The sequence below is a fragment of the Eschrichtius robustus genome, chromosome X, assembly GCF_028021215.1.
Source record: "Eschrichtius robustus isolate mEscRob2 chromosome X, mEscRob2.pri, whole genome shotgun sequence".
In the NCBI taxonomy this organism is placed as follows: domain Eukaryota; kingdom Metazoa; phylum Chordata; class Mammalia; order Artiodactyla; family Eschrichtiidae; genus Eschrichtius; species Eschrichtius robustus.
Window position 1 is genome coordinate 119,099,214 of NC_090845.1, and position 71,423 is coordinate 119,170,636.

Consider the following 71,423-nt stretch of genomic DNA (forward strand, 5'->3'; position numbering starts at 1 on the left):
CTTCTCTTGATACTTTACAAAGTACCCTTCATTTTCCTTCCTCCATGGGGAGTTCTCTTGTTTCTTGGTGGCGGGTAGAGGTGGGTGACTCACAGGTTTGAAGTTACTGTGGGGTTCGGGAAGCATCCCTGAAACAGCTCGGATCACCAATCCTTCTCCTCCCGCTTCCACGGACCCATCTTCTCTAATTTACACACCTCCCCTTCCTCCTACGGTCACTCAGGAAGCTCTAGCTGCTTAGCTTTTTTGTCCATTCCTTCTCCCAGATGAACCCAACTCATAGAAACCAGGCTAGATCCCGCAAGTCAGAGCTGCCCGCAAGGGCCTGGCGTTCCCAAGGCAGTGCCAAAGGAATCTCCACTGAAGAGCAGCCGGGTCACTAATCAGAAAGGCCAGGTCCTTAGAGAGTAGATCTAAACAGCCTCAGCTGCCGCTACACCATGCACCAGGGATCTGCCCAGAAGAGGGGCGCTCTGGCATGGACTCAACTGGCAACAGCCTGCATTCTTTGCATCTGATCTTGTTCTTTCTTCCAGTTCGTCCTTACGCTTTGTCCTTTTCTGTCTGGCCTTAAGGATGAAAAAAAAGAAAATAGACCTTGGTACTAGAAGGTTCTGGATTTGAATTCTGGCTCTTCCACTTACAAACATGTGTGACCCTAAGCACATTTCTTTACCTTCTGGGACAATTTCTTCACCACTAAAATGCAAAAGCCTATCACCTACCTCTCAGAACTGCCTCGGGACTAAACGGGATAACATGCATGGAGAACACATTACAGCACCCAGCGCACAGTAGGCGCTCAAGTCCATGGTGGCTGTTATTCCACCTCCAATCAAGCCTCATGGAAGTCTGGTCGTGGCCAAATGTGCATATTCTGCTCTTCGTATCTGAACCTCGCGACTCTCCAGCTAGAGCACTTCCCTCCTCAACCACGTGGCTTCTATCCCCCAGCGTCGGCTCCAGCAAACAGGCTTTTTCAAATTGGCATGGCCCTAGGAACCCTGTTTTGAAGCCCCTCCTTCCTCATTTCCAACCCCCCGCAGCACTCCAACCAGCCCTGCTTGTACTGGGTGGGCCCGGAAAATGGGAACTGGAAAAGCAAAACAAAACCAGATCTTCAGACCAAATAAGACTTGGAGACAATGTGGTCAAAGATAAGGTGAGGTATGGGCAGGTCAAGGTGATGTTCAGAAATGATTCCAGGGCCACAGCCAATCTGCCCTAGTACAGCCCTTAGGTATGGTTCAGTGCACCTCTTAAGGGACAAGGTGTGTCTCGGGTGTTTTTAAAGGAGGCAAGCTAATCCAGACACCCACTTTAATTCTCTCAACCACAGGTGTAGTGTGGTGGCTGTACCCCTAAACTGTCAACCAAAATACAGAAGAAGGCTCCTGGAGCATCTGGTCTGAGATTGTGGAGAGGGGGTCTGACGCCATGGCTCTTCAGCTAAAACATTGACATAACTTCTTATTGAAACGACTTCTTATTGCCTTTCAAATTAAGTTCAGTCTCAGCCCACAGCATTCAAATGTTTTGCACAAGTTAACCTCAACCTACCTTGCCAGGCTTATTTCACCTTGCTTCCTTTCCACCCACCCTTCAGCCAAACTGGACTGTTTATTCCCTGAACATGACCCTGTACACTCCCACCCCTGTGTCTTTGCTGTTTATCTTATTTTTTTTATTGCAGAGCTTTGGGGGTTTTTTTTTATTGGAGTATAGTTGATCTACAACGTTGTGTTAGTTTCAGGTGTACAGCAAAGTGATTCAGTGATACATACATACATATATATATATTTCAGATTCTTTTCCCTTATAGGTTATTACAAGATATTGAATATAGTTCCCTGTGCTATACAGTAGGTCCTTGTTGGTTGTCTGTTTTATATAGTGTATACATGTTAATCCCAAACTCCTGATTTATCCCTCCCCCTTTCCCCTTTCCCCAGTTTATTTTTATTTATGACTTCTTCCCCATCCCCCATCACTACCTACTGATATCCTCCAGACTCCCTCTGAAAAAATGGACTCTCCCATGAATCCTTTCCTGATCCCTCAGCTCTCCTCCAACGGGACAGAATTTACTTTCTATCTTGCTTGTGGCATGGATTCTAGCTAGAGCCTAGGTGCTGGGGTTGAGACATACTGGGAAGTCTGGTTAATTGAGGGAACGGTGGTGGGGCTAAGGGCCTCTGAGGAGATAAATCCTCCTGAGGGGAGGAAATAACCAAGCATGACAGAGCTGACTCAGGCACAAAGGCCAAGTCGGTAGTAGGAAGCCGTGAATTGGAGTACAATGCGAAGGCCCTTAACTGAATCTGCCCAGCCCAGCCTCCCTGGATACCTACTTCTGTCCTATCCAGGGACCTATTTGCATCCAGGAAGGCTTGTCATGGCAGCAAAGGAAATGAGATCCTGACCCCCTCTTCCTAACACAGCCCACTGAGGTTCAAAGGAATAAACCAGCGGTCCCCAAACTTTTTGGCACCAGGGACCGGTTTTGTGGAAGACAATCTTTCCATGGACAGGGGAGCGGGGGCGGGGGGATGGGGAGGATGGCCCAGGAGGTAATGTGAGCGATGGGGAGGGGCAGATGAAGCTTCGCTCACTCTCCCGCCGCTCACCTCTTGCTGTGCGGCCCGGTTCCTAACAGGCTGCAGACCGGTACCTGTCTGCGGCCTGGAGGTTGGGGACCCCTGGCATAAACGATGTCTAATGGCCTGGAGTGGTCCCAAATGAGGTCAGATTGCTGAGAAGGAACAAGGAGGGTGCTCTGAGAGGAGGCTTTCCGTAAAAGGAGAATGTGGACAGGCTCTCAGAGTCCAGATCATTGGAGGGCATCTGGTTCAGGACATGCAGCCATTCTGGATATCCTGTGGATGCTCCTCGAAAGGAAAGAGCTGCATCCAAGCCGCTAAAGAGTTAAAATCCTCCAGGGCCCAGGCAGTCTTTCTTTAGGACCCTTCTGAGCTGAGTCTGACAGAGTAGAAATGGCACCTTGAGAAACCATCTTGATGAGGATGGATCAAGTCAGCACTCTATGCTGGAACCAGTTCAAGCTGGTGGTTTGGTCGGGGCCACCTCTGATTAACGGGGGTAGTGGTTAGTAGCCAGGACTCTGGAACCAGCTACCTGGGTTCAACAGCTTTCTCATATGTAAATGGGGAGAACTGAATCAGTCAACTGAGAGCAGCAAATGGGACCACCTTGTTATTAACAGTTGTGAAGTCCATTTCAAGAGGCAAGATTAGGTTGCCAATAACCCAGCGGACTAGACCAAACAAATAAAGTAGAGGACTGATTCATACACGTGTGGAAGCAACCCTAGAGATTCTTGGGTCAACTTAAGGAGGGAAACCATTAGAATTCTTTCTGGAAAAAAAATGGGTGTGTATGGGGGCGGGGTCTCAATGCCATTGTAATCTGGATATTGGAAGATGAGACTTTTTTTGAGGTATTTTTGACCTACAACATTATATTAGTTTCAGGTGTACAACATAATGATTCAATAATTGGATATATTGTGAAATGATCACCACAATAAATTGAGTTAACATCCATCACTATGTATAGTTTAATTTTTTTTTTCTTGTGACGAGCAGTTTTAAGATTTGTGGAGACTGGGACTTCCATGGTGGCACAGTGGATAAAACTCCACACTCCCAATGCAGGGGGCCTGGGTTCGAGCCCTGCTCAGGGAACTAGATCCCACAGGCATGCTGCAACTAAAAGTTTGCATGCCACAACTAAGGAGCCCATGTGCCGCAACTAAGGAGCCAGCAAGCTGCAACAAAGAAGCCCTGGAGCCGCAACTAAGGAGCCCGTGAGCTGTAACTAAGGAGCCCGCCTGCCACAACTAAGACCCGGTGCAACCAAATAAATTAAAAAATAATAATAATAAGACTTCAGGAGAACTTATTTTTAATGTGCAGGCTTATCCTACCCTACCATACTGGCAGCGCCTCGCAGACCAGTGGGGCTCCCTGGAGAGGGACTGCCATGCTCGGTGGGGCAGTGGAGAAGACCACGAGGCCTGGCAGAGTGACACGGAGGTGGTAGGGCACCCAGTGGGGCAGCAGCAGCGCCCGTGGGAATATACTTGTTCATGAGCACAGGGAAGACACTAGGAAAGAACTTGAAGGGTTAAACGATTGCCACCAACTGTAGCACAACCTGAGTCCCAAACTACAGCTAAGACCCCCATCCTTAGGGGCTGCCAGAAATACTTGAGGTGGAGGACTTGGCAAGAAGCTTAAGATCCTGCGTGAGCCCGTGTGTGTAGGTGCCCGAGAAACTGAGGTTTCCCGGTTGTGTCCTTACCTCCTCTCTCTCATTAAGTTCTTTGAGGACAAGTGCTATGTTTTACTTATCCTGTATCTCCCCAACGCAGGAGCCCTAGTCCTGGCAGAGGGCTGCAGGGCAGAGTGTGGTGCCCAGTGGGGCAGCAGCAGTGCCGGCGAGAGCAGCCTTGATCCAGGCACAGGTGAGACTCTTCCACCTCGCCATCCCCCAACAGCATCTAGCCCGGGACTTACTATTTTTTTTCTCATTTTTCAGCTCTCTTGAAGTATAATTTACATATCATGAGTTCACTTATTTTCAGTGTACAGTTTGAGGTTTAATAAATTTATACCATCACGCAGACATCATCATGCCACATCATTACAGAACACTTCCATTATCCCCAAATTTTTCCTTGTGCTCCTTAGCAGTCATCCGTGCTCCAACCTCCAGACCTAGGCAACCATTGATGTGCCTTCCATCACCATAGTTTCGCATTTTCTCGAAATTTCATATTAAGGAAGTATACAGAGTAGCCGGTGTCTTTCATTGCATATGTTTTTCATCCCTGTTGTAACACGTGTCAATAGTTTGTTCTTATTTGGGATCAGTGGCCAGTCTGAACTCATGACAGTTTAGTGCTAATTATGTAGGAAAACCAACTCTCCCAAGTTATTCCAATCCTACAGTCAAGGTGAGAGTGGAATGATCAAAATGCATTTAATATGCAATTTCCAATTTGCAAGAGTCACCATTTTTATCTGGGACGATTCCCACTACAAATAATAGATCATGAAAGGGTTTCATGTTGCTAACTAAATAGCCACAGAATGGTAATACTTACATCTTATAAAAAAGTAAAATTGATAACCAATAAACTGGATTTTTAAAATAATATTGTTCTTTTTTTAATTGCTGACTAGTAGTCCACGGTATGGATAAGTCACATTACGTTTACCCAATTGCTAACTGATGGACATTTAGGATGTTTCCAGTTTGTTTTTATGAATGATGCTTCCATGCACATTTGCATTCAAGTCTTTGTGTGGACATATGTTTTCATTTACTTGGGTAGATACGTAGGAGTGGAATTGTGTGGCCTTTATTGACTTAGAGTCCCTTAATAGGGATTACACTGCAGGAAGCTGAAAGTAAGCCCCATGGAAACGGAACACGTGATTAAGGGTATGTGAGAGAATTTTAGGAAAAGGGAGGTTACTGAGAGGTAGAAACGCACTAAGAGATAAATTTATCTACTTCATAATTTGTACCTCAATATTTAGGAAGCCTAAACATTTTATCTGACACAAAACTGCCTCCATCTATTATAATTGGAGACTCACTGACCACAGCATACAATATTAGGCATGTGTGGGTGGCCAATACAGTGATCCGGGCATAGAAAGGCACCGAAATCTGAACAGCCTACATGGTTGTTCACTTTTTCGGAGCCATCAGTAATTATGACAAGAATTTGCTTTAACAAAAAATTCCACTTCAAGATTCGAGTGGAATTTCTACTCCTTGTAGAGCTTACCATTACATAATTTGTATTTTTTTTTAACCTGGTCTCTGCAGAGGCCATTCTGAATAGTAGTCTCCTCTTGAAATATGGAACTATACCAATAAAGTTTTGGAGCAAGAAATTATGAGGGAGAACAGAGAATTCTGTGATGACAGGAATCACTATTACATAGATCTAAATACACCCACAAGTCAAACTTGTCCTCTTAAAATTGATCTAACCCAGTTAATTAATAACAAAGAAATCCATCCTGTTTCCCGGCACAAGGGCATTAAGAAAAAAAAAAAAAAGGAACCTCTATTGTTGGAGACTTATAGATTGAGAATTCTGGTTATTCATTTTTCAGCTCTCAAATATGCAGACAGAATTTGACCTTGAGTCATAGGCCAAAAGCTTAACCACTTCGTTTTTCTCCCATTGGAAAGATCACCTCAAGCACCTTGAGTCATTTGAGCGCAGGTACCCGATGGTTCAGTAGACGTGGCTTACCCGGGACTGAGATTCATAGGGAGGATTTTTGAAGTATCCATCACATCACAGAATTCCTTTTTCTTTAATGAAGACCCACAGAAATCTCTCTTCGACCTCAATATCAGGAAAAACCATGCTTCTCCTGAACAACTGGATTGTTTTCATTTTTATCCTGTGTAAGTGGTTCTCAGAGTGTGGTCCCTGAGCAGAGCATCAGAATCACCTGGGAACCTGTTAGAAATGCAAATGCTCAGGTTCCACCCCAGATCTATCAAGTTAGAAACTCTGGACGTGAGACCCAACAATCTGTGTTTTGTTAAGCCTTCCTGGTGATTCTGATGCAAGCCAAAATTTGAGAACATTAACTGAATTGGGCTGAAACCAGGAAAACCAACTTTAGAAAATTGGTAATTTATTTGTTCAATGTCTAATACTTCCTTTTGGGTTAAAAGGTTACATTAAGGTTGTATTACAATTGCTTAATCTACAACCAAGTAGTTGGTTTTGAAAACCTTGGATGATAATATTGACCAATTATGTACTACTAAAAACAAACAAAAAGGGATTTCATCATCTTGTATAGGCTAAGTGCCCTGCAACTTGAACTACAAACGATTAACTAGACACGGTTATGCTTTGTGTGTGAATTATAGGGTAAACGAAGTAGATATTAAAGCAGATGAATTTAAATTATCTATCATGATTTACTTGTTAGCCTGGAAATCTCTTGTTCTTTAGTTAATAAAACACACAGAAAACCTAAGTCCACGATGCCAAATGAGCAAATATGACTCATTGTCAGGAACTGAGTGTTTTTTTTAGCTCTTGCCGCTTTCAGAATCCAGAGGGAACCTGTTTCCATCTCAGCTCTGCTACGGAATGCTTTGTGTGACCTCATATGAGATAACTGTCCCCCTCTGAACCTCATTTTTGCCTCTGAAAAAATTGAGGATTTGATTTCATCATCTTTAAGTTCACTTCCATCTTTGATCTGCTGGGAGTCTGGAATTCTAGAGATCCCCAAACACCAGCAGCACCCGGGACATCACTGCTCTCTCCTGACCTCTCCTGACCAGAGGGCAGAGGACGGAGGGAAGGCACGCATGTGGCTGCAGCCTGAGGCAAGCATGCCTGAGATCTTCCGAGTTCAGATAATTTTAAAAATCACGCGCCAGGGTTTATTTCTTACTAAACAGTGCTGTGTGGCCATCAGCCGAGGTGTGAAGTGGGGGATACGGCTTGCTCTTTGCTAAATGCTACACGGGAATCCCAAAGAGATTTGATCATTAGCTTTGTGAGAACAAGATGTGAACGGTATAGAGAGCCGTTTTCTGTAGAGCCGATCTTAAAGAGGCAGCCCAGTGCGTGAAATTAACATAAGGGTATATAGTTCAAAGCGAAGGGGTTTGGGTTTATCCAAGCATTCCCCTTCCTCTTTCCCATGAAAAGCAGTTATTTCACTGGGTAATTCAAGACCTGGAGATAATTTCATAAGGAGTGGAGGATAGGTGTGGTTTAGGTTGTTCAAATTAACCAGATAATTGATTCAATTCATCCAGTTCACTCTCCCTGTAGAATTTATTGCGCCTATTATTGTCAGTATAAAAAGCTATCTTTGCTCCTTCTGTTCATTGGGCAGCCAAATACTTTGCTGTCTTTCATGCCACTTCCCAGACTAATTCTGATCTGGATATATTTATAAGCACCTTACTACAAAAAGTTTCTCCTAGCTGAGAGATTATCCTTTGAATTTGATCATTTCAGAGAATATTCCTTAGCAGATAATATTATCCAATGCCTTTAGACTGCTGGCCTCCCACCCTGCATATACACACAGAAATCACATACTTGCATTCTCTGTATCAAGGGGCATTTCTTGCTGGTACTATTGCTAGTACTAAGGGAATTGCCTTAATTTTCTGCTTCCTTCGGTTCATGTAAACATTATCTCCATGCCCATCACCTCTGGAGTAGCCTGTGGCATTCCCTCACTTGAAAAGAATGATTTTCATTCTTACAAGTCCTTTTGCGTCAGGACCTCGAGCTGGGTTCTGCATTATTTTGTTTTGGAACAAGGCAGGTTCCTTTTAACCATTTCTAAAGGGAGAAACCCTAAATGGCATTTACAAAAATATATGGCATTAAAACAGATGGTCAAACAGTAAAAGGGTGTTTTAGTAGGACATTTAGAGACAAAGCAACTGGTGGTTTGCCTGGATTTTGCATCTCTTAAAGGTTGCTTTGGTACTGTGCAGCAGAGCCCTGGTAATACGCAGGTTTGGGAATTACCATGTGTCAGAGCTGGGTGATAAGCCCAGGTCACCTGAATTATTCCTCCTTGGAAGTGACATCAGCCCTATCAAAATGTGAATGATTTGTTGCTTCAGCACCTCTCTGATATTAAATCTAGAGGAGTGGATTCAAGTTTGTGCTTCAGGGGACACACATACTTATTTACCCTGTAAAAGAGAGTGCACTAGACCACCTTCTGATTGCAGAGAAATGGATGAAAATTGACAAAACCTATACAGATCTTCGTGGTTAGATATGGAAACAGAGTGATTCTAATAAACAATAAGTATTGTTTAATAACATCTAGGTAGTCCATAAGATTCCCCAACAGGGAAGAACAAGCAACTGCAGAGCATTTCCCAAACCCCCCTCCTTCTGTCATGGAAACGCCGATAAAACTCCTCCACCTCCCACACTCCAGTGCCAGATCGGTAAGCATTTAGCCAAGCATGCTGGGAGACAAAGAACAACTGAAGGAAAGGAGTATCCGGGTGTCTTGGATTTGCTTGCCATTCTGCTCTGTTGCTCTACCATCTCGTTACTAGACGTAGGCATTAGACGTGACAATCAACTACATTTGAACTGAGCAGAAGAAATATTAAAGGCATAGGCTTCAGAAGAAATGTCTCAAAGGCAGCCTCAGTCACCTAATCAGACTTTAATTTCAACCACAAATGACACAGAATCATCAAGCCCTGTCGTTCCTAATGATACCACAAATAAAGGAAGGACCGGAGACAACTCTCCAGGAATAGAAGCATTGTGTGCCATCTATATCACTTATGCTGTGATCATTTCAGTGGGCATACTTGGAAATGCTATTCTCATCAAAGTCTTTTTCAAGACCAAATCCATGCAAACAGTTCCCAATATTTTCATCACCAGCCTGGCTTTTGGAGATCTTTTACTTCTGCTAACTTGTGTGCCAGTCGATGCAACCCACTACCTTGCAGAAGGATGGCTGTTCGGAAGAATTGGATGTAAGGTGCTCTCTTTCATCCGGCTCACTTCTGTTGGTGTATCAGTGTTCACGTTAACAATTCTCAGTGCTGACAGGTGGGTTTCTTTTCTCAGTTATATTTGCCAGGATGTGAAATTAGGCGAAAAGAAAGGAAAGCTTGTACGGAACGTTCACTGGCTACTATTCTGCTTTTCTCACACTCTGTAACCTGGATGTAAGATTGAAAAATCGGGGGGCATTTTAAATAAAAGTTGGTGTAAGAATATTAAAATTCCTGTGTTAGCATCAGACGAGAGATTGAAATTGTGTGCTTCAGGGATCATTTATTTTCTTTGAAGTGTAATTGTTTGTTTGAAAGAATACTGAACGGTGTTTTTCCCCCCGGTTTATTAAGGCAAATTATTCCAGGTGTAAAAGAAAAACAATTCTTTCTTTATACATTACTGCAGCCTAGTGGTGCAATATTGTCAACATTAAAACATCAACATAGGTGTGAAATTGACCACATACACATTACTGTCTACTGGAAGAATGGTAAAAAGATACATGCATCTAATTTATTTGAAATGCATCAAATTAATTAATGGCAGAAAAACGGTGAGGCTTTCAGCTTCCTGGTAACTCAGTGTAATGTCATCACTTAATTGTATTTGTTTTTTCTATAGGCGTTCAATGACATTCTCATTTCCAGACATAAATTAATCCCGGCTGACTTTTAGAGCTCTATGGATGGAGCGTGTGAGAACCCCTGGCAGCCAGGGTGTTTGGGCTCTGTTAGGATATTTTCAGTCTACGTACTGGGTCTTTCTGTGCCTATTGTAGAATGATAACTGTGAAAGCATGAAGAAAAATTGAGGCTCCAGATGTTAAAAGTGATGCTTTAACAAGCCTGCAAGAAGCCTGTAAGTAATCAATGCCTGGCAGTAACAGAAGGAAAAGCTTCTTCAGATTCTGGAATCTGAGAGGAGGAAAAGCTTTCCCTGTGTCTTTTATGGAATTTTGCTTTGACTGGTTTTATATTCTGTTTGAGGGCAGATTTACTTAAAGGCTGTAGATTTTAAGGTGGATTTGTCAGAATAAGGAGGCATCTTTTCATGGGTACAGGGTTTCCGATTTCACCCTTGCCTTGCCCTAAATCTACCTACAGATTGGATCGGCTTGGGCAAGAAATTAGCACTTATGAACAGGGAAGAAATTAACCCTCTCCTCTTTCCTGCATAAACTCATGGAATTCTTTTCTAGGAAGGTTGATGACTGCTCTCTCACAAGGAAAGGAGAATTAGGTTTAACATCAGTCACTTACATAAAAAGGAAGTCTTTTAGAACACAAGGTAATGCACAGGTAGTGAATTACTCTCCATCACACACAAAATCATGCCGAAAAATATTTATTTGCCCTAAATAGAGGGTCTACAAGAAAATTATAAAAATTGCAAATCTGGAATATCTCATAACAGTGAATAAAGGAAAAAGTGATTAGCATCAATATAAAATACTGGGATGTATTATGTGTATTTGAAATCGTAACCAATTCCAGTTGGTTAATGTTGGCTTGGTTATATACATATGGGATAAGAAGGTAGAACTGGATGACCACGGAGATCACTTCTAACTTTAAGATTCTGTAATTTTGATATTGATTTTGCCCTTTGCTATGATTATGTGTTTCTAGATACAAGGCAGTTGTGAAGCCCTTGGAGCGTCAGCCCCCCAATGCCATCCTGAAGACCTGTGCCAAAGCTGGCTGCATCTGGATCGTGTCTATGATCATTGCTCTACCAGAGGCTATATTTTCAAATGTATATACTCTTCGAGATCCCGACAAAAATATGACCTTTGAATCGTGTGCCTCTTATCCTGTTTCTGAGAGGCTCCTGCAAGAGATACATTCTCTGCTGTGCTTCTTAGTGTTCTACATTATTCCACTTTCGATTATCTCTGTCTATTACTCTTTGATTGCTAGGACTCTTTACAAAAGCACCTTGAACATACCTACTGAGGAACAAAGCCATGCCCGCAAGCAGGTATGTATTAATCAGGACCCACGCATGAATTTAGAAGGGAAATGCCTCCTTTTGCACTCCTGAGCAATAAATACTTTAGCAGTATCGTATTTTTGTTATGGTCATGGGCTGTGGAGTCTGTCAGACCCAAGATTTAATTCCATACCAGCTGAGCAATCTTGAGCAAGTTACTTAACATCTCTGAGCCTCACTTTCCTCATGTATAAGATGAAAATGAGGTCTGGATGATATATATGAAATGCTGAGCATAGTTCCTGCTGCAGAGTAAACATTCAATAAGTGGTAGGACTACTATTATTAGAAAGCTGAAGTTTGGGATCAGTCAAAAATCACCCCACAGAATAGTGAGAAACATCACACAAGGTGAGACTATAAAGTGAAGCATCTTTGGTTTAGAAAAACACAGGATGGTAGAACTGGCAAGAAGCCATAACATTATTCAATGCAAACCACTTACACACAGATGAGCAGACTGGGCGGAGGGGTTATCTCGAGGGATGCAGTGCCAATGGCAAGAGAGCACAGTGATTCACAGAAGCTTGATTAAGACCATTGCAAGACCCAGGTGTGCTCTCCTCTCATAAATATGAACAGAATAAAAAGAATATTGGCAAAACATCGTTCCATTTGATTAAAAAAACCCAACAGGATTTCTATCTTTCTTGGGTGGGAGGAGATGATTCCATTTACCTCTTAACGAGTATGTGCAGAGCTCAGCGGTTTATTTTGTTTTTTTTTGGGCTAGTACATTCAGTTGCCTCAACAGTGGTGGTCAGGAGGCTAAAGTTGCATTTTAATGCCCATGTGAACAGTTATCTTTGCTCTATGTGTGACTACAGGCAATGTCTTCACTTAATGTGGTTCATTTCTCTTATTAAGAGGTGCAGGTAGGATTATTTTCATACATGAAGGGTGGCACATTGATTTTTATTCCATTGACTATATAGTTAGAATTCCTATACGTTAACAACAATTTTTGGTACCAATTTAGCAACTTTCATAAACCCCAGAAGACTATTCTAACCTAGTCAGCCTCTGCTGATGCAGTGAAAGCAGGTTTGTATAGCATCTATTTCTTAATTAAATTAAATTTTCGATAATTCCACAACACTGCTTGAGATAATTACAGACACCCTAGAGTATCTCAAAACCAGGGATGGGAGTCTCTGAATTAGAGCTAATCAGAGACCAAGATCAGAGGTTACCATGTCAATTAACTTGCTGTATTCTCTAGCCACGGGCTGACTTCCTTCACCTGCACGTTCAAAGGGACACCAGCCTGTTAACTGTAAATTTCTATGTAAATCTAGAGAATGGCTTTTTAAAATCTCTGCCAGCTAAATGTTTTTGTTTGGGTTTTCGGTTGTTTTTTGTTTTTGTTTTTTGTTGTTGTTTTGTTTTGTTTGTTTTGTTTGGGTTTTTGTTTTGTTTTGTTTTCTTGGTTGTTGTTTTTGCCATTTTTCTTCCCCCTATAGATTGAATCCCGAAAGCGAATTGCCAAAACGGTGTTGGTGCTGGTGGCTCTGTTTGCTCTCTGCTGGTTGCCGAATCACCTCCTGTACCTCTACCGCTCATTCACTTCTCAAACCTACGTGGACCCCTCTGCCATTCACTTCATTGTCACCATTTTCTCTCGGGTTCTGGCTTTCAGCAATTCTTGTGTAAACCCCTTTGCTCTTTACTGGCTGAGCAAAACCTTCCAGCAGCATTTTAAAGCTCAGTTATTCTGTTGCAAGGCAGAGCTGCCTGACCCTCCTGCTGCCAATACCCCTCTTGACAACCTGGCCGTGATGGGAAGGGTCCCGGGTGCTGCAAGCACTCAGGTGTCTGGAATTAGTGTGTCCGTGTTCGCTGGCTGTAGTGTGAAGAAGGAAGATGACAGAGTCTAGCTTTTCAATTAAAAATAGTATTTTTCCTCCCAGCGTGTGTATTCGACTCTGAGCTGTGTGTAGCTGTATGGTGTCAGAATTTTTGTTGCTTGAGAATTGTGCTGAAATCTTAGGAGGGAAGGATCAGACAAACCATGATTTTCTTCAATCTACAAGCATTAACGAACATTATTGGGCTTTCTAAATAAAACAGAGCCCCACTAGGCGTAGAAAGACATATCTGCGTATGTCAGTGGGTCCTATAAGAGGTTGAATAGGAGGTGAAGTGAAATAAACAAGATGACACTTAAAAATCTAATATGTTTCCATCACATCTCTGATGCTTATAATTTCGCATATACTCCTGTGATTTGCATAAAACTGTGTTTATTATGTGGTGTAAATCTACAGATTATACTTTGCATATGAAAAGGGGCTCAAAGAGAGGTAAAACATCTCTTCTGCAGTTTTCTTAAAAAACAAAGTCCTAAAAGATAAACCTTCACAGGGTTTGTTTTTGACTACCCTCTTCCATTAATCTCTATTCCATTAGAACTAAAGCTGTGCAATGGCAATGACAACGTTTTGGGCTCAGTGAGTATAAAGTAGCGAGTAAGGATCTGGGGCAGGGTGTTTGCCTTACTAGGTCAGCACTTACTGACTTAAGGTAGTTCTGGAGTTACAACTCCCATTGATTGATAATTGGGCAAAGTTATCTTTCACAAATATTGTGAAGAACTTGCCTTCTTCATAGGCAGAATAAGTGGCCATGTTTATGGTGTCATTTGAGGGCTCCAAAGAAGGACCCCTGTCAAAAAACCTGTGAGCCTGCCGGTGTCTGAAATTCTTCCTTGAAGGAAATTCATTTCTTTCTGGTAAGCAGTGCCCTCTTTCTAAAAAATGCAGAAGTACCACATGAGATCCCTAACACCTGGGTGTGCAGTTACTATCAGATCATCTTCCTGCTTGACTACCTTAAACCTGATGTGTGCCTAAATCCTGTAAGAGTATGACCTAATTAATCTCTGCCCTTGGAAATCAGAGGATTTTCTATCCTCTGCTCCTACTTGCTAACACTATAAGCTTGTTAATAAATATTATTTCAAACAACTGTTGTCAATAGACGTGTCAGATTTAGATTTGTGCTTTCAGAAAATGTTTTCTTGGGGGCAAATTAAAGCATATGTTTGGCACAATCGATAGTTAAATTTGAATTTTCAAAAACTTGATTTTGGGGTGTGCTTTTGGTAGCTTTGAGCTTTCTTTAAATGGCTTGTGTAATTGTGAACTTTTGCTTAAAGATGTGGCTCGAATAGGGGATATATATTAACACTAGACTTTACATTTAAGTAAAATTCGTTTACTTAAAGTGGGGGGGGTGTTAGAATTGTATTAGTATTGCTTTGGGTTGGATGTTGTAACAAGGGGAGAAAAATAAATATGAAATAAAGTTTTAAATGACTGTGTAACTTTATATTCTAAAAACAATACTTCTGACAGAATATCACTGAGAACCCATTTTAACTCCAAAATGTATTTTCAAGTGCCAAACTCCAAAATATTTTACTATTTTCCTTACTCTGGGTAAAAATTACACCTTTATTCTCCTAAGCATAACATTTTAGAAATAACTTGATCAAAGTACCAGATTACAAAAGCTAAGCGAGCTTTTTAGCAGTTGATAAAACTAGAGCTCCAAGAACTTTGATTTTCTTCATTCTCAGTAATCCCTAGGTGACTTAGGGGTCTGATATAAAATAAATCCCTGAATGGCTTTATAGGGCATCAGCCTCCCGTCCAGAATTGGGGAATTGGGATTAAAATTCATGGCTTTGCTTTGATTTTTTTTGGAGAGGGTGGTCTTTTTTTTAACAGATTATCCTTGTCAGAGCTAAACTTACAAGTAGGCCCCAATATCCACAATTTTTTTCACACGGACTATTGTGTGCAGCAATGTTACTACATTTCACTTCTTTGGAGAGGGTCCTAAATGGGGGCACGGGGGAACACATGAAAAACAAATTTTGTATACTTCTCAATTTTGCTCAGGGCCTGCCCTGACCCAAGACTTAGAATAATGGACCATAATAATATAATATGCTACAAAGCAGGAAAACAAAGTCACAAACTTAGGTAAGTCTTTGTCATTGAAGTTGATAGTACTACAAAACATTTAATACTGGTATACCTACTGACAATAGCAAATTTGGGTTTAAAGAATTTCTGCAGTTATTACCATCTTAAGTCAGGGATCCATCAATTTTTTTTTGTCAGAAGGAGTTACTTTTATTTCCACTAAGTCTTGAGATTACAGGAAGTGGGGACAGGAAAATTCCCGAACAGAGTGAGCCTGAATGGGCCATTAAAAAAAATCTACTTTGGTATAGTTCAGTAATTTTCCAGAAAGACTTCCTAGGCCAGGTAGATGACTTCTCTGTCCAGGCAGTCTCTGCTTTTGTAGGTTAATGAATTTTTATCCACCAAGAAGTCGGTGGCCTATTAGGCCAGGAGTACAGCACAGATCACCCCTCACAGAGAAGAACGAACGTGATGTTCAGGGAGAAGCCGGCTGTCTGGGTTTTGTCTTCCTGGGTCCAGCAGCCCCTTGTGCAGCCCATCTATATTCCATTCCTGGAGTTTCGGGAGCTACCCCCATCCTTATAATAACAAAGGACCCCCCTTTTTGCTTGTTAGCTTGAATGTTTCTTGCAAAAAATCTTGGAAATAAAAACAGGTTATAGGGACTTCCCTGGTGGCGCAGTGGTTAAGAATCCACCTGGCAATGCAGGGCACACGGGTTCGAGCCCTGATCCCGGAAGATCCCACATGCCGCGGAGCAACTAAGCCTGTGCGCCACAACTACTGAAGCTGGTGCCCCTAGAGCCCGTGCTCTGCAACAAGAGAAGCCACCGCAATGAGAAGCCCGCGCAGCGCAATGAAGAGTAGCCCCCGCTTGACGCAACTAGAGAAAGCCCGCTCACAGCAACGAAGACCCAACACAGCCAAAGATAAATAAATAAAATAAATTTATATAAAAAAAGAACAGGTTATAAAGAGATACTTCCAGATTACCTCAGTTACTAGGGATTTAATTCTAGGAATCCACAAGGAAATAAGAACTGGAACCAGGCCTCATAGAGACAAAAGTGTTGCTTAAAAAAAAAGAAAAAAACTGGGAATTCCCTAGCGGTCCAGTAGTTAAGGACTCCACACTTCCACTGCAGGGGGCACGGGTTCGATTCCTGGTCGGGGAAGTAAGAGCCTGCATGCCGTGGGGCACGGCCAAAAAAATTAAATTAAAATAAAAAATAAATTAAAAATTAAAAAAACAAAACTGTCAGGGCCAGTGGCCAAGTAGAAATGCCATTGTAGGTACAAGCATGCTTAGGTCCCAACTCACTACTCCACTATTACGGTGACTCAATGACCCTCTGTCACTGCCTCAGCTTCTCCTCTCACCCCTGGAGAACTTCTCCACAGAAGGCCTCTGTTCTGCTTACTACCTTCCCTGTGTGGGCCTCCCTGCTTCTGGGCTACTCTGACCATGTCCCTGTCTGTTCCATACTCAACCCTCTTTCTGGGAGAGGCTTGTTGGCTCAGTGAGTCAAATTCAGTCTAGAATGCGGGGCTACCCTACCAGGTCACCTCACAGGCCTCTGGGTAGCCCGTGACTGGGTCACATGGCAAGTAACCTTTTTGGTCACCTGCTGAGAGGGGTCTGTGGATAGAGCAGGCGCTCAGTGTCACGTGCAGCAGGGCTGCGTAGCATATTATCACCTATGCTGTGAACTCACTCAGGAATGAAATGGGAGCCCAATAAACACATTGCTGAAAACAGCTGTACACTATTTTTGAATCCTGGAAGAAACATTTAGCAATGCTTAAATGAGCCTAATAAAACTCATGTTATCTATATTATAAAAATGCACGCAAGTTGTATTGCATGCATGTTTTTTTCTAAGAGATCAAAAAACGACGTTAGTGGGGCAGTAAAGGTGGTGTGCACACTGGATGTTAAAAGTTTTAGGTTTGGAGCTTGAGCACGTCTGAATCATGGAGTACAAGGGGCAGGCAACTGCTGCCCTTCCTTTCCAGAGACATCTCCAGCCTGAGGAAGGTACCGGAGAGATAAAGGAGGGAGCAGAGGCTTGGAAAGAAGGTTGGTCCTTCCACCCATCGTTCGTTCATTCATTCACTCACTCACCACACATGCACTAGACACCAGACCCTGTACTAGGAACTCGGGCTAACCAGAGCCGGCGCCTCTCCTAGTGAAATCGTAACGAAACAAGCGAAAAGACTCGTTTCCCACGCGGAGGAGGAGCCTCCGGGCGAAGGAGGCGCGCCTTTTTCTCGCACCGAGACCTGTCCCGCCCGCCCGGTCCACTCCCTCAAGATGGCGGCCGCCTCGACGCCTGCTCCGGCGCCGGCCGAGGGGGAACCTTCCCACGCCTTCGGGCTACCGCCTCGCCCCGGCCCCTCCCGGCCCGCCGCGGACCCCGCGGACTCAAACGGCCCCGAGGCGCCGCGCCAGGAAGTCCCAGCTGGGCATCACCGCCCGGCAGCAGCGCAGACCCCGAGCCCCGCCCGCCGAGCCCCACCCCCCGAGCCCCACGCCGCCTGCCCGCGTCGGCGCCTGTTGACGCCACTGGGGGAGTGTCTGCGCGACCCGCGACGTCGCGACGCGTCAACAATGGCGACTGCGTTAGCGTGAGCGGGCCTCCGTTGTCAAGCGGTTTCCAGACGTTGCGGCGGGAGCCGCAGTCGTCTTAGACCCGGCCGGCGGGGAGCACAGAGCACCTTGTGCTCGCTCCCGCCGCGTTGTGGATCGAGCGGCGGTGTCAAGACCCAGCGGGGCGAGCCAGGTGGGCGGCGGGGCCGGGAGCAGCGGCGCGTGCGCGCGGCGGGCGGGGGGCGGTGCGGCTGGCGAGCGGCCCTGACTTCCCGGGGGCTGCTGGGGCGCCGCGTGGGGGGGGGGCGCGGGCTGAGCACGGCCAGCCTCCCTTTCTCTGTTCCCCTCCAGCGTCAGTTCGGCCTCTTCGCTCTCCCGGACCCTGCCACTGGGCTAAGTCGGCAACATGAGCTGCAACAACTTGGATGAGAACGACGAGTTTGATGAGCAGTTGCGAATGCAAGAATTGTACGGAGGCACTGAGGACGGCGACACCGAGAAAGATCCCGGTGGAGAAAACGATTCTTTCCGGCAGCAGTCGACTGACACCCCATACGAGTGGGACCTGGACAAGAAGGCTTGGTTCCCCAAGGTAAAAGTCGCACGGGCGCCGATGCGCAGCGGGCCCGCCTGGCCAGCCTCGCGGGGCGCTCCTTTCACGTTTTCTTTGCTGAGGTCCTGGGTTAGAGCCCCTCTGGATAGTGACGTTTCTTTTTGTTGTGTCTGTAGCAGAACCGACGTGTAAAGGAACGGAAATCTTTAGGGAGATGGCTTCAATGTAATTTAATTATTAAGCCTTTTCCATGCCTTATAAATTTTATCTATGAAGGTTACAGTTGGTGACTGCTTTTTATTGCAAAGAGGAAAAACACCAAGAGCAAATTCAGTCGATGTTAATCTCACATAGTCTTAATCTTACTTATCCTAGGAATTCAGATGTTTAGTTGATGTGCTATGTGCACAATTCAGCTTCTTGATTTGAAAAATTGATAAATTGATAATTCTTTACTGATTGAACTTTGCACCTCTTTTTACTTTCCTACTAGATTTTGTCCCTAGACACGTATGTTTGAACCATATTACCACGGGAATATGACAAGAGGTGCACAGAGTATGGATGGAAAAGATCTGAGCATATTTATTTAGAGTACTTGGAAATTGTTAAGTATTCTATTTTAGCTTGAAGGTAAAAGGACTGATGTTAAGCTTGGCTCTCTAAACTTTTTCGTCAAAGTACCCTGTTAATCAAAGTCTCACGGTATGGGTGGAAAAAAAGGATACTTATCACGCAGTAATAGACTTGCAAGCCAGTAATACAAACTGTGTCTCCATTGTGTAATTTGAGTGTGATTTTTTAATTATTTATTTCACCTTTTTTCTTTCCCACTTTGTATTTGTGTGTATGTTCCAATCCCTCCGAATTGTTAAACTTACTATTTCACTTGGCTGCTGGTGGTGCCAGCTAGAGTGCATATTTGGTTTCTTCAGCCTTCAGAGTACTTTAACAATCGTCTGATAATGGATTAATTTGTGGCTCTATCTTTTTATGTTATGGAAGCCCATACCTCTTCAAACTTCAAGTTTTAAATTTTCCTCATTCCTGTGTGTGCCTAACATTGATTGGTGTGAAGATATAACTATATTTCTTTTGTTGTGCAATTGTGTTTTTTCCCTAAGAGCCAGGAGGATAGTTGTGAGTTGGATTTGTTCTTGATTTGTTCTGACATTAAATGATAATGTGATTTAATTAGTGACGGTGTTAAAATAGCATTTAATTTTATAATTGTTAGCCCCATTCTTTACACACCAAATCAGAGTTCTACTCTTTGTGTTCTCTGCCTACAGGTATTTAAATATTTAGAGTAGATATACTTTTGTTCATCCATATAGTAAAAGAAAATTTGATCCTGTTGTTAGATTATTAGTTGACTGTTGGTTTTTATTCTGTTTATTGTTATCTGATACTTCCTTTGTTATATTTATTTGTAGCCTTAGTCAAGTAGACTGCAGAGATAGTAATTTACAAATAAAACAACTAGAAAAGGTGCCAACTTAAAATGCCTTTAATAGTATCTCAGACTTTTGTGCTGATAATCCAAGTACCCATGTCTTAATTTTTTATTATTTTGTGTGCAGTTTTCTATATAAGGTGACTGTTCTTGCATTGACACAGAAACACTTGTATGTTAAGTTGTATTACTGAATATGCTGTTATTTAACACTGTAAACTTTTTGCGTGAGGAAATCATTTTTGAATTTATGTGTGTGTGCTAAATTTCTTGTTTAGATCACTGAAGATTTTATTGCTACATATCAGGCCAATTATGGCTTTCCTAACGATGGTGCGTCTAGTTCTACTGCGAATGTCCAAGATGTCAGTGCTAGGACTGCAGAAGAACCTCCGCAAAGAAAATCCCCCGAACCCAGTGATACCAAAAAGAGGGGAGAAAAGAGAAAGGGTGAATCAGGCAAGTGGATTTAGCTTGCAAACATGAGTGTAAAAATTAAAAATATGAGTGTGTGTGTATATATAGTTACTTTTGGGAGAATTACAAAATAGCTTTGACAGAATCATAAGATGGGTTTTTTAAATATTATTATTTGGGTTCATATGTTGGCTCTCTCACTAACCTGTGGGCATCCGGTGGGCTCTTTCAATTCAGTTCAGTTCTCAGTTTCTTCCTTTGCAAAATAGAGCTGTCGTTAGGAGATTATCTAAAGTTCTGTTTGTAAGGTGATTTTTTTTTTTGTCCTTTTTGAGTTTAATTAAATTAAACTCAAGAAGTCAATTTTGCTTCAGCTTGGCCAGGTCTAACACAGTAGATTGGAGTCAGAAGCCACTTATGCCAAGGCCTAAAGTCAGTGCAAGGGTGAGGTTTTTTTAAGGTAATATCAGATTCATAAAGAACCAAGATAAACTAGCCATCTTTTTTTCAGACTGGGCTCTGAAACGAATTACTTGTCCAAAGATCCAAATACTTTGAAAGCTGGACAGTGATTTGATTTAATCTGTCTTGTTCTAAGGGTAAGAAAAAGCTTCTGGAAGTTTTGAGAAACTGCCACACTGTCAGGATTTCATAATGGGACTCTTACCTTTTCTGGCATGTGTTTTATTTATTTACTCGATTTTGATTTTTAGGATGGTTTCATGTTGAAGAGGACAGAAACACAAATGTGTATGTGTCTGGTATGTATACCTTTTTAACCACATTTAGAGTAGAAAATATTTGATTTTGAGATTTTTCACAAAGTGATTTTTAGTTTTCAGTTTCTCTGAATTCTATTTTGTATCGTTGTGTCATTATTTGTTCAGCCATTTATGTGAGTGAGGGATATGTTGTTTTTTTATGAAACTGAGAAAAATTAAGTGTATGTAACTTTGCGTGCCATCCTTTCTGTCTGCTTTAGGTAACTCACAGCTGTTTGCCCCTTCAGATTCATTGATACAAGGCCTAAGCAAAGCATGATTTTAATGTATATTTGAATACATTAAAACATGATATTTCTTCACGTCTATAGATGTGAGATTTTTACATACTTTTAGAAAATCAAAATTGCGCTCATCCAAGTTATGGATTTCGAATTGGTAGAATCCCTAAGTAATCCTCACCTTTGTTTTAGATGCCTTTATAATTTTTTTCCCCCTAACGTCATAGGTTTGCCTCCAGATATTACAGTGGATGAATTTATACAGCTCATGTCCAAGTTTGGCATTATTATGAGAGATCCTCACACAGAAGAATTTAAGGTCAAGCTTTACAAAGATAATCAAGGAAATCTTAAAGGAGATGGACTTTGCTGTTATTTGAAGGTTAGTTATGTGGTCAAGTAAGTTTCTCCTATCTCCGTTTCTTTTTTTTTTTTTTTTTTTCATTTTCCTATCTCCATTTTTAACTCAGGAACCAGGGCTATAATTTTGTATAGATGATAACCAAGAGTGAGAGCTATTCAAAACAGGATGTGAAGAAAACTGTTGTTTCAGATTGTGCCTGTGTGTATCACATTGGTAAGGTTATTCACGCGCTCTTGTAAGAAAATATGTTACCAGGTCAAGGTATTATGTAAGTCATATGACCGAGGTACTTCTCTTGTCTTAAAAAAATTCTTGCTGCAAAGATCTCTTTAGGAGTGTATGCATATAATCAATGCAGAACACATTCTAAAAATCCACAGAAAAAAGAAAGCCAGTAACATTTTATTTGCCCATTGGAATGAATTAGACCAGGGTTTGGCAAACTTCAGCCCACTGCCTGTCTTTGTAAATGAAGTTTTATTGTAACCGGGCCACATTGATTCATTTACGCATTTGTCTGTACCTCCTTTCACATTTCAACAGCAGAGTTGAGTGGTTGCAACACAGACCACAGGGCCCACACAGCCTAAAATATTTACTCACTAGCCCTTTACAAAAGTTTTCTGACCCCTGAATTAGACCATAAAAGTGCTAACTTATGCTTACTGCTTTGAAATATATTTTGAATGAGAGAGAAGAGAGAGTGGTATTAACAGACATTTGCAGAACTTTATGTATTCATGATACCATAAATGGCATGAGGGGAAGCTCAGTGCCAAAGGCAGCCATCATTTTTGGAACACCTGTCCCCCTGGGAGCATGTGTTACGCATTACTGCATGGTACAAAAGAAATGGGTACAATGATGGCGTGTACATGTGTCATGGAACCTGAAAATAATTACAAAGCAAAATCAAAGTGATGAAACAACAGTACCAACATCACAAGTGTGTTGCAAGTATACAACATTTCAGTGAAATCAGAGGGCGGGTAAGATTAAGCTGACAAGCTTTGGGGGAGATAGGTTTTTGATCTGGTTCTTGAACATGATGGGCTCACACATGAGTACGACCATTATAGGAAGATATTTATGTAATTTTCAAATGTAAGGAGATTGAATGCTTTATAAGTTCTTCAAGGATTACTAAAAATCTGTGAACAGATTCTTAGGGGGTTTGATTGGGTTTTAAAATTTTGAAGAGAAAAATGGGGTTTTGACAAATTTGATATGTCAAATTTATGACCCATAAAAGCGCAAGATTGCCAAACCAGTAAATTGAGTTCCAGAAGAATATAGTTAATTGTTCCAGGATCCATATTTAATTGCATGGCAGAGTTCAGTTGTCCTTTTGAGTTCTCCTCAGGTCCTCAGATCTTTGAATCTGTGTAGAGCTGACAACTGCCCCCTTTGTATAGGACCCCGAATCCTCAAGTGTGTGTAATGTTCAAGCTATCAGATAATCATCTTGTTCCCAGTATATCACAGACCTACATTTTAATTGGTGAACACAAAAGATTAAAGGCTGACTATGCTATTCCCAGTTTCTTGAGTCATCTAGTCTTTTAAGTAGGAAACTTTTAGAATTTTAAAACTGGAATGCACCTTAGAAATCACGCAAGTCCATTTACCTCATTGTATAGAGGAGAAATTGAGATTCCAGGAGGCAAAACTACTATTCCAGTAATGGTATAACTTATTGAGTACCTACTGTATGCCAGTCACTATCCTTTATATGCCTTATTTCATGTAAATTTGTCAAGAACCCTGCAAAGAAGGCATTTCCATTCCCATTTTACAGATGAAGAAATTGGGGCTCAGGGAGCTTGAATAACTTGCCTAGGTTCACATAACTGGTTGAGGACAGCTATGTCTTAAGTACACATTTTCCGATACGTGCTCTGTAGCTCTTTATTCCCATGTAGGTAGTTACATTTAAATCTTTATTTTATGTATAGTCATCATTCATCTAAAACACTCCTGCTGAAGCTTCATTTCAGTGTGTAACTTACTGACTGTAACTTGCTTTCCCTTTACAAAGAGAGAATCTGTGGATCTTGCGTTAAAACTTTTGGATGACGATGAAATTAGAGGCTACAAATTACATGTGGAGGTGGCAAAGTTTCAACTGAAGGGGGAGTACGACGCCTCAAAGAAGAGGAAGAAGTGCAAAGACTACAAGAAAAAGCTGTCTATGCAACAAAAGTTAGTGGTTTGTGGTTTTTTTTTCCATTTTGAAAGATTTCGTATAAATATCCTAGAGTATACTTTTGGTAATAACCACCTGGTTTTTTTTTTAACGTCTTTATTGGAGTATAATTGCTTTACAATGGTGTGTTAGTTTCTGCAGTATAACAAAGTGAATCAGCTATATGTACACATATATCCCCATATCCCCTCCCTCTTGCGTCTCTCTCCCACCCTCCCTATAACCACCTAGTTTTGTTCCATCAAGTATGCCTACAGATTATTTTTAAAGAATTTTATTTGCTATACATCTGAAACTAACACAACACAGTAAATCAACTATCCTCCAATATAAAATAAAAATTAAAAAATTTCATTAGATCATCGGAAACCCTCAGTAATCTGTGTAATAGGATGATTTGGCAGTGGTGGTGGTTTTCGTTTTCTGGGGTATTCATTTTTAGTATAACATGGGCTTAAATGAAATAAGAAAGCCATCTCTACAGAAAATGTTGAACATCAGATTAAGTAAGATGGTTTAGGTTTATATACCAGAGCCATTAGTTCATTTTTCATGTGGATGGGATCAGCTACACCAGGAGCTAAATTTTTACATACAGGTTTGTTAGTAGGAGTTAGAAATTAGAAATGATAGGTTTTATCATTTTATCATGTACTGTGTGGTTGTGTATAGTATATACAAGTCATCAAGTTTCTATTCCCTTTATTTAATATGTTTTTTGAAATATGCTGGTTTTAAGAAATGAGCCAAAATAAGTACTTTTATCAGAGTGAATTCTAATAACACTTCTAACACTATGCTTAAACTAATGATAAAATGATCAAAGAAGCATTTAGTTGTGATGTCTATAGTTTTTACAGGAATCGTTAAAATAGATACCTAAAAATTTTATAAACAAATCAGTAAAATTTAAGGTAGTAACAAAGAGTGAGTAGTTTTACATATTTCAATGCAGTTTGTTCTTTATAATCGTAAAATACCTAAAAACCAATACAATTTGAACATTTTCTTGGCCTCAGTGTCTCTTCCTAGATAGTCATAGATACTAAATAATTAGCAATTTTTCAGGAGTCTCATTGGAATGTTTGTAACCAGCCAGCAGTTCTGAAAAATATATATATATTCTGGGGATTTCAGATACTGCGTCCATCTTTCACCTGACCATTATTTTTATTCAGAAAGTTGTAATGGAGCTGTGACTAAAATACACATTGTTGTTTTGGAATCAAATAATTATCACTATTTAAGTGCTCAATAAAGGATTATATTTAACTGCTCTTTTTTTTTTTTTTCGCTCTGACAAGTCTGAAACAAAATTCATAGCTTCTTGTTCCTGCTTTGTCGCATTAGGCAGTTGGATTGGAGACCTGAGAGAAGAGCTGGCCCGTCCCGAATGCGCCACGAGCGAGTTGTCATCATCAGAAATATGTTTCATCCTATGGATTTTGAGGTAGGAAGCAGTATTCTTACTGATAGAAACATAGATATGCTTTCTTTCAAGGGAGCCCAAAGCTTGCCTCACCCCATCCTTCTCATGTCACATCCTGCACGTTCATCTAGTCTTCAGGGTCGGAAAGTGATACCAAGAATCGCCTGAAGGTTTCAGATTTTCCCAGGTTTAACCCAGCGTTCCTTTAATCGTATCACAGGTAAACCTGTCTAATACCTGTACCGTGGCCCCAAACAGCAGCTACTTGGTATGGGAAATGATTAAAAATACAATCTTTAAAAGATTTATGAGAGTCGCTTGTGGATTTTGAGTGCAGTTCAACAATGCAGGCTGATTTTGGTGGGGAGGACCAGTTTCACACTTGGAAATGAAAACTTCACTTTAGTGCTAAAAGTTTGATCCTTAAAAAACCTTAGGTTAATGAAATACAGCCCCTGACATTTGAGTAGCGAAGGTTGTTTTTTTAGGACCTAATCTTTACAAAACTCTTTAGTGGCTATTAAGAGGACTTTGTAATAATTGGTGTCCATGTAAGATTCTAGGAACAGCAAATAAAAGTGAATAAAGGAGGAAGAGCTACTAGAGAGGTTTAAGGAATATTAATTGCCATCAGGGTACCTTGTGTTATGTTCTGCCTCTTGTCCTTATCTCTGTGCTTTGGCCTAGACCGATGGGATCATTCATGGAAGAATTCTTTATTCTCTGCCTGACTTCTGAAATTAATGATAACAAATTACACATAAGAAAAAAATGTTCATAATGTAAAATTTCAGATGGTTTACAAATGATCTAGTTGCACCCAAGGCCCACTCTTGTTCCTTTTGTGCGGTTAAGCAGATTTAGAGTGACAGTGTCATTTTATCCCCCTTAGAGAGGGCACCAGAATTGTCTGTTGAACTCCATCTCTACAGATGGTGATGTGATAGGGTTTATCGTGCACCTGTGGAGTCTGTGTCTTTTGAGGTCACTGGGAAGATACCTGTGGTCTATTTATACTGTTTGGTGTCTCTTCTGACTAGAATCCTGAAGCATCTTGAAATACGGCAGAGCTGCATTAGACTTGCAGTGATAATGAAGCATGTTTAAAAAATACACATATACACATGCACACTAGATGCTTTTTGAAATGCTATCCCTGCCAGGTGGGACTTTGAAAGGCATGCATAGATGGATCATGGTATCTAGTCTACTGGGTACAACTCCAGAGTTTCCTGTGATTCACCTACATTTTATTTCCCTGGTAGATAATTGGTTTTTTAATTAGGTGACCTATTACTTTCTGTGACTTGAGATCCGTGATTCACAACATTCCATACTCCTAACACTTGGACATGAATATAAATGCAAACTTAATTCATGAAGTATCTGGGCCCTGTGCAAGTTGAAGTGTATTGTGCAATTGCCTTTATGTGTTTCCGCCTGCTGCCGTTGTTCGTTGAGACCCTAATTTAAGTCTAGCTATCACCCTGGGCACACTTAATTTTTCCTAGCTTAACAAATATTCTTTCCTCCAAAAAGCCATATTTATTCTTCCTTGACTTCCCACAAATTTCCTCCAGTGGATATTTTTAAAGATAAAAGTTTCATGCTTGTAAATTCTTGATAGCTTAAAGAAAAAAAACCTTTACTGGTTTAATATAAACTTTGGAGTTATAGAACCTTTATATTAACCCTGTTTTATTTTATTCATAGCATTTATTATTATCTGAAGTAACTGGATCTTCTCTGTTAGAATGTGAGCTCCATGAAAGTTGGGGCTCTTGTCTGCCTGGTGTGCTGTTATATGCCCAGTGCTTAGAATCATGATTGGCACATAGTAGGCCCTCAGTATTTATAGGAAGAAAAAGTGGGAGAATGATTGAATGAAACCCTTTTTACTCACAAGGCAGAGTGTTTTCATCCACTCAAGGAAGAAAACGTTTTCTCTTTAGCATCTTTGCAAATGAAGGAAAGTTTTCAGACGGCTGCACCACAGTGGCTGGGAGCGCAGTGATGGGCTTCAGAGTTCACGGGCAGAGAAACCCTTGATGCTGTCCTTGTTTGCCCATCTGACTGGTCTTGTGTGGTCTGACGAGTTTGATGAGAGCCTGTCAGAAGTCTTGTTTTTTTGCTCAGTGTCTCATGGGCCTGAACGTAAAAGTGCATCACTGTAGTAGACTGTCCAGTATGCTAGACTCTAGCCACATGTGGTTAAATTTAAATTAATTAAAGTGAAATAAAATGAAAATTTAATTCCTCAGGTGTATTAGCCACGTGTGGCTAGTAGCTACCATATTGGATAATGGAGTATTCACTTCTATTAACACAGAAAGTTCTGTTGGGCAACGCTGGTGTAGACATTATATAACTCTGGATAGAGGTGTTCAACTGGAAAACTGCTTTCATTGGATGTTTTTGGGGAGTGTTTGATTTGTCCAGAGATTCCATATGAATCTAAAGAACAGATCAGCATTGAGGTTTGTAGTAGAAGACAAAAACTGAATTGTCAGGTAACCGGGGTGTCAGAAAGAAATCAGCTTTTGTGGGATAGAATACAGGCACATCTTGTTTCATTGTGCTTCACTTAATTGCGCTTTGCAGATACTGCTTCTTTTTTTTTTATTTTTACAAATTGAAGTTTTTGTAGTAACCCTGCATGGAGCAAGTCTGTCAGTGCCATTTTTCCAGTAGCATTTGCTCACTTCATTTCTCTGTGTCACTTTTTTGGTAATTGTCCCAGTAGTTTAAACATTTTCATTATTATTATATTTGTTATGGTGATTTGTGATCAGTGATCTTTGTTACTATGACAACTCACTGAAGGCTCAGATGATGGTTAGCATTTTTTAGCAATAAAGTATTTTTTAATTAAGGCATGTCTTTTTAAAATATAATGCTATCGCACACTTAATAGACTACAGTATAGTGTAAACATAGCAGGAAAACCAAAAAAGTTCGTGTGACTTGCTTTATTGTAATATTTGCTTTATTGCGCTGGTCTGGAACCGAACATGCAATATCTCCGAGGTATACCTGTATATGTTTATTCCAGACAGTTGACTAGTGTTAGAACCAAAATACCTAGAAATACTCTTTGGTATCAGGGTGAACAGTGAAGGCTAATATTTTAAATGTAACTTTAAGGGGTTTTCAGTATTTAATTCAAAGCCTTATTTAAAAAACTCATGCCTGGCAAATTTGAATACCAGGAGGTGAAGAACCAAAACTCAGATGCAAAGGTAGGTTTCTCATTGTGTATACTAGCGCTGTCCAATAGAAGTATAATGTGAGCCACATGTGTAATTTAAATTTTTCTAGCAGCCACAATACAAAAACAACATGAAACGGGGTAAATTAATTTTAATAATGAATTTTATCTAACCCAGTATATCCAAAGTATTATAATTTCAACATGTAACATAAAAATGTTAATAAGCTATGTTACATTGAAGTTTTTTTCCCCTTTGGTACTAAATTTTCAAAATCTGGTGTTTATTTCACACCTGCAGCACACCTCAATTTGGACTAGCCACATTTCAAGTGCTCGGTAGCCACGTGTGGTTAGTGGCTACTATCTTGGACAGTGTGGGTTTAGCTTGGAAAAGAATGAGAAATACGGTTTATTTCTGGGAAAACAAAATATCACCCTGGAAAAACATTTTAAGTGTTGACTGCGGAAGGTTTCAGCGTTTCAGTCTGAGTTTAGTCTCAGGTCTGTTGCTTGCAAAGTGTTGTCTTTAGAAAATTTTCATGCTTAGCTAGGTTAAAGATATTTCCCAGGGGAGAGGGTTATTATCTTTAAGCCTCATGATACTATATAACAGTGAAGATAATATTTGTTTTTCAAGCTGGTAAACATGAAAACAGAGGTCTGGGAAGTCTTTGGCTGAAATTTGATATTCTTGTAGCAAAGTCGTGAGACTTTGATAAAGAAATAAAAATGGGGGCTTCCCTGGTGGCGCAGTGGTTGAGAATCTGCCTGCCAATGCAGGGGACACGGGTTCGAGCCCTGGTCTGGGAAGATCCCACATGCCGCGGAGCAACTGGGCCCGTGAGCCACAACCACTGAGCCTGCACGTCTGGAGCCTGTGCTCCGCAACAAGAGAGGCCGCGATAAGAGGCCCGCACACCGCGATGAAGAGTGGCCTTCGCTTGCCGCAACTGGAGAAAGCCCTCGCACAGAAATGAAGATCCAACACAGCCATAAATAAATAAATAAATAAATAAATTTAAAAAAAAAAAGAAAGAAAAATGGTAATTCACCCCTCCCCCTACAGTGGAATCATGCTTAAATTTATTAAATATTTTGAAACAGTTTTTGTTTGTTTTTAATATAACCCTGATTTCCCTTGGTAAATAAAATGGAGTTATTAGGAACAGTTTATCAAACTCTGAAAAAGCTTTTATTGACTGTTCATTGCATGAAAGACTGTGCTGTGTTCTGTGAGGTATTCGAAATTCAGTCAAAGGAGATTCCTGCCTGCGGAAAGCTCACAATCTGATAGGAGCTACCCCCCAACACATACACCCCCGTAAAAGCCACCACATGAGTACATGGAGTTTATGCTCCATTCCCCATTCCTCTCAGGCCTGAGAATTTTCTATAAAACAAGTTGGCCTATTCTCCACAGTTAGATTTTATAAGTGGGAGAAATCCAGAGTCCTGCCAGCTGTACTCTTAGAAGCTTCAGATTTATAGGATTTGATAGTTTTGATTTTAAATTTGATTTCAGTAACTGCCTACCAGTTGTTTATTTTTGCCTTTTGACAAAACTTTAGGAAGGAGAAGCCACTTGTCATGTTTTGCTGTTCTCTTTAGTTGGTGAGGAACATATAAACCCGTGAGATAGACAAATTCATATGTTTCCTAAAAAGTGTAAGTCTGCTTCATTAGAAGTTTGTAGGTAGGATATCCTCGTTTATATTTGTATGTAGTTGAAATTCAAGTTGATAACATAACTTTTTTATGAGCCTTTTTCATGTATTGGGACTTGGAGGCAAGATGAACAGGAACCCTTATGGGGGAGGTTTACCCTGTGAGTTAAAATAGAATCGTGGAAGCACAAAGAATAATCTTAGAACACTTAGTCAATGAAAGGGATATATGTCTCCCCATTACAACATTTCTGTAAATGGGAATCTATGCAAAACACAAAATAAAATTTCCTCATCGGTACAGTCGTCGTGATCCTGGTGCAGAACATAGGAATTAGCAGTCTCTGACTTAATATGAGCCACAGGACTTCACCTGCTTCAGCTGCTGTTATTTGTGATTTCCACTGACACTTCCCTTCCCTCTCCTTTGCCACTGCACACCCCTAGTGCTGCCTACCATACTTGCCTATTCCCCATCTTAAAGCAGGGCAGACCTGTAGTAGTAGCAGCAGCTGTGGTAGTCTAACTTCATTTGACTTTGATTTTTTTAATTTTGTAGACTGCAGACAAACAACCTTAAGCAAAACCTTTGTTTATTCGTTGGTTTGTCAAAGTAAGAAATTTGATTCTCAGGAATTATACTTAAAGAAGGGGGCAAGCCCATTTTAATCAAGTGTGTTTTTGCAGGATGATCCACTGGTGCTGAACGAGATCAGAGAAGACCTGCGGGTGGAATGTTCAAAGTTTGGACAAGTTAGGAAGCTCCTTCTCTTTGATGTAAGTTCATGGCTTGGACAAATGATTTCTTAAGCAATTTTCTTCCATTTTAGTAAGTTATTACCAAATGTCAGTATGCCTCCAAATTTTACATAAATGTTTTTATGTAGTAGGTCTGCTGTGTAGTGGTAGTCATCTGTAAGCAGTATTAGATAGCATTATTAGATGAACGTGGATTACAAGCGAAGGCTTTGATAGACGTGATATCCCTTGGTTATTTTCCTTTATCATCACTCTAGAGTTTATGATCAGGTGAAAAAAAGTATAAGAGACATGTATGAGACCTTATGGTTCCCTATTTGGCCACATCTCCCCCTCTTTCTGAATTATTTCTTCTTCCATATTTGGAGAAGAACAATCAAGAAAAATACTCTCCTGTATGTTCCCCTTTTCACCTTTTTTTTACATCCAGAATCAACACATAATAATTGAAAGAGTCACCATTTATTGATTGCATACTACAGCTACTTTACATGTTATCTCATTAAATCCTCCAAATCCTCTGAGGTAGGTAGGTGCTATTTTACCCATTTTGGTTAGTTACCCATTTTACAGATGAGGAAGTTTAGAGATTGAGCACCTTGCCCAAGGTCATTCAGCTGGTAAGTGGCAGAGCCAGGATTTAATCCCAGGGCTATTCAACTTCAGAGTCCACGTTCTTAACAGCCATACTGTTCTGCGTCTCGTTAGACGGTGTTATCAGCAGGAACATTTCCAAGGATATCATGCTTGGTTTTTGCTAGACAATGTTAAGCTGAAGAAGCAGCTAGCTGCGTGTTACTGGCTGCAGTAAAAAGGAAGAAAGACTTCATATAAAATCTTTAGCTCAAATGATCAGAAGGAACACTACTTCCCTACTTTGTCAAATGTATATGTTTTACTTTAAATGTTCTCATTCATTCCTTCTTTTTCTTCCTTGTCTTTCTAGAGACACCCTGATGGTGTGGCCTCTGTGTCCTTTAGGGATCCGGAGGAAGCTGATTATTGTATTCAGACCCTCAATGGAAGGTGGTTTGGTGGCCGTCAAATCACTGCCCAAGCGTGGGATGGGACTACAGATTATCAGGTGAGTTCTGCAACTATCAAGGGCACATGAATTGTTTCATTACCAACAAATACTGATCTAGCAGTTTTTCACATAAGTTTTAAGTCCTGTTTAATCTGTTTAACAGTACTTCTTTTAAATACTCCTTTATATTCAGAGTACGGAAAGAAAAATGTTTCAATCTTTCAGTTTATAAGTCTGAAATCAGTTTATAAGTCTTGGGGATTGCTCAGGATAGCAATAAGAGAAGAACAAATTAAAGCGCTTCTCTTCCTTTCTGTCTTGTAAAGTACAGACAGTTCAATTATTAACTTTTTAATTGATGAGACATTTCTGCAGTGCTGTGGTATTAGGCGTTTACTTAAATGATCTTAAGGTCAACTCTAGTAAATCAAGATGTAAAGTGTTGGAAACTGAAGATAGGGAATTGCTTTAATTTCCTAAAAGTGATACCTTATAAAATCAGAGTACTTTTGGCAACATTAGAAATGTTCAGAGACGCTGTTACTTCTTTTGGCCTACAACATATTTTAACGGTAGTTTCCATGTGTACACAGGTGGAGGAGACCACGAGAGAAAGGGAGGAAAGGCTGAGAGGATGGGAGGTTTTCCTCAACACTCCTGAAGCCAACAGAGGCCTTCAGCGTTCAGATTCCGTCTGGGCTCCAGAAAGGGCGGGGCCTTCTAGAGTTAGGCATTTTTCAGAGCACCCTTGCACATCTCAAACGAATGTTCAAGAAGCCGCAACTGAAATGGCATTTGAAGAACCTATAGATGAAAAGAAGTTTGAAAAAACAGAAGATGGGGGAGAAGTTGAAGAAGCTGCTTCTGAAAAAGATGCTAAAGAAAGTGGCCCTGAAAAAGAGGCTGAAGAAGGCTGTCCCCAGAAAGAATCTGAAGAGAGCTGCCTCGAAAGAGAGTTTGAGGAAGGCTGTCCCAAAAGAGAGCGTGAAGAAGACTTCCCCAACAGAGAGTCCGGAGAACGCAGCCCCAAGAAAGAGCATGAAGAGGGTAGTCCTAAAAAAGAGTCGAAAGAGAATGGCACAGAAAGAGAGTCCAAAAAGAAGAGACTCAAAACAGATCCTGATGAGAACGGCCTTGAGCAGGAGCCTGAGGAGGAGGCCAGCCCCCAGAAGGCAGCTGAAGATGGCAGCTCAGAACAAGGGTCTGAAGAGTGCTCGGAAAAGCAGTTTGAAGACGACTCTGAAAAAGAGTTAGAAGAAAACGGCCTTGAGAAAGGTTTTGAGGAAGAGGGCTCTGAGAAGGAATTTAATGAAAAAGTTCTTGAAAAAGAGATAGGGGAAAATGACTCTGAAAAATCAGAATTCGAAGATGACAGCTCTGGGAAAATGTTTGATGAAGAAGGCTCTGAGAAGGAGTTTGACGAAGAGTCAGATGAGAAGGAAGAAGAGGAAGATGTGTATGAAAAAGTATTTGACGATGAGTCGGATGAAAAAGAGGACGAAGAAGATGCAGAAGAAAAGGGTCTGGAAGACGCGGATGAAAAGGACGAAGAAGACGATGCAGATGAAAAGGTGTTTGAAGATTCAGATGGAAAAGAAGATGAGGAAGATGTAGATGGAAAGGAAATTGAAGCCATAGATGAAAAGATGTTCGAAGATGACGATTCCAACGAGAAGTTGTTTGATGACGATGCCAGTGACAAGTTGTTTGAAGATTCCGATGAGAGAGGGACTGTGGGTGATTTAGGGAATGTTAAGGAGGAAGGGCCCCTGTCCACAGGCAGCAGCTTTGTCCTCAGTAGTGATGACGACGATGAAGACGATGATGATGACGTTTAATCCCTTAAACTTGCTTTGGAGGGTGATTCCTCCATCTCCATTTTGCCTCTGCTCCAGGGTAATTAACCAGTAGTGTTACATGAACGTGTGCATAGAGGTAGGATGCCCTCAGATCAATGCAGTGAAATGTGTCTGGTTATCTGTACTGACCGATTTTAAATATATGTGAACAAGTCAACTGGATTCTTGTCTTTTGTCAGATTTGTTAAGTGCATGCAGAATAATATTTTTTAAAGTATTCTGATTGAAGTTTGTGATATTCAAAAGTAAAAAATAAGTTGTTAATATGCAGAAACAGAAAATTAGACCTAAGTTAAATTGCATTTTTCATTCTTGCTATTGCTTTATTCATACTAAAGTTTGGTTTTTCTAAGGACCTGAAAAATCCCTGTAGGAGCCTCCTTGCTTCAGCTTATGATGTTACCACTGATGTCCCCATTTCCCCTTGCTAAACCAGAACTTGTTACTAAAACTTACGAAGTAAAGAACACTTCGGAGTTTTTCCCTGCCCAGTCCTCGCAAGTTACTTTTTTCTTTTCTACCCTCTTGCCATGAAAATTGAGGCTTAAACATGCAAAAGTAAACTTCCCAAGGTCCACAGCTTCCATTGTTGAAAATACAGAGGAAATCAGAATTCTACTGTGTACTGTTTGGGCCCCTCTAGAAGCTGATTAAAGTTACAGGACCTTTACCCAGAAAAATCTATGCATGCACTACACAACCTTTTGTATACAGTTTGGGGTGGTTCATGGATCCCCTGGAGTTTAAGAACTTTTGTCATGCATATTTCAGATTTTTGCTTTTGATTTTGTTCTAGAATCATGGTATCTAGTATATGCTAAGTTGTGTAGTCCCAATAAAAATTTGGGTCTTTCTTGATTGTGCTTTCCAAATTCAGTATTGATGAATTGACTTCTGATGTAGCATTAAGTTATTCTCATAAATTAGAAGAATTAAAATAAACTGCATTGGTGCTTTCTCATTATACCGTCTGTCAGTGTAATCATTACCCTCTATAGACAGAAAAGAGTTCTTATACTTCAGGACAGCTTTCTGAGAATGTTTTAGTTGATGTCTGGGATCTATTAAAAATCTTTAGGCTTTTCACTGGGGATAAATCAGTAAAAGAGGTGAAGAAAGTTAAACAGAGAAAAACTGCAAACCAAAATAGTGTTCCCTTTGAAGATAAGCCAGAAGCATTTAAACACTATAGTTATTGTGTTTTACTACAATTTATTGTAATTTGTTGGAAAATTGGTTTTCTAAACGAAAGGGTAAGAATGCTTTATCTTCCGTACACAGTGGTTGGAACACATAACTACAACATAAATTGGCTCTAAGCCTGTCAGAAGGAGGCCGTTTTCATTCTGACTTCTTTTCCCCTGCTCATTAGTTTGGTTGATATCAAGTACTCATGCTCTTTTCATATAAACACCCTGGAGCAAAAGTCACAAACAGCTGTAAAATGGTAAATAATTTACAAGGTGATATTGATGAGCAGACGTTGAGAGTCATGAAGCACTCACCTGTTTTCTAAGCAATCAGGTTTTATTGGTCCTGAAAATGGAATTTACTGTGGAGCAACAATACATCTTGTTATCAAAAGAAAATTAAAATGTACGGGTGGATTGTAAGCACAGCAGTGCTCAACAATTACCGTACAGTTTCTAAGGAGTAATGCTCCTTAAGACTATATATATAGATTTCAAATAATGTATTCAACCCTGAGTGCATGAACCACAAGTTGCTTCAGAGATGCCTTTGAAAGGTTTGAATGCCCTGGCCTCTGAGTCTACAAGTACCTTGTATAGGAACATACTTGAAACTTAATGTTAGAAGGTAAGAATATTACTGGTCTTGCCAACATTAATGAAATCTTTGAAATCATTACTACTTTCTACAAAAGAAACCCGACAGCAAAATTGGAGTAATTTGTTCCAAGGATCTCTTCCTTCTCAAGTAACTCTCTCTGGGCTCTTTCTCAAGCCCTGCGTTGTCAAATCTGGCCAATCTGGAAGCCACTACCTCTTCCTTTTTAGAGTGGAATCTTCTCCTGATGTAAATTATTTGGTGATTCTGAGGCTTGGAGAAAAGGTGGGAGTTAGCTAGTTTTCTGAATATACCTTTCTCAAATAATGCCAGGAAGTGCTCTTGGGAGTTCCCTGGTGGTCTAGTGGTTAGTATTTGGTGCTTTCACTGCTGAGGCCCAGGTTCAATCCCTGGTCCGGGAATTGAGGTCCTGCAAGCCGCAAGGTGAGGCCAAAAAAAAAAAAAAAAAAAAGTGCTCTTAATTAGTTTGAACAATGCCATGGCTTGGACAACAGCAGAAGGCTTATAAATGTGCCCTTTGTGAATATTTGTCAATATTCTTACACATTATTTTTTCCTTATTGAGTCTCAGATTTACAAACTGCATGCCTGTTTTTAGACAGTCACTTCTATTCATTTAAAGTCTATATTCATAAATGCTTCAGAAAAATGAACAACTTATAAAAACAAGAAGCTGCTCTTCAAGTTGTTCTTTCTTAAAACCACTTACGCAGTAATCCAGAGATTAATTTCAAATCCCTCTGTTTTTTAAAAGCACAAGTTATGAAGCACTATAAATAATCTTGTGATATGTCCTAATAAATAAATAAAATTAGTGTAAAAAAATCTGTTTGCTCAAATTATTTTTGCTTCTTACCACACTTCATTTACCTGACTGGCTTTGTTCATATCTCTCTTAAGTGAAATACAACCTGATGTGAGAAAAAATGTTAAAATTATCCCTTTCTAAAATCACTAATTGCTATTGCAAATAGCCTAAATTCTTGGACACCAATTATCGCAGGGATCGATTGCTTGAGAAAAATACTTAACAGTTTAAAGTTTATTTTTAGGTGTTCAGATCTGTCCTACAGACTTGTTTCAATTTTCATTTGGAACCAAGAGGATACTGTGGTTAGATACAGTACGCTCAGATAGCATCTTTAGATTGGCTTGTGTTTATAGTTTAGTTATCTGTAGCATTTCCGGGCTGTGTGATGAAGGTGCACCAGTGGTCCCAGGCTAGATAAAGAAAGCTCGGACAATAAAATCTTTTATGAATTTTTGTTAATTAAAAAATGAAAAATAAATAATAAAATAAAAATTTAAAAGCTCAGACAGCAGCAGCACAAAGGTGGCTTTTCTGCTGCCACTATTCTACTTTTTGCACCCCTTTGTAATGCTTCTGCTGAAATAGCAATGATAATGTTAGAAGAGCAAAGCTCTTAAGAATAAAGCGTTTTTCGATTTGCCATTTCCAGCTGTTTCATAGAAATTGAGACTTTAATAATAATAATGATAAACCTGCAACATCTTAAGGTAAAAATTTCTAGACTCAACTCTGTGAAAAGTTTGAAAATGTGATACCTTGAGCTCTTGTTTTTCTTTATTTTAAAACTATCTTTTACTTTTAAAAAAAATTTTTTTTTTTTTTTTTTTTTGGCCGTGGCGCGCCACGCGGCATGTGGGATCTTAGCTCCCCGACCAGGGATTGAACCCAGGCCGTTGGCAGTGAAAGCGTGGAGTCCCAACCTCTGGACCACCAGGGAATTCCCGAAACTATCTTTTAAATGAACAAGATAAGCTTTGGTTTTCAGGCGATTCTTAGGAAATTAAAGATTAGGGTAATAAAAATTTGTGTATCATTTCAATGCTTTTTACTACGAATATATTGCTAACCATATTAAGATACAAGTAGTGTTAGACTATTGGTTTGGTGTATTTACACTCACTATAGCATCTATTTAATTTGATTCAGTCCATTAGCAAGTATAGATTGGGCCAGTGTGTATCTATTAATATACTAGATGAAGTGGGGCAGAAGGGGCAGTGAGAATAAAGGCAGCATTAGGCATGAACCCTCCTCAAATGGCAGCTGTCATCTATGTTGAGATAAGACAGCCAAAAAAAAAAAATGTGGCACTGATCCAGCAGTACCATTTCTAGAGCCTAGCACTGTGCCTGGTACTTAATAGGGGCTCAAATAAATATTTGTTGAATGAATGAATGTATTCTATGGATACACTTGCACACTCCCATTCATTCATTTAAAGAGGTCCATTGGCTTTACCACCACCTTGTCATCATTCTTGTTGATTTCAATATTGGAATGAAAGACCCTGTTCTTCCCCCAGTCCTCCCACCTCAGCAGCCCAACTGTCCAAACCCCACATCCAGGAATCATCTTTGGTTTCTCTCTCCACCTCCCACATCCAAGCCATGTTGGCTCTAACTCCAAATACACCCAACATATGAACGCTTCTCCCCATGTCCACTCCTACCACATTTACTGCCCACAGTGCCCTGATGGCTCTCTATTTAAATGCTCCAGTCACACTTAGAATAAAGTTCAAACTCCTTACTGTGGCCTGAGCCCAAAGCTCTGAGTGATCTTGCCCTGCTGCCTCTCCAGACTCATCACAATCACACTGCCATCACCTTGGGTTCTCATTCCTATCCCAGGACCTTTGCACATGCCTCAGCCTGGGATGCTCTCTCCCCGGCCAATCTGGATCTCTCTCATCCTTTAGACTGCTTAAGTATCACCTGCTTAGAAATCCTGACCGTCAGTAAACCACCCTCTCTCTTCTCCCCCTTGATGCTATTACTGTTGAATCCTTTTCACAGCAACAGATTATCTTATTTGTTTACTTGCCTTCCCCACCCCCCCTTCTCCCCCTGGCTGCCTTGCAAGCTCTGTAATAGCCATGGCTTTCTCCTGGGCTCTGCTGTCTCTCCAGTGCCTAGAACAATGACTGGCACAAAGTAGACAATCAGATATTTTTTCAGGGGTGGGAATCATCATCATGAATGTTGTATTCTGTGAGAATCTCCACATTTTTAGAAAAATGTGAAGAACAAGTAGGACAAGAGAAGGGGAGTAACAACAGTTATCTGTAATATAAAACCAATGAGATAAGAGTTTGAAAACACAAGGCTCAAAGGTAGAGTTAATCTCTATTGAGGAACATAAAAAATATCATTTTACAGTTTATTACATTCTTTTTCTTCATCTTCATGCAGAACTGGATTTGAATCATAGCAAAAGGCCTTGCTAAGATAGGTTAAGCTTTCTGACAGGACCTCTCAGTGGGAAGCTTATGGAATCCTCATTTCTGGAAATCTTCCTGGATAGAAAACGTCTTTCCTGAATGAATAGTGGAATATTTGCATTGGAAAATCCATTTATTTGATTCCTACAATGATTTCATTCTCTGACCTCCTGATGCTCTTCTTCCCTGTCATTTTATTCTCCCTACCTGCTCTGCAGACAACCGGAAATGTTACCAAAATGTTGTGTCTTTACAAACTAGTTTAGGTCTCTTCCAATCTGACTACACACATCATCACTAACCAGTAGAAGTAGCTCCATCTTTGATGAAAATGAAAAAGCAAGAGCCAGATTCAAATGCAAAGGCCAGTATCACTGCAAGAGAGTAGGGATTTGGGCCAGTTGGTGAGAAGACTCTCTATTTCATATCTATATATACCAATAACTCTGTTACAAACTCACTGTCTTAATACCAAGATACTGAGCTTCATTTCCAGTTCCACTTGGATATTGGAATCTCCCAGAATGATGACAGGGACAATGGTGAAGTCAATGAACCTCTTCAAATGAATGAATGGGAGAGTTCAAGAATATCCATGGAATACAAGAACAGGCCTGCAAATCTTAGAACTTTTTATGTCCGAGTCCCACACAATCAGGAATTCGCTTATAAAACTTTCAGAAGTACTGGTTAATCTGTTCATTCAGTGAATACAAACTATGACCCAAACATTGTTTTAGGTCTGGGAATACAGGAATGAACAAGGGGAAATTGGAAAGGAGATAGACAATGCATATATTTTTGAAAGATAAATTTAGATGGTAGATGCTGGGAACAAATCAAATCAAGATGATGTGCTAGAGCCGATTTAGTGGGGGGAGAAAATTCTTTAGGGTGGTAAGGAGGGAAGGTCACTGAGGAGATAACATTTAAGCCAGTACCTGAATGATGAGAAAGAACCTGCCAGGTGAAGAGCTGGGGAAAGATAGTTCCAGAAAGAGGGAGCAGCAAACAAAAAGACTCTGAGGCATGGTTTGAGAGCCATGGAAAGGGAATGGGTTTTATTTGGAATATAATAGGAAGCAGTTAGAGAGTTGATTTTTTTTTTTAACTTTTTTTGGACTTGGTTTTAATTGAGGTATAGTTGATTTACAATATTGTATTAGTTTCAGGTATAGAGCAAAGTGATTCTGTTATACATATATATGTATATATCTATATTCATTTTTTGGTTCTTTTCCATTATAGTTTATTACAAGATATTGAATATAGTTCCCTGTGCTATACAGTAAATCCTTGTTGTTTATCTATTTTTATATACGGTGGTGTGAATCTGTTTATCCCATACTCCCAATTTATCCCTCCCCCGCAAGAGAGTTGATTTTTAAACAGAGTGTTGGTGCAATTTGATTTATATTTTAAAGGGATCTTTTTAGGGACCTCTACTGCTGTGTAGAGAACGAACTAGAAGGAAGAGAGAAGAAAGGAGCCTATTTCAGTAGTCTGGGCAAGCAAAGATGGTGGTTTGGACTAGGGTAGTAGCTGTGGAAGAGGTGAGAAGTGATTGGATTCAGGACATATTTTGCAGGTAGATATAACATGGGGACTGAGGGTGGTAAGAAGTTTGGATTTTATAAGTACAGATGTTTCTATTATAACGATGCCTCTGAAAAACTTCACAGTCTGCAAAAATATGTGCTAAAAATAATAGGGCTTATGGGAAAATGTAGGGTTAGGGAAAACCACTCAAAACCCAAGGAACATGGTAACCGGAGCATTAAGAAAGCAACAGCAATTCCAATGGTAGTAATAGTGGAGTTATGTCTCTATGGCATTTGTGTCCTGTATCCCCACCAGTTAATCCTTCACAGTATTAAACCCTGGGTCAGCTTCCTCCTCCAAGATGTGAGTCCTTGAGGGCTTTCACTTCTAATAAAGACCATCCTCAGTGAAATTAAATAAATGATTCAGGACATAGGCTTTTTATTTTTCATCATTTTACCATGGGAGAAATGCCTCTGCAGCATCTTCCTCTTCATCTGTACTCACAGCCTGGACAGATAGCTTACCACAGAAAGGACCACAGCCACTATTGAAAGCACTAAAGCAGCCACACTAGTACTAAAGGAAAGTCTCTGCAGATTTCCTGCTTTTTGCTTAGGGTCTTCGTATATTGCTCAGGCCTTTTTAATGGTGAGGAAGTTGGCCACAGGTCGCTTCAAAATGTTAGCATGCTAGAAAAATGGCATGTTAACCGGCACAACTTCTGTGTTATCCCAACATCAGTCCCCTATTACTTATTAAGTAATTTCCAACACAGAAAAACACACTGTCGGAAACAGACTGTACAAAAGAAAGCCTTTGGAGCTGTTAAGCAAAGGAGTGACGTGATGTGATTTCTGCTTCAGAAAGATCACACTGACTGCTGAGAGGAGGACAAACAATGGAGGAAAAGGGCAGCCCTGAGAGACTGTTGCACTGGGCCAGGTGAGAGGTAATGGTGGTTCCGATTAGGCGAATAGCAGTAGAGATGGTGAGAAACGACTGCATTCATTCTGGATGTAATTTGCTGGGAGAGGTGATAGCATTTGCTGGTTGAGTGGATGTGGGGATTGAGGGCAAGAGAAGAATCAAGAATGACTTTCTAGTGAAATAAGCCAGATATAGAAGGACAAATATTGTACAATTCCAGTTTTATGCGGTATCTAGAAGAGACAAATCCATAGAGACAGAAAATAGAATAGAGGCTGCCAGGGGCTGGGAGGGAGGGAGGAAGAAGTATTGCTTAATAGGTACAGAGTTTTGTTGGGGAAGATGAAAAATTTTCGATATAGATAGTGCTGATGGTTACACAGCATGGTGAATGTATTTAATGCCACTGAATTGTGGTTAAAATGATAAATGTGAAGTTATGTATATTTTATAACAATAAAAGAATCTCAGCTCACAGATGGCTGTTTCAGGGAAAACTTCTGAAATCCTATTATACTCACTCACAGAAGACTATGCTTTTTCTTTCATCACTTTTATCCTAGTTTGTAAATATGTATTTATTTGTGTGGTTTTTGAGGAATGTCTTTCTCTTCTCCAGGACTGTGTGATCCATAATGATTTCCATGTCAGATTTGCTAACTTATCTCCCAGCAGTGTCTAGCCCATTGAACTAATTTGGTATAAAAGTTTTTATTGAATTAATTTTTCCAGTATTAAGGAAGGAAACTAAAATACAATCTTGAGCACCACATGCATCGCAATTATCTAAACCTTTCCTAGCCATGACATTTATAGAGCTGACTAATTTTAATAGGTCATTTAAAAATATATTTAGCAAACGTGGCATGACTATGCCACACACAAATGCAGAGAGAGAAAGAAGTCTACTTATTCTATTGTTACATCACATAATTATCCATGATCAAATTATAGATTGTAGAAGGGATAATTATTTCTAATGGTCTCCAAGAGCCATCATTTTCTTTAATCGGAATTTGGTAGGGATTAAGTGATTCGGAAGGGGCACGGCAAAACATTCTGATTTTAGGTGATTCACCTGAAGACTGATAATCATGGTAAGTAAACAAAGTTTCCTCTGAGAATCTACATGTCTTGTAACGGGCTTCAAATAAATTAACAGAGTGGGAAATATTATGGACTTATATGCCTAATAATTTGCAATAACTTTTCATGCAATTATTAATAGTTCAAGGGATGAACAACAAAAAAGTGAGGTTTGCTCCTGTTTTCACTTTTCTTTTCTCATTTGACTAGAAAGTTTAAGGTTTTAGAATAGCTTCTTTGGCGAATGATTTAGATTCTGAATACCTGGCAGAATACTGACAAAATTTATTCTGTAAGCATATTTAAAAACCAATTCTCCTTCTAGTCAAATGCGTTTTCGTTTTTTAGTAGTAATGATAGTGGTGGTGAGGCTGGTAGATTCAATGCTACTTAAAATGGGAAATTTCTCTAGTTCACATTAACTATATTGAAGTTATTTTACTATGTGCCTATTCCTTCTTAATCTGCTTTGTTATTAATAAGTGTATTCTCCAGTTGTGTCACTTAGTCTATTTTTTCTCCAGTTGTGTCACTCAGTCTATTTTTCCAAATAGAAACAAGTTCATGTCTTTGTAAATAAATGATTAAGACTGTTAAAAAAAAAAAAAAAGGCTTCCCTGGTGGCACAGTGGTTGAGAATCTGCCTGCCAATGCAGGGGACACGGGTTCGAGCCCTGGTCTGGGAAGATCCCACATGCCGCGGAGCAACTGGGCCCGTGAGCCACAATTACTGAGCCTGCGCGACTGGAGCCTGTGCTCGGCAACGAGAGGCCGCGATAGAGAGAGGCCCGCGCACCGTGATGAAGAGTGGCCCCCGCTCGCCACAACTAGAGAAAGCCCTCGCACAGAAACGAAGACCCAACACAGCCAAAAATAAAAAATAAAAAAATAAATTAAAAAAAAAAAAAGAATGACTTTCTAGAATTTTGTCCCGAGCAACTGAGTGATTGGTAGTGCTATTAACTGTAGAAAGAAAGATGGGAGAAGGAACAGGTTTGAGGAGGGGAAGAGGCCATGTTAAGTTGGAGATGTCCGTATGACATCCATGGGGAGAGGGCAAATAGGCCACTTGATGTATAATTCTATACCTGAGGGATGACATCGGAGCTGGAGATTTCAACTTAGTGACATCAGCATAGGGATAATATTTCAAGCTAGGGGACTGGATGAGGAGCCTTCAGGAGAGACAGTGAACAGATGAGAGGAGAGGATCAGTCCCAGCCCTGAGACACATGAGCATTTGCAGCTGAGACAGGGGAGGAGGGATCAGAAAAAGAGATTGAGAATGAGTGCTCAGTGATACAGGAGGAAAAGGGAGGAGGGTGTGGGTTTCTGGATGCCAGGAGAAGAAGGTATTTCAGGAAGGAACGAGTGATCAGCTGTGAGGAGGTGAAAAGGAGGGCAGAGAATTGATCATTGCATTTGGCAAGTTGGAGGTGGCTGGTGATCTTTGTGTAGAGCCATTTCAGCAGAGTGCTGGAGAGTAAATTCAAGTGGAGGGGCTTAAGAAGAGAATGGGAAGCGAGAATGTGGAGGCAGCAACCATAGGCAACTATTTTGAAGACTTTTGCTGTGAAGGAGAGCAGAGAATGGGGCAGATTCTGGAGGAGAATGTGAGGTTAAAGGAAGGGTTTTTTGTTTTGTTTCATTTTGTTTTAACCTTCACTTATTCCCTCTCCTCTTTTCCTTACGTACATCTGAGTTTCTTTTTTAATTTTTTTAATTTTTATTTTTTAGCTCCATCATGCGGCACACGGGAATCTTAGTTCCCCGACCAGGGATCAAACCTGTGCCTCCTGCAGTGGAAGCAGGGATTCTTAACCACTGGACCACCAGGGAAGTCCCAACATCTGAGTTTCTGACCTATACCATCTTCCTTTTCTCTAAAGAACTTTTAAGGGCTTCCCTGGTGGCACACTGGTTAAGAATCTGCCTGCCAATGCAGGGGACACAGGTTCAAGCCCTGGTCCGGGAAGATCCCACATGCCGCGGAGCAAATAAGCCCATGCGCCACAACTTCTGAGCCTGCGCGCTAGAGCCCGTGAGCCACAACTACTGAGCCCGCGAGCCACAACTACTGAAGCCTGCGCGCCTAGAGCCCGTGCTCCACAACAAGAGAAGCCACTGCAATGAGAAGCCCTTGCACTGCAAGGAAGAGTAGCCCCTGCTCGCCACAAGTAGAGAAAGCCTGCACACAGTAACGAAGACCCAATGCAGCCAAAAATAAATAAATAAATTTAAATAGTTTACAAAAAATAAAATAAAGAACTTCTTTTAACATTTCTTATAAGGCAGGTCTACTGGTAGCAATTCCTTCATATTTTTGTTTGTCTAAGGTCTTTATTTGTGTTTCACTTTTGAAGGATAATTTCACAGGCTACAGAATTCTAGATTGGTAGACTTTTATTCTCAGCACGAAATATTTCACTACACTCTCTTCTTGTTTGCATGGTTTCTGAGAAATCAGATATCATTCTTATCTTTGCTCCTACTCGTACGTAAGGTGTTTTTTCCCTCTGGCTTCTCTCAGAATTTTTTCTTTATCTTAGATTTTTTGTCGTTTACAACTGATATACCTAGGTGTAGTTTTGTTAGCATTTATTCTGCTTGGTGTTGTCTGAGCTTTCTGGATCTGTGGGTTGGTGTCTGACATTAATTTGGGGACATTCTCAGTCATCATTGCTTCAAATAATTCCTTTCTTTCTTCTTCTGATATTCCCATTACGTGTGTATTACACCTTTTGTAGTTGTCCCACAGTCCTTAGATATTGTTGGGTTTTTCCCCTGTCTTTTTTTTTCTGTTTACTTTTCAGCCTTAGAGGTTTCTACTGAGATGTCCTCAAGCTCAGAGGTTCTTTCCTCAGCTGTGTGCAGTCTATTAATAAGCCCACCAAAGGCATTCTTCATTTCTGTTACAGTGCTTTTGATCTCTAGCATTTCTTTGTGGTTCTTTCTTAGAATTTCCATCTATCCGCACACTGTCTACTTTACCCATTTAGAGCCCTTAGCAACTTAGTCATAGTTGTTTTAAATTCCTGGTCTGATAATTCCAACACCCCTGCTGTATCTGGTTCCAATGGTTGCTCTGTTTCTTCAAATTGTGAGTTTTGATGTATTATTTATTATTATGTCAGTATTTTACAGATGCCCTTTATCAAATTAAGGTAGTTCTTTTCCATTCTGAGTTTCCTGAAGTTTTTATTATGAATGTGTGTTGAAATTTATTAAATATTTTTCTCTCTATTGAGAGGATCATTTTTTTTTTTTTGAGAGGATCATTTTTTTAAAAACCCAGAAATTGTGTGTTTTGTCTTTTAGTATGCCTTGAAATTTTTTCTTGAAATCTGGACATGATGTATGAGGTGAAAGGAACTCTGATAAATAGGACTTTAGTGGTATGCTGGTAAGGTGTTGGGGGAGGGGAGGCATTCTACAGTCCTATGATTAGGTCTCAGTCTTTTAGTGAGCCTACGCCTCTGGGCAAGTGTTTCTCAGCTTTTTCTTCCCCCTTAGGTGGGACAGGATGGCTAGAGGGGGCTGGAGTTGAGTATTTCCCTTCCCTCAGGTCAGTTAGGCTCCACTAAAACCCCCAGTAGGTTAGGCTCTGGTTAACTAGTCTCTCTTGAGGGTAGACCTTGTTAAGAAAAACAGGGTGCTCTGGTGTATTTCAAAATGGTTCCTTTTCCCCTCCGCCTGTTGGAAGCACGAGGGGATTTTTCTCGGATATTTATTGTGAGAACCTGGTCGAGCTCCTGGAGGTAAAACATAAAATGTGGGCACTCACTGATGACTAGGTCCCCCTGGGGTATTTTATCTCTCAGACTTGTCTATACTGAGCCTCCAGCAATTTGTCGATTACAGTTCAGGTTTTCCTGCCCCAGCACCACTTCCCTCAGTGGTTTCTGCTCTAGTAAATTGTAATTCAGTCAGTCTCTTCAATTTGGGAGCAGCGGTTTGCCCTGTGACCTCACTTTTCTTATGAATCTAAGAAGAGTTGTTGATTTTTTAGTTTGTTTAGCTTTTTACTTATTGTTAGGATGCAGTGGTGACTTCCAAGCTTCTTACATGCCAGACCAGAACTAGAAGTCTTTTTAAAAAAGTGGGTATATATATATATATATATACACACACACACACACACACACACATATATATATATATATATATATCACTTGTATGCTGATGGGATGCTGCAGAGAAATGGATGTGTAAGAGAGGAGAGGATAATTACAGGTCGAAACCCTTGAGTAAGCTATTTCAATTGGAGAGATGCAAACAAGTTGCCTTTGGCTGGGCAATTCAATTGATCAATGCAAATTGTAGGGCAGATAATAACATGTTTAGCCTTCCATTGTGACCAGCAGTTACCCACATCTCACTCCACCAGGCCAAAACAGTTTGCTCACTTGAGGGACTGGACTAGCTTTTAAGTGGCTTATGCAGAACTATCAGCTTAAAAGTTGCCTACTGAACAGCAGTGGAGACCAGGCATATCAGAGGTGAGCAGCTGCCCTGATCAACTCTGGAGCATGTGTGAACACACTCCCAGAAATACTTTGGGGAGAAGGGAGCAGACCTGGAAAGGATTTGGGAGTCCTGCAAATGTGGGTGATCAAGGGAGCTAGTGTCATTTGGGCAGTGATGTAAATGTGACTTCATTTGTACCCAGAGACTGATGAGGCTCTGGTCAAGTACACTTAGGTTAGTGCTTCTTAAACTTTAGCATGAGAAACCTGAAAAACTAGTTAAAACGCTAGGCCTCACCCTCAGAGATTGTAATTCAGTAGGTCTGGGGTAGGGGCTGAGATTCTGCATTTCTAACAAGCTTCCCAGGTTCTGCTGGTGCTGCCGGTCTTGATATAAGGCTGGCCTGGAAGCAGTGGGGCCATAAAGAAGCACTGATCCTGTCTCCATGCGGCAGGGGTTAGTCAGGAAAATCTTCATAGGAAGAGTATGTGAGCTGCAAAGATGCATAAGTGTCGGGCATGCCAATAACAGGAGAGGGAGTGCGCTTCTCATGGTGGTGTCAGCTGAAACTAAATTGATCACGTGGCGATCGACGTTGATTGTTAACACAACTGTAATGAACACATCCGCTTTGCTGCGGAGCAATGCAAAGGAAACACTGGTTTTAGATAATGCAGTGTTAATGGATGTGTTAGTTTTACTAAATAAATATGATAGGAAAAGATTTGGATAACACTTGGCTATTATTGGACTGTGAATTTAGATTATGGGAATCCTAATTCATTAATAAAGGAGCAAAAAGGAGGGACACGAGTGTGTTTCATTTCCTACCATAAACTATAATAAAATTTTAATAAATACTTCAGATAAATATCCCCTGGCCCCCCTCCCCCTGAGGATACCTTTGCTTATTTAATAGCTGCAGGCTCTACCCATCCAATAAAAAGAGAATGTTTTACTGTACCTCTCTATAGATTGACATTCTTTAGTTTGGTTTAGTTTTGTTCTGTTTTTAAATTAAGCAAAGGCCAACAGTGTTATCAGTCTCTCTGGAGGTTTGCACAGATGAATAGTGTTTATGTTGAAACCTCACAGTTGACTTGTAGTTATCTCATTATAAATCAGAACATTGTTTTTGTTAAATGCAAGTTGATTTTTTTAAATAAAATTCACGTTTTTATTTTTAAATTTATTTATTTTTTAAATATTTATTTATTTATTTAGGCTGTGACGGGTCTTCGTTGCGGCACGTGGGATCTTTTAGTTGCCACATGCAGACTCTTAGTTGTGGCATGCATGCCGGATCTAGTTCCCCAACCAGGGATCAAACCCAGGCCCCCCTGCATTGGGAGCATGGAATCTTACCCACTGGACCACCAGGGAAGTCCCCAAGTTGATTTTTAAAGGTCTTCTAGTATTTCTTTAAAATAGATTTCATAAAGTAGTGGTGCTGCATTATAAATCATGTATATATTTTAAACTTTGATTGATTCTGCCAAATTGCCCCATAGAAATGTTGAATTCAAAAACACCACTCACTACAACGGTGTGTGAAACTGTGCAGTTTCCTCATATTTTTTTTAATTAATTAATTAATTTATTTATTTATTGGCTGTATTGGGTCTTCGTTTCTGTGCGAGGGCTTCCTCTAGTTGCGGCAAGCGGGGGCCACTCTTCATCCCGGTGTGCGGGCCTCTCACTATCGCGGCCTCTCTTGTTGCGGAGCACAGGCTCCAGACGCGCAGGCTCAGTAATTGTGGCTCACGGGCCCAGTCGCTCCACGGCATGTGGAATCTTCCCAGACCAGGGCTCGAAACCATGTCCCCTGCATTGGCAGGCGGACTCTCAACCACTGTGCCACCAGGGAAGTCCTCCTCATATTTTTGTTAATACTAAGTGTTATTGACCTTTAAAGTGTTTGCCAATCTGATAGTTGAAAATGGTACATCATTTTTTTTTTAACATCTTTATTGGAGTATAACTGCTTTACAATGGTGTGTTAGTTTCTGCTTTATAACAAAGTGAATCCGTTATACATATACATATGTTCCCATACCTCTTCCCTCTTGCATCTCCCTCCCTCCCACCCTCCCTCTCCCACCCCTCTAGGTGGTCACAAAGCACCGAGCTGATCTCCCTGTGCTATGCGATTGCTTCCCACTAGCTATCTATTTTACATTTGGTAGTGTATATATGTCCATGCCACTCTCTCACGTTGTCACAGCTTACCCTTCCCCCTCCCCGTATCCTCAAGTCCATTCTCTAGTAGGTCTGTGTCTTTTTTCCTGTCTTGCCGCTAGGTTCTTCAGGACTTTTTTTTCCCTTAGATTCCATATATATGTGTTAGCATACTGTATTTGTTTTTCTCTTTCTGACTTACTTCACTCTGTATGACAGATTCTAACTCCATCCACCTCATTACAAATACCTCCATTTCATTTCTTTTTATGGCTGAGTAATATTCCATTGTATATATGTGCCACATCTTCTTTATCCATTCATCCGATGATGGACACTTAGGTTGCTTCCATGTCCTGGCTATTGTAAATAGAGCTGCCATGAACATTTTGGTACATGACTCTTTTTGAATTATGGTTTTCTCAGGGTATATGCCCAGTAGTGGGATTGCTGGGTCGTATGGTAGTTCTATTCTTAGTTTTTTAAGGAACCTCCATACTGTTCTCCATAGTGGCTGTATCAATTTACATTCCCACCAACAGTGCAAGAGGGTTCCCTTTCCTCCACACCCTCTCCAGCATTTATTGTTTCTAGATTTTTTGATGATGGCCATTCTGACCGGTGTGAGATGATATCTCATTGTAGTTTTGATTTGCATTTCTCTAATGATTAATGATGTTGAGCATTCTTTCATGTGTTTGTTGGCAATCTGTATATCTTCTTTGGAGAAATGTCTATTTAGGTCTTCTGCCCATTTTTGGATTGGGTTTTTTGTTTTTTTGATATTGAGCTGCATGAGCTGCTTGTAAATTTTGGAGATTAATCCTTTGTCAGTTGCTTCACTTGCAAATATTTTCTCCCATTCTGAGGGTTGTCTTTTTGTCTTGTTTACGGTTTCCTTTGCTGTGCAAAAGTTTTTAAGTTTCATTAGGTCCCATTTGTTTATTTGTGTTTTTATTTCCATTTCTGTAGGAGATGGGTCAAAAAGGATCTTGCTGTGATGTATGTCATAGAGTGTTCTGCCTATGTTTTCCTCTAAGAGTTTGATAGTGTCTGGCCTTACATTTAGGTCTTTAATTCATTTTGAGTTTATTTTTGTGTATGGTGTTAGGAAGTGTTCTAGTTTCATTCTTTTCCATGTACCTGTCCAGTTTTCCCAGCACCACTTATTGAAGAGGCTGTCTTTTCTCCACTGTATATGCTTGCCTCCTTTATCAAAGATAAGGTGACCAGATGTGCATGGGTTTATCTCTGGGCTTTCTATCCTGTTCCATTGATCTATATTTCTGTTTTTGTGCCAGTACCATACTGTCTTGATTACTGTAGCTTTGTAGTATAGTCTGAAGTCAGGGAGCCTGATTCCTCCAGCTCCATTTTTCGTTCTCAAGATTTCTTTGGCTATTCAGGGTCTTTTGTGTTTCCACACAAATCGTGAAATTTTTTGTTCTAGTTCTGTGAAAAAAGCCTGTGGTAGTTTGATAGGGATTGCATTGAATCTGTAGATTGCTTTGGGTAGTATAGTCATTTTCACAATGTTGATTCTTCCAAACCAAGAACATGGTATATCTCTCCACCTGTTTGTATCATCTTTAATTTCTTTCATCAGTGTCTTATAGTTTTCTGCATACAGGTCTTTTGTCTCCTTAGGTAGGTTTATTCCTAGGTATTTTATTCTTTTCGTTGCAGTGGTAAATGGGAGTGTTTTCTTAATTTCACTTTCAGATTTTTCATCATTAGCGTATAGGAATGCAAGAGATTTCTGTGCATTTATTTTGTATCCTGCTACTTTACCAAATTCATTGATTAGCTCTAGTAATTTTCTGGGAGCATCTTTAGGATTCTCTATGTATAGTATCATGTCATCTGCAAACAGTGACAGCTTTACTTCTTCTTTTCCGATTTGGATTCCTTTTATTTCTTTTTCTTCTCTGATTGCTGTGGCTAAAACTTCCAAAACTATGTTGACTAATAGTGCTGAGAGTGGGCAACCTTGTCTTGTTCCTGATCTTAGTGGAAATAGTTTCAGTTTTTCACCATTGAGGACGATGTTGGCTGTGGGTTTGTCATATATGGCCTTTATTATGTTGAGGAAAGTTCCCTCTATGCTTACTTTCTGCAGGGCTTTTATCACAAATGGGTGTTGAATTTTGTTGAAAGCTTTTTCTGCATCTGTTGAGATGATCATATCGTTCTTCTCCTTCAATTTTTTAATATGGTGTATCACGTTGATTGATTTGCGTATATTGGAGAATCCTTGCATTCCTGGAATAAACCCCACTTGATCATGGTGTATGATCCTTTTAATGCGCTGTTGGATTCTGTTTGCTAGTATTTTGTTGAGGATTTTTGCATCTATGTTCATCAGTGATATTGGCCTGTAGTTTTCTTTCTTTGTGACATCTTTGTCTGGTTTTGGTATCAGGGTGATGGTGGCCTCGTAGAATGAGTTGGGGACTGTTCCTTCCTCTGCAATATTTTGGAAGAGTTTGAGAAGGATAGGTGTTAGCTCTTCTCTAAATGTTTGATAGAATTCGCCTGTGAAGCCATCTGGTCCTGGGCTTTTGTTTGTTGGAAGGTTTTTAATCACACTTTCAATTTCAGTGCTTGTGATTGGTCTGTTCATATTTTCTATTTCTTCCTGGTTCAGTCTCAGCAGGTTGTGCATTTCTAAGAATTTGTCCATTTCTTCCAGGTTGTCCATTTTATTGGCATAGAGTTGCTTGTAGTAATGTCTCATGATCGTTTGTATTTCTGCAGTGTCAGTTGTTACTTCTCCTTTTTCATTTGTAATTCTGTTGATTGGAGTCTTCTCCCTTTTTTTCTTGATGAGTCTGGCTAATGGTTTATCAATTTTGTTTATCTTCTCAAAGAACCAGCTTTTAGTTTTATTGATCTTTGCTATCGTTTCCTTCATTTCTTTTTCATTTATTTCTGATCTGATCTTTATGATTTCTTTCCTTCTGCTAACTTTGGGGTTTTTTTTGCTCTTCTTTCTCTAATTGCTTTATGTGCAAGGTTAGGTTGTTTATTTGAGATGTTTCCTGTTTCTTAAGGTAGCATTGTATTGCTATAAACTTCCCCCGTAGAACTGCTTTTGCTGCATCCCATAGGTTTTGGTCCGTCGTGTTTCCATTGTCATTTGTTTCTAGGTATTTTTTGATTTCCCCTTTGATTTCTTCGGTGATTACTTCGTTATTAAGTAGTGTATTGTGTACCCTCCATGTGTTTGTATTTTTTACAGATCTTTTCCTGTAATTGATATCTAGTCTCATAGCGTTGTGGTCGGAATAGATACTTGATACAATTTCAATTTTCTTAAATTTAGCAAGGCTTGATTTGTGACCCAAGATATGATCTATCCTGGAGAATGTTCCATGAGCACTTTAGAAAAATGTGTATTCTGTTGTTTTGGGGTGGAATGTCCTATAAGTATCAATTAGGTCCATCTTGTTTAATGTATCATTTAAAGCTTGTGTTTCCTTATTTATTTTCATTTTGGATGATCTGTCCATTGGTGAAAGTGGGGTATTAAAGTCCCCTACTATGATTGTGTTACTGTCGATTTCCCCTTTTATGGCTGTTAGTATTTGCCTTATGTATTGAGGTGCTCCTATATTGGGTGCATAAATATTTACAATTGTTATATCTTCTTCTTCGATCGATCCCTTGATCATTATGTAGTGTTCCTCTTTGTCTCTTGTAATAGTCTTTATTTTAAAGTCTATTTTGTCTGATATGAGAATTGCTACTCCAGCTTTCTTTTGATTTCCATTTGCATGGAATATCTTTTTCCATCCCCTCACTTTCAGTCTGTATGTGTCCCTAGGTCTGAAGTGGGTCTCTTGTAGACAGCATATATATGGGTCTTGTTTTTGTATCCATTCAGCCAGTCTGTGTCTTTTGGTTGGGGCATTTAATCCATTCACGTTTAAGGTAATTATCAATATGTATGTTCCTATTCCCATTTTCTTAAAAGTTTTGGGTTTGTTATTGTAGGTGTTTTCCTTCTCTTGTGTTTCTTGCCTAGAGAAGTTCCTTTATCATTTGCTGTAAAGCTGGATTGGTGGTGCTGAACTCTCTCAGCTTTTGCTTGTCTGTGAAAGTTTTAATTTCTCCATCAAATCTGAATGAGATCCTTGCTGGGTAGAGTAATCTTGGTTGTAGGTTTTTCTCCTTCATCACTTTAAATGTGTCCTGCCACTCCCTTCTGGCTTGCAGAGTTTCTGCTGAAAGATCAGCTGTTAACCTTATGGGGATTCCCTTGTGTCTTATTTGTTGTTTTTCCCTTGCTGCTTTTAATATGTTTTCTTTATATTTAATTTTTGATAGTTTGATTAATATGTGTCTTGGCGTGTTTCTCCTTGGATTTATCCTGTAGGAGACTCTCTGTGCTTCCAGGACTTGATTAACTATTTCCTTTCCCATATTAGGGAAGTTTTGAACTATAATCTCTTTGAATATTTTCTCAGTCCCTTTCTTTTTCTCTTCTTCTTCTGGGACCCCTATAATTCGAATGTTGGTGCATTTAATGTTGTCCCAGAGGTCTCTGAGATTGTCCTCAGTTCTTTTCATTCTTTTTTCTTTATTCTGCTCTGCAGTAGTTATTTCCACTATTTTATCTTCCAGGCCACTTATCCGTTCTTCTGCCTCAGTTATTCTGCTATTGATCCCGTCTAGAGTATTTTTAATTTCATTTATTGTGTTGTTCATCGTTGCTTGTTTCCTCTTTAGTTCTTCTAGGTCCTTGTTAAATGTTTCTTGCATTTTGTCTATTCTCTTTCCAAGATTTTGGATCATCTTTACTATCAGTATTCTGAATTGTCATTCAAGTAGACTGCCTATTTCCTCTTCATTTGTTAGGTCTGGTGTGTTTTTACCTTGCTCCTTCATCTGCTGTGTGTTTTTCTGTCTTCTCATTTTGCTTATCTTACTGTGTTTGGGGTCTCCTTTTCGCAGGCTGCAGGTTCATAGTTCCCGTTGTTTTTGGTGTCTGTCCCCAGTGGCTAAGGTTGGTTCGGTGGGTTGTGTAGGCTTCCTGGTGGAGGGGACTAGTGCCTGTGTTCTGGTGGATGAGGCTGGATCTTGTCTTTCTGGTGGGCAGGTCCACGTCTGGTGGTGTGTTTTGGGGTGTCTGTGTCCTTACTGTGATTTTAGGCAGCCTCTCTGCTAATGGATGGGGCTGTGTTCCTGTCTTGCTAGTTGTTTGGCATAGGGTGTCCAGCACTGTAGCTTGCTGGTCGTTGAGTGAAGCTGGGTCTTGGTGTTGAGATGGAGACCTCTGGGAGATTTTCGCTGTTTGGTATTATGTGGAGCTGGGAGGTCTCTTGTGGACCAGTGTCCTGAAGTTGGCTCTCGCACCTCAGAGGCACAGCCCTGACTCCTGGCTGGAGTACCAAGAGCCTTTCATCCACACGGCTCAGAATAAAAGGGAGGAAAAAAGAAAGAAAGAAAGAAAGAAAGAAAGAAAGAAAGAAAGAAAGAAAGAAAGAAAGAAAGAAAGGAAGGAAGAAAGAAAGAAGATTAAATAAAAGAAAAGTAAGATAGAATAAAATAAAGTTATTAAAATAAAAAATAATTATTAAGAAAAAAATTTTTTAAGTAAAAAAACAACAAAAGAGAAATCGGATGGACAGAACTCTAGGACAAATGGTGAAGGCAAAGCTATACAGACAAAATCTCACACAGAAGCATACACATACACACTCACAAAAAGAGAAAAAGGGGGAAAAATAATATATCTTGCTCCCAAAGTCCACCTCCTCAGTTTGGGATGATTCATTGTCTATTCAGGTATTCAGCAGATGCAGGCACATCAAGTTGATTGTGGAGATTTAATCCGCTGCTTCTGAGGCTGCTGGGAGAGATTTCCCTTTCTCTTCTTTGTTCGCACAGCTCCCGGGGTTCAGCTTTGGATTTGGACCCGCCTCTGCGTGTAGGTCGCCTGAGGGCGTCTGTTCCCCGCCCAGACAGGACGGGGTTAAAGGAGCAGCTGCTTCGGGGGCTCTGGCTCACTCAGGCCGGGGGGAGGGAGGGGTACGGATGCGGGGCGAGCCTGCGCGCGCAGCAGAGGCTGGCATGACGTTGGACCAGCCCGAGGCGCGCCGTGCGTTCTCCCGGGGAAGTTGTCCCCGGATCACGGGACCCTGGCAGTGGCGGGCTGCACCGGCTCCCGGGAGGGGCGGTGTGGAGAGTGACCTGTGCTCGCACACAGGCTTCTTGGTGGCGCAGCAGCAGCCTTAGCGTCTCCTGCCCGTCTCTGGGGTCCGCGCTGATAGCCGCGGCTCGCGCCCGTCTCTGGAGCTCGTTTAGGTGGCGCTCTGGATCCCCTCTCCTCGCACACCAGGAAACAAAGAGGCAAGAAAAAGTCTCTTGTCTCTTTGGCAGCTCCAGACCTTTTCCCAGACTCCCTCCCGGCTAGCCGTGGCGCACTAGCCCCTTCAGGCTGTGTTCACGCCGCCACCCCCAGTCCTCTCCCTGCGATCCGACCGAAGCCCGAGCCTCAGCTCCCAGCCCCGCCCGCCCCGGCGGCTGAGCACACAAGCCTCTTGGGCTGGTGAGTGCTGTTCGGCGTCGAGCCTCCATGAGGGAATCTCTCCGCTTTGCCCTCCGCACCCCTGTGGCTGTGCTCTCCTCCGTGGCTCCGAAGCTTCCCCCCTCCACCACCCGCCGTCTCCGCCCGCGAAGGGGCTTCTAGGGTGTGGAAACCTTTCCTCCTTCACGGCTCCCTCCCACTGGTGCAGGTCCCGTCCCTATTCTTTGTCTCTGATTTTTCTTTTTTCTTTTGCCCTACCCAGGTACGTGGAGAGTTTCTTGCCTTTTGGGAGGTCTGAGGTCTTCCGCCAGCGTTCAGTGGGTGTTCTGTAGGAGCAGTTCCACGTGTAGATGTATTTCTGATGTATCTGTGGGGAGGAAGGTGATCTCTGCGTCTCACTCTTCCGCCATCTTCTCCTCTCTGGTACTTCATTTTAATTTGTACTTCCCTAATAACTAAGGAAGAGAAGCTTCTGTTCATCACTTTACATTTCTTCCTCTTGGATTTGCTTCTTCATATGCTTTGTCAAGTTTTCTATTGACTTGCTTGGCTTTTCTTAAAGATTTGTAGTTCTTTTTCTATTATAGATAGTAGTCATTTGTGATAAGTACTGCAAGTAGTTTATATCAGTCTGCCCTTGGTCTTCGAACTGTATGTTGATTTTCGTCATGCAGAATTTTTTTGTGTGTCAATTGGGAAATCTTTCCCTTTGTGTCTCCTGAGCTTTGTGGCATGTTTAGAAAGACCTTCCACATCTCAGTATGATACTTATTGTAATATATTTCCCATATATATGTTTCTATATATTCTTTTTTGTAGTTTAATAGTTTAATTTTTATGTTTCTATCTTTAACTCTTATGGTATTTACTTTTGCATAAAACATGAGAAACAATTGGAGTGAGGGGAATTCAGAGCTCAGTTTTCAACATATGATGTTTGTGGTGCCTATTAGGGGAGAGGGCTAGGCTGGAGATGTAACTTTGTGAATCATCGTTACATGGAAGATATTTATGACTCTGAGGCCGGGATCATCAAATGAGAGATTATAGCATCAGAGGAGAGAGGCCAGAACTAATCAATCCCTGAGGTAACCCAAGGTTGAGAAGTTGAGCAAAGGAGATTGGGAAGAAAGAGGCAGCAAAGTCAGAGAAAACCAGGAGAGAGCGGTGCCATGGAAGCCCAGAGGAGGATGTCTGAAGAACAGAAGAAAGTGATCAACCCTGCTAAACACCTCTAAGAGGTCGAGTAAGACAAGGACAGAGAGATGTCATTGGATTTAGTAACGTTGAGGTGATTGGTGACCTTGACGAGAGCAGATACGTTGGAGTGGTGAGAATGGACGCCCTCCTGGACTGGGTTTAAGTGGGAAAGGAAAGGTGAGATGTAGAGATGCTCACCAACCATGGACCACAAGTTCAAGAAGTGTTGCTGCGAAGGGGAAGAAAGGAATGGAAATGGAGGTGGTTGGGATAATGATGGAAATGATCCAGTAGAGATTGAGAAGTTGAAGCAGGAGAGAAAGGGGATAACTGAACTTTAAGATATGCCTCTAAGTTAATTCATTTCCAAATGAATAGCCAATTGTCTTGATACCATCAAATGATTCATCCACCTGTTTCCTACTGATTTGAAACCTATAAAAATATGAAATACTCATTTGTTGTCCATAGTCTGTCCTACTGATCTTCCATGACTTGGCTTCCAAGCTACTAAGACCATTTTCAAGTTATGCCCATTGCGATTGACCTGTTTTATTTCAGCAATTGTTTCCCATGTGTAACTCTGTCTTATTCTCTGACTACTTCTTCTTAGCAGACTAATTTTGTTCTAGGGATGCAATATTCTCTTAGACATCTCTCAAGATGCAAGGTAGAATTTTAAAAACATTTTCCACACTAACTTTTCCCTCAGAAGTCAGTTGTTTTCTTGTTCATCCTAGTGTTTCTCCATTGTGCTGTTGATTTTCCCGAAATGTCTGGTGACAAGCCATTCATATGAAGGACTTGGCTACATTTTGGTAACCTGGCTGGAGTCCTCAGCAGTTGTGAATCACTATTCACCTGACAGGTTTTCTCCCGGAATGTGGCAGAGCTGTGTGGGTGAATGGTTAGGATGTGCCAACAGGAGGGTTCCCATTTATGAAGCATGGATGGGGAACAGGTGGCAGTCAGAGGTGGGGAAAGTGTCTTATTGGGTGTATTGTGGTTTAGAGGATTTAACCACTGTGCCAGCATGTCCTTTGTCTCCATATCCTTATGGTGGTCCCCAAATTACCTGGACACACCCCGCTTCTCTCTCCAACCACAGAGTCGATGCTGGGCTCCCTTTCTGCGCACAAGAAGGGCTTTATTTAGAAAGCTGCTCTCACTGGCTATGGCCAGGGCTGAACACTACAGCAAGACACTGTGCGCAGAGTTGGAGAATGGCCCAGCTGCTTTGGCAGACCTTTAACTTCTCTACTTTCTGTTCCGTGACTCACTGTAGCTCCTAGCCCCTGCGAATACTGAGTTTTTCTGGGGCTCTATTTGGAGGATTCATAATTATTTCTCCAGTATCCTTCTCCTATTCCTGTGTTAGCAGAATGTGGGTTCCACAGTATAATTTCTAGAAATATCCTATTGTTTCTGAAAGGTCACACAACGGTGGTTTAGCGTACAGACTCTAGAGTCGGACTGCCTGGGTTGGACAAGCTCTTAACCTCTCTGTGGCTCTGTTTACTCGTTTTTTAAATTGGATAATGATAGTGCCTACCTTGTAGAATTATTTAAGTGGTTTAATAAATGTAAATTGTTTAGTGCAGTAGCTGGCCCACCGGAAGTGCCGAATAACTATTAGCCATTATATTTATCTGGTCTGAAGGTGATACCTTTTCGGGCTTTCTAGCACTGCTCTGGATTTTTTTTCTTCTTATTTGTATATTTCTTTGGGCATTTTAGTGGGATTTGGGAGGGAAGAAGAGATTACGTACATTGCCTAGGTCCATCACCTTGAACTGGAAGTGAGCACTGCACTTGAAAACAATAAAAAATAAACATTTCAGGTTGTTAATTTTCTACCATTTTGAATTTCACATTCTCTTGATTTACTTAGAATAAGCACAGCTGTAAGAAATCCTAGAGATCATCTAATAGAGCACTCTTCCTTTAAAAATGGGCAAAGAAATGAGAACTTCCCCAAGGCTGTGAATCTATTTAGGGGAAGATCCTATACAAAAGTCAGGATCTCTTGCCTCCTAGTCCAATTCTCCTCCCACTGAAAATAAGTAGATAAATATCTACCATAGGTACCAAGGTTATAAGCTTTGTCTGTCTGGGACCATCCTATGCCCCTTTCCTCCTCTTACAAGAAAATAGTCTCTCCTTGTATTTAAAGCCCATCTTTCTACCTGGACTTTGATCCCACCCTCTCCTCTTGCTTTCTCCAATATTTTATGTTATTAACAATACCTTCTTTTTGCAGTATATTCAGTCTCTTGCTCTGAACTGGATCCTTTCCATTGGCCTTTAATCATGCTGAAATCTATCCCTTCAAGAAAAAGGAACAACGAAGTCAGTCAACCGCTCACACTCTCACTCCCAGATTCTGCTCAATCTTTCCACTCTCTTTCACCTCCAAACTCTTGCAAAGTCCTTCTCACATTGTCCGTACTTTCCTTTTCTCCCATCTCGCTGGAGTCTGCCTCTGGCCTCATCCCTCCAGCAAACATCTCTCACTAAAGTCAATTATGACTTGCATGCTACTAAATCCAACAGAAATTTTTCAGGCATTAGATTCTCCCACTTCTCAGCAGCATTTGACCCAGGTGATGGGTTCCACCATCTTGGGACATGTTCTTCTTTGGGCTGTAGGGTCCTGACGCTCTCCTGATGTTTATCCTCCCTCCTTTGCCATTCTTTCTCAGTAATGTCTGCTGACTCATTGCTTCCACCTGGCCGGTAAATGTTGCAGTTACACGAGCAGGCTTTTGTTCTTCTTTTTGTTCCCCCGTATTTTTTAGAGTGGTTTAGTTCTTTTTTATGTCTCACTCTCTGCTCTCCCTGGGTGAGTCAGAGCCCAAGGCTTCAATGACCGTCTACATAACATCGGCTTCCAAGTTCATAGCTCCAGCTCAGACCTCTCTCCCTACTGACTACTACCATCCCTTCTTAGATAGCTCAAAGATTCCTCAAAATCAACATGTTCAGACAGAAATCTTCATTTCCTCTCGTAAAGAAGACACACCTGCGATGTTTCATAGCTCAGTGAAAGGCACTCTAATCAATCAAGTTATGCAACCCGCAAACCTAGGAGTTATCCTTGAGACCCCTCATTCCCTATATCCAATTCGGTATCAAATCTGTCGATTTTATTTTCTAAATACTACATCTTGAGTCCATCCACTTCTCTCTGCTTCCACCTCAACCCCCAGATGCAGCTACCATCATCTCTCCCCTAGACCACGCGAGCAGCCCTCCAACTGGTCTATTCACGGCCATGTGCTCCCTCCATCCTTTCCCTATACTGCGGTCAGACAGAGGTTTTCAAAATGCACATCTGGGGATTTCCCTGGCAGTCTAGTCGTTAGGATTCTGTGCTCATACTGCCGAGGGTGCAGGTTCAACCCCTGGTTGAGGAGCTAAGATTGTGCAAGCTGTGGGATATATAAAATATAAATGAAAAAAGAAAACAAATGCGTACCTGATTATGTCACTTCCCACTCCCTCCCCTTCCCCACTCTCCTCAACACACATCTCCATAAAACCTTTAAATAGCTTCCTCTTCTTCTGCTGCTTAGGAAAGAGACAAAATTCTTCAATAGGGCCTGCAAAGCCCTTCTTGCTCTGGCCCCTGCTTACCTTTCCAGCTCACCTTGCACCACGCTCTCTCTTCCACTGTCTCCATTCCTTTTCCCTATGGCTCATATTTCCCAGGCCCTTCCCGCCATAGGGCTGCTGCACATGCTGTTTCCTCTGCTTGGACCAGTCATCCCTCCCCTCTTTGCATGGTTAACTCCTTCTCAACCTCTTGGATCTCAGCTGGAGCATTATTTGCACAAGGAAGACAACCCTACCTTTGCTGATGAAGTCAGGGTTCCTTATCACAGGCTCTCCTGCACCAGATATTGATTCATTACCATTGTGGTTGTCTGTTTGTGTCAATACCTGAATAATTTCTCTCCCTCCACTACTCATTCATTCACTCAACAAATATTTACTGAGCCCCTACTATATACCAGGCATGATTTTAGAAGGGGCAACCAACTGTAAACAAATAAATATGCAATATGACGTCCAGAGGTGAAAAGTGCTGTGAAGAAATAGGACGTGGGGTAAGAGGACAGAGAGTGGGAGACGCTGCTGACGTGGATAGGATGATGAAGGAAGGCTTCTCGGAAGAAGTGACAGAGCCCAGGTTTAAATGAAGGGGAGGGCAAGTCAGGAGGGTGTCAGGGGGGTGGGCATCCCGGGGAGAGAAAACAGTCAGTGTGAAGACAGCAGGGTGTTTAACCTGTTCAAGGACCAGTCAGGAGTGAGTGGGGCTGGAGTGGAGCGAAGGGGTCGGTGGTAAGAGATGAGGACAGACAGCAAGGTGGGGGTGGGGGGGTGGGGGCGGGTCACGGGCCAGGAACAAACACCACTGGAAGATTTTCAACAAGGAGTGACAGGATTCGATGCATGTCCTCAAACGATCACTCTGGCTGTCTTGGGGTGAAGGATTAGAAAGGGCGAAGGGTGGGAGTACTGAGTCAGTTAGAAGGCTGTGGTCCCGGGGAGAAATGATGGGGGTTTGGACGAAGGTGAGCAAGGTGGAGGTGGCGAGAAAGGATGGAAACCATCAACAGGTTTCCTTCTCACTTAGAGGAAAAGCCCACAGCCTAAGCGTGGCCGGAGAGGCTGTCTGTGCTGTGGCCCCATCTCTCCTCCCTCCGCCTCTCCAGCCGTGCTGGCCACCTCGTCCTTCTGTGAACAAGCCAGGTGTGAACCCGCCTTTTGTATTAGATGTTCCCTCAGATATCAGGAAAGCAGGTATCAACATGGTTTCCCCCCCCCCCCCGGGGTTCTGATCAAACGTCACCTTATCAGAAAATTCTTTCATGACCGCCTTGGATAAATGAGACACTTCCTATTCCCTGTCTCTGCTTCATTTTCCTGATTAATTTCTCCTTGTAGTACTTACTGCCATCTGACAAGTCCATATAACGTACAAACATAAAACGTGTGTGTATTTATTCCAGGAAGGCAGGGATTTGGTCTGTTTTGTTCACTATGGAACAGAACTCCCAGAATAGTGCCTGGCATATAGTAGGTGTTTAATAAATATCTGTTAAATTAATATGATTGAAACAGAGAATGGGAGAAAAAAGAACGGCTCCAGGCTTTGGGGTCTGAATGATGGTGCCACTTACTGAGGTACTATTGAAGATTTTTCAGAACGAGGACTGGGACTCTTTTGCTCCAAACCTGCAGCTGGAGTCCTGAACTGCTTCATCTCTTGCCAGTTTGGAGAAGTCCTCAATCTCTCTGGGCCCATGGAAGCCTGAGAAAGTCCAGAATCCTAGGGGGCTGGGCTCCGCTTCTCTTCCCAAGGGGAGAGAGGAAGAAACTAGAGATCAGCCAAACTTTCTCTTGGTTCCAGAGAGTGAAAGTCACATCACTTGGATCCCAGCCCCACCACTGAGGCTTCAGACATTACTACTCTGTGTGTGGTTTCCGGGCAAACAATTGGCCGCCCACTTTAAGAGACAATATAGCTAAGTGCTTTTTTTTTAATGCAAAAAGAAAGAAATAAAAAAAAAGAACTACCTATTTTCCTCATTCCTGCAGGTGCCCAACCCGATTGACTTGTTGGAGTACATTTTCTGCATTCTTAATAGATAGCTAGCAGGAAATGCCTCGTTTAGGCTCTGCTAGAGGGGTAGAAAGTAGCAAGGGGAGGGCACAAGATCGCCAGGCCCTGCTCGGGCCAGCACTGAGCTGCTCTAAAACGGGCCAGGCGGCTCCGGCCATCAAAAGGTACGTTTGCCCGGCCATAGCATCTTCCTGTGTCTCCGCCGATGGTCGAGAATTAAGGTAAGAGAAGGTGGGGACTTTGGGGGAGGCAGGAGGGATGGGAATTCAACTGGGAAGGAATCGGGGCTGCGGGCGGGGTGGTGGTGGAGGGCATCACATGCTTTGTTCAGTGAGATACAGTCCGGTCCCTTTGGGGTTTTTGTTCCAAGTGATCACCTCTTTGACTCCCCATCCCACCGCCGTGGTGCTGGGTACCATTTCGCAGAAGGGTGGTAAGCACGTCAAGGTAGGCAGCCTGGAAGAAGTCAGGTCAAACCGTTCCTCTTGGATTCCATGTTAAAATATTTGTGCAGAAGACCGGGCAAGTATTTTGATGCCTACTTGGTGTCTTGATATTTTGTGCGTTGGGGAAACTGCAAGTTACAGTGGACTTTTGTAGTTCTGCTGTTAGAATGGCACAGCTGGCAAAGCTTGGCCAAGGCCGAGGGTTTTGTCAGCAAGAGACTTTCGCTACAAAGCCAGGCGTTGATACAGAAACATCTTGGCTAGGAAAGTCCCACCCTTTCTTCTGCCTCGTTGACATCCCCTTAGTTCCAGCTTGGCGGCCCCCCTTCTTCTAAGTCAGACCCACCCCACCAATTCACTCCCGAATAAAGAAGAGAGCCCTCAAGGAGGCTTCGTGTGGGGATGAAAGAAGTAAACCAGATAACAGTTCTCAGAATTTGAATAGCCCGCAAATACAGATCCTCTCCCCTGAGGTCTGAGTACAGTCCGGAGAACTGCTTGTCAGCTGGATCCAGAGACGTAACCCAGGGCTTTCCTTTCGAGTACGTGTCATGTGTTTGGTGAGGAAAAGAGAGGGGCACGGCTAGGTCTTGGGGTTTATTCAGGATCAGCAGTTGTGTAAGGTCTGAGCCCCCCGGGTGAGGGGGCTGAGATGGTGCTCTGACCTGCTCTATCGCTACGGAGCTAGCCTGTGGTCTCTGGCCACGGGGGCTGGGAGCGTGCTTCACCGCCTGATGTCCCAAGGGTCCGGCCGGCTCTTTTCGTGGCTTCAGGGAGACTTAGCAAAGAGAGGTGGCAGGCTGGGTCAAGCCTGAGCTAGAGAAGTCGCCACTGATGAGAGGGTAAGAGGGCAAAACCCACAAAGGCACCAAGCGGCCCTTGCGGTACAGGCTTCCAGAAGATGTGTGCGAGAGCGCACGGGCCGCCTGCCTGCATGCCCGACAGGGAGCCAGAGAGCTGGGTTAGGGTCCTGGCGCGAGTCCCGTGCAGGGGAATGGACGGTTAGCCCCACCAGGTAGTTAGAAAGGGATGGTGAGAAAAGGCCAGACACTGAAGTCAGGGAGACCTGAGTTAAAACCCCAGCTTTGCCACCACCAAGCTGCGTGGCCTGGGCCCTCGATCTCCCTTCCCTAAGCCTGAATTTGCTCATCTGTAAAATGGGGACAAGAATACCTACTTTGAAGGTTGTAAAGATTGGAGAAAGTATATCTGTAGCTTCCGACACAGAGTAGGTCTTCTGTAAACTGCCGCTTTAGAAGAAGGGCTGCATCCACATTTATCATTACTTCGTCATTCATAGCACTGTCGCTTTATTTATTTATTTGATTTGCTATTTTTTGGAAATATATTTGACGTATAACATTCTGTAGATTTAAGGTGTACAAGATGCTAATGTGATAAATTTATATATTGTCATATGATTGCCATCGTAGCTATAATTAGCACCTCTATCATGATGCATAATTATCCTTTCTTTCCAGTGGTTGAAATAATTAAGTTCTAGTCTCTTAGAAAGTTTGATGACTATAATACAATATTGTTGTCTACTTTCACTGCACTGTGCAGTAGAGCTCTAGGGCTTATTCACTACTCATGGCATGTTTGTTTCCTTAAACAACATCGGTCCTGCCCCCCATCCCCGGGAACGACCATTTTATTCTCTATTTTTACAAGTTTGCCTCTTGAAAATTCCACATGTAAGTGAGATCATACAGTACTTGTCTTTGACTTACCGCGTAACGTGCCCAAGGATTACGCCTTTGCTTTATTTCTACAAGTCCAAGTATCTGACGATAATATGTGCTTTTTCACTGAGGAATAATTTGCCTTCAGTGAAATGCACAGATCTTAAGTGTACAGTTTGATGAGTTTTGACAAATGTCTACATCCACGTGTAACCTTCACCCTCTTCAGGATGTAAGACATTTCCAACACTCCTACGAGTTCCCTCTCACCCCTTTCGAAGCCCCACCCCACAGGCGACCGTTGTTCTGACTTTTATCACCATAGATTATTTGTGCCTGTTTCATGTAAGTGGAATCATACAATATGTGGTCTTTTGTGTCTGGCTTTTTTCACTCAGCTTAATGTTTTGGTGATTCATCCATGCTGTTGGGTGGATCGGTAGTCTGTGCCTTTTTATGGCTGACAAACGTTCCATTGTATGAAAGTGTCGCAGCTAGTTTATTTATTCTCCTGGTGATGGACATTTGTGTTGTTTCCACTTTTTGGCTGTTATAAAAAATAAAGCCGCTGAGAACATGTAAAAGTCTTTGTGCAGATATCTGTTTTCATTTCTCTTGGTTATATGTGCCTAGAAGTGGGATTGCTGGGTCATATGGTAAGTGTGCGTTTAACCTTAGAAGAAACCGCCAGTTTTTCAAAGTGGTTGTTCCCACGTATTTTGAAATAAGGATACAGTGGATTCATTTTTCAGGTAGTACCTGTGATGCTTACTTAGCATGGTTGTCACCCGGGGGAAACAGATTGACGTGCTCAATCAGAGGCTTCTGGAGAACAGAATCCAGCTGTGACTGAGGCTAGGATTCCGAAAGGAGAACTTTTAAGCAAGAGTCCTCTGCTCACTGCCAGATTCCCTCCTAACGTTTCATCATAATCTGTTGGCACTTCTGGCAGGACCATAAAAGAACAGCCTGCAGAATTCATACACCCCAACCTCTTCCTTTTACCCTAGAGGAATCTGAAGCCCAGAGAGGCCCTGTGATTTCCCCCAAAGGCACACACCCAGCCAAGGGCAAGCCCAGGTCCTCTGACCTCTAACTGGTGTGATTTCCTTGCACTGCACTTTCACTGCACGAAATGGCATTTCGTCACTCAGCCCATTGTTTACTTAGTGTTAGGTGCTAGAGATAAAGAAATGAATAAGAAATGGCCCCCATCCTCGAGGATCTCAGAGACTAGAGAGGGAGAAGAGCTATTAAACTCTAGTCATTTGCATTATATGCATCAGAATGAATAGATTCAAGGTGTCTTTAGCCAGAGCACAGGGCAAGTCAGGTTGGATGGCCAGAGGTGACGAAGCACCCAGACTGGTTACTTCCCTGGTAAAGGAAGGCCACGGCCTGTCTCCAGTGCCCACTGTGTGCCTGTCCCTGCCTGGGTGCAAAAGGACAGCCTCTGCCCTCAAGGAGCTCACAGGTAGACTCCAATGATGGAGGCCAAGTTTTAGGCAATTTAGCCAACGGCTGTTGAGCATTTGCTCAATATTAAGCTAGACAGCAGGCACCGTTCTAGGCACAGAAGAAGCGTGGTGAACAGAGTGCTTTTCCCCAATGTCGCCACAAAATATTAGTGTGAAAAGTGTTCTCTGCATTTGCTTCAGAGTATATCTGTCTGGGAGTTCCCTGGTGGCCTAGTGGCTAGGATTCCGGGCTTTCACTGCCATGGCCCGGGTTCAATCCTTGATTGGGGAACTGAGATCCTGCAAGCCATGCGGCGCAACCAAAAAAAAAAAAAAAAAAAAAAGAATATGGGATTCAAAGTCAATTGGACCTGGATTTAAAGCTCTGACATTTTCTAAATGACTCTGGGCCGAGTATATCTGTCTGGAGGCCTCAGAACTGGTGTTGTTTGTAATTGCTAGTTTCTAAGATGGGGTGGGGGTGGGTGCAGGACCCCCATCGAACACAGATTATGGCTTCAGGGGGGAGGGAGAATCTGATGTGTTTGATGCTCCTGCATGGAAGTCGCCAAGGTGGAAAGCAGTGCTTATTAGGGAACCTGAAATTGTCAGTACCCACTGGATTGCTCAGCCAAGCTCTACTGGGGTACTCGTGCCCTTGTTCAGGGGGATCTACATGTGGTTTTCGGGGGAGGCAGGCACTTCCCCAGAAGGCAAGTTACTCCACTCTTTGGCCTCAGCGTCCCCTCCCTCCCCCTCCTCCTCCCTCCCTCTTTCTTTCTTTCCTTCTTTCTTTCTTTCCTTCTTTTTTTCTTTCTTTCTTTTTCTTTCTTTCTTTCTTTCTCTCTTTCTTTTTCTTTCTCTTTCTTTCTGTTCTTTCTTTCTTCCTTCCTTTCTTTCTTTCTCTTCCTTCCTTCCTTCCTCCCTCCCTCTCTCTCTCTCTTTCTTTTTCACTTCCTGATGCTCTTCTAATCATGCTCCCGGACAATCTTTTTCATTTGGAAGAGAGGATCCCTTCAGGACTTGGTAGAGCTCTGTCTTGTTTCCTGAACACTACTCAGCAGCTGTGCAGCTCCCCAGGGCCCCAGTGAGAGAGCCTGAACCTTAGGAGCAAACTGCTCGCCCTCAAGGATGCTGCTTCTCCAAACTACAGCCAAGCCGCTTGGAAAAAGAGTGCCAGTGACATGTTGCGTTTGCTCCGCAGCTCTCCCCTGTGTCACGATGGAAGAAGTGAGGAAGACCGCTGTCCAGATGCAGAGCCCTATCAAGACTGAATGGAATTCCCGCTGTGTCCTTTTCACCTATTTCCAAGGGGACATCAGCAGCGTAGTGGACGAACACTTCTCCAGAGCTCTGGGCAATGTCAAGAGCCCCCAGGGACTCAGCCCTTCCAGCCAGAGCGGAGATGTGATCCTGAGGAATGGTGAGCATGTCGGGAGGGTGGGGCTGGAATTACCTATCGGGCTATCACGGAAAGACCAGTTCTGATGCCCTCGATGCTCTTAGACGTGTGTATATTTGCTGAAGGCACGTCACACTGTCTAGTGAGAAGTCACACCTTTTTCTCAGAAGTTTCACATGAAAATGGACACTGTTTAGGGATTTCCCTGGCGGTCCAGTGGTTACGACTCTGTGCTTCCACTGCAGGGGACACGGGTTCCATCCCTGGTCGGGGAACTAAGATCCCCGCAAGCCGTGTGGCACGGCCAAAAAAAAAAACAAGGACACTTTAATCAAATTGATATACCTATTTCCTTATGTCCTCAATTGTGTTAAATGCTGAGCTCACTACTCAGTATACAATAAGAGCGCCACAACTGTTCATTATTAGCACCATTATCTGTACTATTATTATTATTATTACTACTACTTTTGTATGACAGGTCAGGAACACCAAAGGACTTGTGATAAGAGCATGCGTGTCCCCCACATGTACACCCAGCCTCCTCTCAATTAATAGTGGGTGCTCTGGGGAGCAGGGGCAGGGCCAGAGGGAGGCAAATGAACTGTCTGGCGGCATCCCTCTCCCCACCCTTAACAGCATCAGGGGTGTCTATTGCACAAGCTATTGGGTAATTTTTTTTTAATAATAAGCATTCTTTCTTCTCAAAACACATTTCAAGACAGCTATGTCAAAAGGTGCCGCGCTCACGCGCTGAATGCCCTGCTCGCATTGGAGGATGGACCTGCCTCCAAGTGGGACCTCTGCTTTCAGACGCCAACGCTCTGGCTGGCCAGACTCTTTCGGTCTGGACAGGGAGTGGGTATATTAGCCGATATAGCTTTTCAGAATTTGCTTCTCTCCTAGAAATAACTTTTCCGGTCAGGTGACGTGATTTTCTCAGAGACTCTTGGGACTTCAGGAAACATGTGGAAGGGGGTGTAGCAGCAGCAGGTACTAAAGGAAACACTGGGCACCAGGGGCTGCGTGGAGAGTGGGGAGGTGTGCTGTCTAACGGTGTGCTGAGTACTTCAGAGCACCAGCAGGAATGGCTGCTCTTGAGTCGTTTGGGGAATTGACATGTGGTAAGTGGGATTCAGAGGATCTAACTGGCTCCTGGGAAGGGTCAAGACCCCAGACTCTTCATGCCTAGACAAGTCTGCCCACTTTGGCTATCTGACTCTGGGTTAGTTCTGAACACTTTGGCTTGGATATATTACAATCCCTTCTTTGTCAGCACCAGCAATTCATAGTCCCTCACTTCTTCTATCCTGCTTGCCTTGTAAACCCAACCTGAGATAAAACCAACTCTTGGCTTATCGTCACATTTCTTCGCTTCATTTTGCAGCAAGACTCATAACTGGTGTCCATGGCCTCTCCGTCCTCTTCCTCTCCTCTCCTGCTCTCTGGAATCCACTCCACTCTGTTTTTCATCCTCATCACTCCTTGAAACCACTCTTAACCGGGCTAGCCGGGGACCTCCACTTTCCAAAGCCAAACGGTCCTTCTCTGTCCTCATCTTAGCTGAGCCATCAGCAACGTTTGCTGCAGTCGATCGCTCTCTCCTCTTGCAAATACCTCCTTCACTTGGATCCCATAATGTGACACCCTCATGCTTTTCCTCCTGGCTTCTTGGTTACCCTCCTTCTCCGTCTCCTTTGCTGGATGTCCTCTCCTCTTCAACGCTTCAACTCCTAAACATTTGAGGGCCCCAGAACTCCGATCTCAGACAATTTCTCTCTCTACACTCACTCCCTAGGGGATCTCTTCCAGTCTCTTGGTGTTAAATACCATCTATATAAATACCGTCTATGTGCTGATCAATCCCAAATGCGTGTCTCTAGCCCAGACTGGATTTCAGACCTATCTACACAGCTGTCTACTTGATACCTTCACTTCACATAGCTAATAGGAATCTCAAACCAAACAGGTCCCAAGCTGAACTCTTAGTCTCCCCGTCACCCTGCTCCGTCCGTAAGTGGCAGCTGCATCCTTCCAATTAATTGGAGTCATATTTAACTGCTCTGTTTATCTCATATCCCACATCCAATCCTTCGAACAATTCTGTAAGTTCTACCTTCAAAATATATCCGAACTCTGACCACGTCTCCTCACCTCCACTGCTCTCCCCTTGGTCTGAGAGACCATCTCCACACCCCCGTCCCGGAATTTTGCAGTAGCCTTCTCATCGGTCTCCCTGCTTCTGCCCTTGCCCCGCTTCAGTCTATACCATTAAACTGAAAGTCGTACCATATGACTTTTCTGTTTGAAAGCCTCCAGTAGCTTCTCATCTCACTTGGAATCCAATCCAAGGTCTTTAATGGGGACCTCCCTGGCCTGGGCCCCTGTCATCTTTCTGATCTCATATCTTACCACTTCCCACCTCCCTCATTCCAGTGTAGCCTCCTTTCTCTTTGTAGAACGTGACAAGTACAGTCCTGCCTCAGGCCCTTTGCACGTCCTCTCCCCTCTTCCTGAAATGCTCTTTCCCCAGATAACTGCATGACTTCCCCTTTCTTCCTTCAAGTCTCCATGGGAATGTCATCTTTTCAGACAGGCCTTCCCTAAACAATCTATTTCAAAAATAGAAGTCCCCACCCTGTCACTCTCTGTCTTACCCTGTTTTATTTCTCTTAGCATTTGTCACCATGTGGCATATTATATATTTATGTGTTTCTTAGCTCTTCCTACCCCCTAGACTCTGAATTCTGTGGCAGCAGGGACTCAATCTGTTAACTGATGTTTTCCAAGTACCCAGCCTAATGTCTGACACATGGAAGGTGCTCAATAAATATTTCGTGAATGAATGAAATTGTGATTTGTAGAGCTCTTTTTTTTTTTTAATAAATTTATTTATTTATGGCCGCATCAGGTCTTCGTTGTGGTGCGCGGGCTTCTCATGGTGGTGGCTTCTCTTGTTGCGGAGCACGGGCTGCAGGTGCGCGGGCTTCAGTAGTTGTGGCGTGCGGGCTCAGTAGTTGTGGCTCGCGGACTCTATAGCGCAGGCTCAGTAGTTGTGGTGCACGGGCTTAGTTGCTCCGCAGCATGTGGGATCTTCTCGGACCAGGGCTCGAACCCGTGTCCCCTGCATTGGCAGGTGGATTCTTAACCACTGCGCCACCAGGGAAGTCCCCTGAAATTGTGACTTGGATCACAAGGTGTTGATTCTGTCAATGATGGAGTCACTGTAGAGAGGGATTCATTTGGTGGATGGCTTTAGAACCAGGCAGCCTGAGGAGGGACCTGCTTCGCCATTGATTAGCCATGTGATCTCAGGGCACAGCACTTCATCCTTCTGGGCCTCCATTCCCTCATCTGTAAAACTGAGTATTATTGAACTAGAGAAGGAATCAATGAGATAACGCATGTCAAGGGGCACATAGTAAATGCCATGTAGGTGGTAGTTACTTTTGCGGTGGTGGTGTGAAGGCTTGACGCATGTTTTTGAATGGCTGCAGTGGGTACGAGGGCCCACCTTCAGAACATCAGGATCAAAGCAGCAGGCCCGTCCCATCAGCCCCCACGTTGTCCAGGGCCTTCTGCTGGCTGGCTGCTGCCCTGTTTCTTATGCCTTCTGACTTCGCTCTGTATTCTGTGAAGCCCCTGCCCGCCAAGGGAACTTGGACATGGCCTTGTATCTTGCCCAAGCCAGCCTTCCCAGGCCAAACAGAGAGGCGGCTTTCTTCTCCACCTACCTTCTGGGTTGTTGCATTTTCCGTGTGAGA

The 71,423-nt window shown here is 42.0% G+C and overlaps 3 protein-coding genes across 3 annotated transcripts in view; all 3 read left to right on the forward strand.

Annotated features, from left to right (window-relative positions):
• The first annotated feature begins 9,194 nt into the window (after positions 1 to 9,194).
• On the forward strand, positions 9,195 to 13,446 carry BRS3 (bombesin receptor subtype 3). Its single transcript, XM_068534021.1, has 3 exons — positions 9,195 to 9,628; positions 11,206 to 11,557; positions 13,033 to 13,446. The coding sequence occupies exons 1-3, from the start codon at positions 9,195 to 9,197 to the stop codon at positions 13,444 to 13,446; spliced, it is 1,200 nt and encodes a 399-aa protein (XP_068390122.1).
• A 4,660-nt stretch (positions 13,447 to 18,106) lies between these two features.
• Positions 18,107 to 34,207, forward strand: HTATSF1 (HIV-1 Tat specific factor 1). Its single transcript, XM_068533485.1, has 10 exons — positions 18,107 to 18,290; positions 18,449 to 18,689; positions 20,385 to 20,565; positions 21,237 to 21,284; positions 21,754 to 21,908; positions 23,929 to 24,092; positions 25,447 to 25,546; positions 31,088 to 31,177; positions 32,106 to 32,243; positions 32,780 to 34,207. The coding sequence occupies exons 2-10, from the start codon at positions 18,504 to 18,506 to the stop codon at positions 34,022 to 34,024; spliced, it is 2,307 nt and encodes a 768-aa protein (XP_068389586.1). The 5' UTR covers positions 18,107 to 18,290; positions 18,449 to 18,503; the 3' UTR covers positions 34,025 to 34,207.
• A 33,271-nt stretch (positions 34,208 to 67,478) lies between these two features.
• The window catches only part of VGLL1 (vestigial like family member 1), a 19,717-nt gene continuing 15,772 nt past the window's right edge, over positions 67,479 to 71,423 (forward strand). The window contains exon 1 of the mRNA XM_068532431.1: positions 67,479 to 67,680. Coding sequence (XP_068388532.1) covers positions 67,479 to 67,680 — 202 coding nt within the window. The remainder of the gene's footprint in view (positions 67,681 to 71,423) is intronic.

Coding starts and splice junctions, on each gene's coding strand:
- HTATSF1 (XM_068533485.1), top strand. CDS start 18,504: ATGAGCTGCAACAACTTGGATGAGAACGACGAGTTTGATGAGCAGTTG. Junction 24,093..25,446: donor AAGCTGTCTATGCAACAAAA/GTTAGTGGTTTG, acceptor TTGTCGCATTAG/GCAGTTGGATTGGAGACCTG. Junction 25,547..31,087: donor TTCATCCTATGGATTTTGAG/GTAGGAAGCAGT, acceptor GTGTTTTTGCAG/GATGATCCACTGGTGCTGAA.
- BRS3 (XM_068534021.1), top strand. CDS start 9,195: ATGTCTCAAAGGCAGCCTCAGTCACCTAATCAGACTTTAATTTCAACC. Junction 9,629..11,205: donor ACAATTCTCAGTGCTGACAG/GTGGGTTTCTTT, acceptor ATGTGTTTCTAG/ATACAAGGCAGTTGTGAAGC. Junction 11,558..13,032: donor AAAGCCATGCCCGCAAGCAG/GTATGTATTAAT, acceptor TTCCCCCTATAG/ATTGAATCCCGAAAGCGAAT.